General features: G+C 30.4%; 8 protein-coding genes across 9 annotated transcripts in view; 3 read left to right on the forward strand and 5 right to left on the reverse strand.

Annotated features, from left to right (window-relative positions):
• The window catches only part of LOC119676773, a 65,609-nt gene extending 57,488 nt beyond the window's left edge, over window positions 1–8,121 (reverse strand). The window contains exons 1-2 of the mRNA XM_038088030.1: window positions 8,060–8,121; window positions 7,796–7,999 (exon numbers count right to left, since the gene is read on the reverse strand). Coding sequence (XP_037943958.1) covers window positions 7,796–7,999; window positions 8,060–8,119 — 264 coding nt within the window. The 5' untranslated portion in view covers window positions 8,120–8,121. The remainder of the gene's footprint in view (window positions 1–7,795; window positions 8,000–8,059) is intronic.
• A 24,421-nt stretch (window positions 8,122–32,542) lies between these two features.
• LOC119683008 (ras-related protein rab7-like) lies at window positions 32,543–38,346 on the forward strand. Of its 2 annotated transcripts, none has more exons than XM_038096600.1 (5): window positions 32,543–32,804; window positions 35,164–35,403; window positions 35,471–35,689; window positions 37,933–38,070; window positions 38,141–38,346. In XM_038096600.1, the coding sequence occupies exons 2-5, from the start codon at window positions 35,224–35,226 to the stop codon at window positions 38,228–38,230; spliced, it is 627 nt and encodes a 208-aa protein (XP_037952528.1). In that variant the 5' UTR covers window positions 32,543–32,804; window positions 35,164–35,223; the 3' UTR covers window positions 38,231–38,346. The 2 variants fall into 2 exon arrangements, with proteins under 2 accessions (XP_037952528.1, XP_037952529.1); XM_038096601.1 differs by lacking the exon at window positions 32,543–32,804 and adding an exon at window positions 34,136–34,318.
• Window positions 38,347–40,034: 1,688 nt separating this feature from the next.
• LOC119680763 lies at window positions 40,035–46,003 on the reverse strand. The gene is made up of 10 exons (XM_038093729.1): window positions 45,824–46,003; window positions 45,508–45,651; window positions 44,883–45,452; window positions 44,483–44,821; window positions 44,216–44,422; window positions 43,896–44,028; window positions 43,618–43,839; window positions 43,351–43,555; window positions 42,870–42,945; window positions 40,035–42,808 (listed from the first exon to the last, which is right to left on the reverse strand). Exons 1-10 carry the CDS (start codon window positions 45,926–45,928, stop codon window positions 41,912–41,914), a joined length of 2,898 nt encoding a protein of 965 aa, XP_037949657.1. The 5' UTR covers window positions 45,929–46,003; the 3' UTR covers window positions 40,035–41,911.
• A 1,838-nt stretch (window positions 46,004–47,841) lies between these two features.
• LOC119678325 (glutamyl-tRNA(Gln) amidotransferase subunit A, mitochondrial) lies at window positions 47,842–50,828 on the forward strand. Its single transcript, XM_038090093.1, has 4 exons — window positions 47,842–47,956; window positions 48,015–48,262; window positions 48,325–48,567; window positions 49,815–50,828. The coding sequence occupies exons 1-4, from the start codon at window positions 47,924–47,926 to the stop codon at window positions 50,815–50,817; spliced, it is 1,527 nt and encodes a 508-aa protein (XP_037946021.1). The 5' UTR covers window positions 47,842–47,923; the 3' UTR covers window positions 50,818–50,828.
• On the reverse strand, window positions 48,742–49,351 carry LOC119678326 (NADH dehydrogenase [ubiquinone] 1 beta subcomplex subunit 11, mitochondrial-like). Its single transcript, XM_038090094.1, has one exon. The coding sequence runs from the start codon at window positions 49,268–49,270 to the stop codon at window positions 48,827–48,829; it is 444 nt and encodes a 147-aa protein (XP_037946022.1). The 5' UTR covers window positions 49,271–49,351; the 3' UTR covers window positions 48,742–48,826.
• Window positions 50,829–50,879: 51 nt separating the features above from the next.
• LOC119678327 (guided entry of tail-anchored proteins factor 1-like) lies at window positions 50,880–51,514 on the reverse strand. The gene is made up of 2 exons (XM_038090095.1): window positions 51,412–51,514; window positions 50,880–51,357 (listed from the first exon to the last, which is right to left on the reverse strand). Exons 1-2 carry the CDS (start codon window positions 51,478–51,480, stop codon window positions 50,887–50,889), a joined length of 540 nt encoding a protein of 179 aa, XP_037946023.1. The 5' UTR covers window positions 51,481–51,514; the 3' UTR covers window positions 50,880–50,886.
• Window positions 51,515–53,030: 1,516 nt separating this feature from the next.
• LOC119678328 lies at window positions 53,031–56,146 on the forward strand. The gene is made up of 5 exons (XM_038090097.1): window positions 53,031–54,229; window positions 54,283–55,197; window positions 55,266–55,427; window positions 55,722–55,880; window positions 55,958–56,146. The coding sequence occupies exons 1-5, from the start codon at window positions 53,234–53,236 to the stop codon at window positions 56,084–56,086; spliced, it is 2,361 nt and encodes a 786-aa protein (XP_037946025.1). The 5' UTR covers window positions 53,031–53,233; the 3' UTR covers window positions 56,087–56,146.
• A 4,806-nt stretch (window positions 56,147–60,952) lies between these two features.
• The window catches only part of LOC119676774 (tyrosine-protein phosphatase 99A-like), a gene marked incomplete at its 5' end in the record, with an annotated part of 569,905 nt that continues 558,768 nt past the window's right edge, over window positions 60,953–72,089 (reverse strand). The window contains 6 exons of the mRNA XM_038088031.1: window positions 60,953–62,493; window positions 62,559–62,827; window positions 62,896–63,451; window positions 63,637–63,803; window positions 63,864–64,204; window positions 64,276–64,565. Of these exons, the coding sequence (XP_037943959.1) occupies window positions 61,359–62,493; window positions 62,559–62,827; window positions 62,896–63,451; window positions 63,637–63,803; window positions 63,864–64,204; window positions 64,276–64,565 (2,758 nt within the window). The remainder of the gene's footprint in view (window positions 62,494–62,558; window positions 62,828–62,895; window positions 63,452–63,636; window positions 63,804–63,863; window positions 64,205–64,275; window positions 64,566–72,089) is intronic.

Here is a 72,089-nt window from a genome sequence, read left to right on the forward strand (position 1 = left end):
TATTACTTATGTATAGAGACATTAGTGATTATAAGTGCAATATATCTTTAACTCACGTACCAATAACGTTTAAATATTTTTACCAATTATATTTCTTTGCATATACATGTATTTATCATTGGTATTGACGTTAATAACATCATAACATCAGTCATGAACATCATGGCAGGAGACATGACAGGTATAGTCTACAAATCTATTTGTCATTTTAAAGACAGCGTGGCCGCTAGATCAGACCCGTATGGTCCCCAGTTTGATTCCCAAAATGCTATTATCAACATTTGAGCAAGGACGCGACTATCAATAGAGAAACTTTAAACTACACATAGTAGTATGAAGTAAATAATATTACATAAACTTGCCAAAGCAGATACGCCGCTCTCCGATATTCACTTCTGTGATATTGGTATTTCTCTTGCAAAAGTTAAAATGCCAATTACTTATGAATACTTAGGGTTGGCAAGAAGAGCTTGTGTAGATAAAGAATTTTATCAGATTACAGGACTCAACGGTCCAAATTGGGCAAAATTTGTATCAGCTGCTTCAACTAAAGTGGAACTACCTCTGCATTACGATTTAAACTACCCTCTAACGACTTTTCTATAGTTTATGACTCTGCGGATGAGAAGTATCTTCATTCACTTGCTCATATCAAAGTCATGGTATAACTCATTCAGGTCATCGCCCTATCAAGTGATTGCACATCCATCCTTAAAGCAGCTAAAACCAAATACAATTTTCCTAGCGTAAGTCCAAAGAGTCGATCAGTGTTGTTTTTAATCGTCTATGGCTTCATTCCATATAATAGAACCGTTAAAACTAAAGACTTTTCTTAAGTCACTGCTTACCTTCTTTATATCTCAACGTTTGCTCATACTTCAATATCTGCTTTTCAAAATCTGCTTTATAAGTTTATAAAAAAAAAATTACGAACATCATAATATATATATACTAATGTATGAGCTTATAAAATACTATATGTGTAATTTATATTCTACAATAAAACTCCCATTATTTCATTACACATAAAATTAGTAATACCTTTCCCTCTTTTTTTCCTTAAAAATTTTTTACTTTGAAAAACAAAAGGTATTTAACTATTTTTATTATTAAATTTATTATCTATTTTATGTTTTCACTTAAACTCATATCTCTGTTGACAGCATCTCTACAACATCAATGGTCCTGACCGACGTGATATCATAAATCGTCATGGGTGCACATCTCTCCGTATCTACTTTTATGATGTACGAGTACTAGTTGTACATGAGATAATAAAATAAAATGTAAATCATATGACATTCTTCTTTGCTTCTCTATGACACAAGAGAACATCATAAAAAATATATCTAATAAAATATCTTAAAAAGTGAAAAAGGAATCAGTTACCTTTATGTTTTAAGTCTCAACATAATGTGTTATAAAGGTGGACTTCTACGGGGAATTAAAACCAAAAAATTGAAATGATTTTAACTTTGGAAATATTAAAAATAACCATGTATTTTTAATAAATAGTAATAATAGTAAATATAAACAATTTATTCATGAAGATATGTTGTAAAAATAATATTACTTAACTTGCCAAAGAGGGCACTTGGTTCTTCGATAATCATCTCTCTGGTATTGGTATTCTTTTTGCAAAGGCTAAGATGACAATTAAACATTAAGGTTGGCAAGGAAAGACAGTAGACGAAGATTTTTATCAGATCGCAAGACTCATCTGGTCTAAATTAGAAAAAATTGATACTAGTCAGCTGCTTCAAATAAGCAGAACCAAATCAGTATTTCAGTATCGGTTTTTACTGCGTGTTAAATGGACTTTAGTGCTGTCGGCTTTGCGGATAAGAAGGAAACTCTCTAAGAATGGTCTCTTTTTTAACTGAACTGATAGATTTATAAATCCTTAAAAATAAAGACTCCAAGATTATAAATAAGTTCATCTTAGTTTATGAGCTTAGATGTGCAAAGTTAAGTCGCAAATTCTAATCGACATGCTAGTGCTGTTATCTTTTGAAATTAGGGACCTGCCTAAGTTCTTAGATTTATTAGGCTGGTTTTCTCTATTAAAATGAGAAGTCAAACCTTTTCAAGACGACACCTTTTGTGCACTAGACGTTTGGGATTTCTAAGGTAGTACTTCAGCGTCTGGACGGTGCCTCATTTGTGGTATTACAATGAATCATTATTGGTACAAACGTGAGCTTTGATACATGAGGATTCCACTTCAACCTAATCTAATCTAAAGAATACTACTAAAATTTTTGTCAGTGTTGTATATTTTAAATTTGTTTAAATATTATATTTTAATACTTAGAGTTATACTCTTTAACTAATTAGATAGTTTATTTATAATGAAGTATAAGATTAAGAAATATTAGCATACACGCATATATATATTTACATCTAAATGTTAATTACTCTTCATTATTATGTTGAAGCTATTTGAGCCAGTGCACTTGAGCACTTTTACTCTTTCTTAACTCGAGGTATTTTTAAAACCCCTCTTTACGCCTTTACTATTTAGGTGCATTGATTTTATATTTTTTGCTAGTAAAATTCAATAAAAAAATGTTAATATTTTAGTATTTATTTCTACTCGAATTGAATTTCTGAAAAGTGTTATTATAACCCTTTTTTATTGTACAATAAATTAAAACAATTTTTTATGTCTTAATTTTCTTTAATGCCATGACCTGCAATTTATACATCACGAAGATCATATTTCTTAAACGCTATTCAAAATTTGCCACAATATTTTCAATCTTGTCGAAAGAACGATAATATCTCAATTATCGATTTAAGACAAATGAACTTCGAAGCAACAAACAACTAACGAGATTTATAGACTCATATTTATAGTATCACCCACATATCTATGATTGATGGGCCCTAGACGTTGTTTTCTTGGTAAACAATAATGGCTGAGAAAACATTTTTATTATTTATGGGATTAATAACAATTGTTATAATTGCTTAAGTTACCTATCCAGCTGGCCGAGTGGAGAATGAACTTAAAGCGATTTTAAAATAGTCTCTACTATTCCAGCCATGAATGAAATTAAACTCAACTTGAAGGAAAAAACTTTTCAAAGTTTTCAGCAAGTTTTTTTTTATTACAACACAATTTTTAATGAGGCACTCTTATATTGAATTTCAATGGGCGTGCTTTTCAAGTATTGGTGTCAACGTATTTTAAAGTTGTTAAGGCCTAATTAAACTATAAAATGGGCCATAAAATGAGAACCGAACTTGCCTAACTAACTGAGAAGAGACTTGTAATATCCGTGCGATGACGTTCCGTGCAAACGTACGCAGTTATCCATGAATCCATGAATCCATCGGACTCATGCACATCCCTAAGATCGACTTGAGTTGCTCATGGCAGATACTGCGAAATTATCGAGGAAAAAACACATATTTAAGCGCTGAAAAATTTGCCAACAACATAAATAACATTTTATTGGCAATTTAATGGAAAAATTAATGTGAATACAGTTTGCAACATTGGTAATTTATGCAAATAAAACGATCGTAAATTTGGCATTAAAACGATTATTAAATGATCGTTTATTAGTCTGAAAAGAAGATGGGACAGCACAGACTCATAAAATGTATCTGTAAGTATGCATCAGCATATGTAAAAGTGTGGTGTACACTTGTAAAAATTTACAAATAAGAAAAAATCGTAAAAAATTAATAAAATCCTGAAAAAAATCTCTTCAGTGATTTAAGTTGAGTAAAATTTATGAAGGTTTTATTCGTTTTGTCTTTGTATATAAATTAAATGATTAACTGCGGATATTCTTATAACTGACCAAATCGCAAATTTATAACTGTTATTTAACATTCTCCATATAGTTGTATAATTGTATAATATGTTTTAAAAATTCGAAAGTATTACAGGGGCAGTTATAAACATCCATTTCATTTTTTTTTGTTTTTTTTTTTCATAATAAAAAAAAAATCTTCAAAAATCCTTAAAGTTTCAAATTTGCTTGCATAATAATTTCTTTAAAATATTTTATTGTGTGCAAATTTACAGATAAAATCAAAAATTCATATTGTTTAAGAGCATAAACAAGGCATCGCCATTACCGCTATTACAGTGATATCATTAGGGCTCTCGTCGTCATCATAAAATCAACATTGACGATTTTCTTAGAAAGATTTTAACTCCGCTGTTGCATTTGAAATGTTTGCTCGCCGCAGGTTCGATTCGTTAAGGCCGAAATAAGAAACGACAATGTTTCTGTCAGAAATAACATTTTTAAAAAATCCAAACAACATCCTTAAAAGCGATATGAAACAAAAGAAAAAACCTTAAAGTTTAATCAAAACAGCAGGATTATAAATTAATTCCGCATTAACGTACAACAAATACAAACAACAACACCAGTATCTCGTTCTGTATCCGTATCTATATCTGTGTATATATCTGCGTTGTTTAGTTGTGGAAGGGCATCAAATATTTTTTATCAGCACATAACGATCACTGCAATTTAGTTTGTTCTGAAATTTGTAAGTTTCTTGTTTTTAGTGAGATACGATGATTTTTTTGTAGTAAATCGATACGATTAAACTCCAACACTAATGCCAACCAAGTTCAACTTCAGCTCCAACTCTTCAGTCAGTTCAGTGACTATCTATCAGTTGAGTTTTGTCGTGAATTTTTGTTGCATCTCAGCTGTCAACTTTGTTGTCACCGATCGCTGATCATACTGATCATACTGATCCTTCCTGTCATATACGCGAAGTGGCGGCGAAACTCCGTTTTAAGTTTTGTGGCACTGAAGCTGAGTTTTGTTTGATTTATGCTTGAACTCGTGTATAAAATATTTTAATACGAACACATTAGCAAAGTACCTGGCACCTATTTATAATGGTTTTTTCGTATATGAATAAATTAAATTTTAAAGAAGCCAGACTAGGAAGGAGCGTTGTTTTTGTTACTTAGTTTCCTAATTATTTTATTCGTAGAATTGTGTTCAAAGTTTTACAATGGACATACAGAGATCATCAAGCAATTTAGAAAATATCTTTAAAGGAACTGTAAAGTGAATTCTTCAATAATTTATAATTCAAACAATATCTTTTAAATTTGTTAAAAGCAAAACTAAATACTTCGATATTTGAACACTGCCTTTTAATTTTCAAAAATGACATTAATTAAAAGATTAATTAAAAGATTAAACGATAAATTAAAAGAATTAAAAGATTAATTTTTTGTACCTTACCTTATCAAAACTTTTTGATTAGGATATATATTGATATTGTTGAAATGATTTTAACATTAAAAACATCTGTTATTAGCCATAAATAATCTTGATGTTGTATATATAGAAGCATACTTAATGAAAAGAGTCTGAAGCTCGTAACTAAGTATGAGAAGGAAGTAACCGCCAAACAAATCAAATAAGTAAACTTGTTTAATTACCTGCAGGGAATAGTTAATCATTGCCTGAAAACAGCACTACAACTCTCAACTGAATAAGTACCTTTTGTTAACTACTTAGTCTTACTAGAAATAAACTTCAAATAGAAGTAAACATATCAGTCAAGCTTTCTTAGGTACCACAATGGGCCATCATTTGAGCTCAAGTGTGCTTTTTGAAAACAAGCTTTCATGGGTATAATTAAAGTCTGTCCAAGAAGTTGACAATTTGATAACCGTTGAATGTGTTAAGTCGCCAAGAAAGCTTTCTACAGAAGTCATAATTCTGTAGACACTTCCAATCGAAATTTCTTTAGTGATGAGATCCATTTTTCGCTTGTGTTTACATCAACAAACAAAATTCTGTGAAAATATCTGAGATAATAAAAATCCATAAGAAACTGTCGAAATGTCACTTTATCCATAAAAATTTAATGTATGGTGTAACATTTGAGTAAGAGATGTTCTTGCTTTTGTGAAAATGACCAGATCTTTGAGATTAAAGAGCTGGATGCAAAGATTTATAATTTTACCAAATTTGCAAGAAAAATTTTATTGTGACGTGTTAGACCACCAAGATCAAACGGTTTGCCTTTTTTGACAGTATCAAGCAAAGGATCGTGTTATTACTTTCAGTTTTTAAATTATATATGCTTTTAAAGTAAGAATCGGTCAAGTTATAGCCGAGCTATTGCTATATAATTGCCGAAAAGTCATCGAAAAATATCTTAAAAAAATTCACTACTATAAGATATGCTTTGGATTACATTTGAATAATGTTATATTTACACCTAAGGACGAGATCAAGGCATAAATTAAAATTAAAAGTTGATCAAAATTTCAATCATAAATAAAACACACTTTAGGATAATTTTTATAACCACAAAATGGAAAACCCCGAAGAAATGGGAATAGCCGTTTAAATGTACCAGATGGCAACTGAAAAAAGTATCGGGCCGGCATGAAAAAAGAAGCCCGACACAAGTTATCGATGTGAAACTCATGTGACAAATGGTAGACCAAATAATATGAGAAAGAATGAAAAATAAGAAAATAAGGAAGCAGTTAAGCCAAATATCAAGTTTTCATTGAAACAATCTAAGGATGGAATATATATAAGATACACCTTAGCCTAACTGGAGCTGGACAAAAAGCAAAAACATAAATCGACCCTCCATAATTTAAAAAATATAGATATTTGAAAAATAAATAACAAAAACAGCAAATTGGCTGAAAGATATTAGGTTGAATGCCTAACGTGATTTTAAGGAAGAGCAGATAGGCATGATAGGACGAATCAATTTATCACTATCTGGCAACCCCGACTCTCACCTTCTAGATTATAAGAATATGTTAGAGGACCTGCTTGTGTGAGTATATACACTAATCAAAATAGTTACCAGAAGAGTGCTTCATCATTACCATTTAGTATTACCTTTAGTATAATCCATTTAGTATTTATATCTCTCTACATTTACATTTTCAAATTTGTTTATTATATTTCACTTTAAAACTAATACAAATATTGATGAACAAGTAAGTAAATGAAATTTAATTGTTTTGTGACACAAAATATTGCAACTTAGACAAACATGAAGCTAAGTTTTTCTTGTCGATATCTTAGTTCCCTAATTATCGCGAAATTACTAAAAGTTTCCACATTCCTAAATTCTTAATATACTTAAACTGTAGACATTGAGAGTCTAAGCTTCACCTTATAAAATATATAAATCATTCAAAATAAAAATATAGCAATTTTTAAATGATTAATTAGTTGCTAATAACTGGAACGGTAGTAGATGCGAAGTAAGGTACACATATTTTGTAATACACGAAAAAGGATGAACTCTTAAATACATAAGACACATGAAATTCGTTATCCAGGAAATTCGTTAAAATAAAATGAAATCAAGTGACCCTTTAAAGTCGAATCACTTGGCCTGTATTTCATATTACTAAGGCGTATCTTTTTTGTCTGCTCTCATGCTCATATTTCTACCTTCATTTCAGTTAAAATTTTCAGTAAAACAAATTTAAAAGCTATAATATTTTAAACCCTAAATTAATCTTCCAACAGGTTCATCAATTATGGCAAAAATATTTTGCCAATCTTTTGATATTTTAGTCCTCACATAAAGACTGAAAAAAACTTGCTAACCAAAAGCAGATAATAAATTCATACAGTTTCTGAAATATTTTTAAAAGCATATAATTTGATCTCAAATTAGACTACGTGTTGCTATTTTCGAAGGCATGATATATATTCATCACAAAGTAGGCGTTGACCAATAAAATTAATATACCCTTACGTATGTTCCGGATATATTGAATTAAACATTTTTTTATTTATCAAGTCTGGGTAACATTTTGTTTTTCCGGACAAGTAGGAGCTAAAGTTTGTTGAATATTTTTCATAAGAGATAACAATTTCGTAACTAATTCGATCAGCTCTTCAAGTTGAGGACATAATTTCGGTACCACATCCATAAATGTTGGTCCTTTAGCCATCAAATCATCAAATAGTTTGGCAAAACCAAGTATTGATCCTTTGGTTTCATTAAACTGAAACTAGAAATATTATATGCTTTGAATAGTACATTTTAATATTTAAAATAATACTTTACTTACTGTCAAACAGAGAAGAAAAACTGTCAACAGCATATAATGTTTGGTTTTAAAAGAAAACATTTTGCAAATGACTTGAATAGTCTTGAAGTTTAAATATTTATAAATATTAAATGTATACAAGTTAATATTTTACATTTTTAAATTTCCTCAAACACGTTTAGTAGATAAGAAAACAATAAAAACTAATAAATTCAAATAAAAGATATGTAAACACTAATAGCCAACTGTTTATATTTTGTTAAGCTTAACAAAGTCAAACAATAAAGAATACTTTTTCATTCTTTTATTATATTTTGATCAATTTACCCTACATAGGTTAGTACTTAGTTTAAACTATTTTTAAATTTGTTAACTCATTTGCAATCGATAATTTACTATTACATATTATACATTGAAACAGATTTTACCCACACAAGCAAGCTTTCATAGCACACAATACGACATTGTTCTAGTTGTACATAGTTTTTGCATTTGCATTGTTGCTTGCTATTCCGTTGTACGCCTCAACTCAATCGACTTTCAACTGAATTCAAATTTAAATAATATATAATACAGGGAAATAAAAAACAATAAGTATGATATATTTCCAAAAAAAGTACGTGTAGCTGAAAAATTTTTAAAAAGCACTTCTTTCTAAGCATAAAGATTTTAATGATCTCAAGTAACGAGTTAGATAATTAAGCGTTATGGCATCATTGTAAAGTTCCAACAACAGAAATCATGTATTAAAAATGCATCCCCTTTCCCAAAAACTACTGTAAGCAACTTATTACTTTAAATAAATAATATAATGTTTTGTAATGAATTTATTTAATTTAATTATTTTATGTATTTATAGCATATTTTCTACTAGTTTGTATTATAAGAAGAAAGTATAGCTAAGAATAAACCATTGAAAGGAGAATATTCTAGTCAATTATATCGTACTGATTAGTAGAACTTAAATGACTCACTTCAATTAACCTAAAAAGAACTATAAGTTTTTGTACGTAATCTATAAACCGTGTCTATTCCATATAGCTATATCTTATATACATTATTATTACATTTTATATTTTATAATACATTTTACTTATAGTATTAATAATAGTACTTCAATATATTCAAATGTGAACTCTGTAAAATTATGGGTTCCCTGATCCTTAGAGTATTTAAATGTATCTTCTCCAAAAGAAACAGTTCCCAGCCTCATTATAGTGTTCACTAAAAAATACCTTCAATAAAATATAAAAAAATCAAGCAATAAATTAAGATATAACTTATTTACTTAATTAGTGCAACTCATTAACTTTTTTATTTACACATATATTAAAAATATTATATAAACACGAAAGATATTCTTCGAAATTGGCTTCATCAGCTCAACATTTACTAATTTTATGCCTCGGAACTGTTTAAGTGCGAACTCCACTTACGCCACATACCAAATCGATGTCCACAGGTACAATAGAAGGGAATCCAAATATGATGTGACTAAAAAGGAATAAAAGAGAAACTTAAACAACATGATTTACAAAAGAGATGATAATAAATTTCAACAATTTATAACAGGCAATTCATAAATTTATTAATGAATTAAGTTATAAGTTAATTTCAAAAGGAATAAGAAGTAGTGGAGTACGCTCTGTTGCATGAGAGGGTATGAGGCAGCAACCACAGACAAACTGGCAGATACAAACAAAGATTCTAAAGGAGAGTACACCTAGCAGCGCTACGAGTAGAACGCAATCCCGAAATCAGCACAAATAATGATCAGTGCTGATCGGAGCAATATATCAAGCAGTGCGAGCGAATGCTGCGTTGCACGAAAATATGGCATATAATGTTGCAAGCTTAAATTCTAAGAATTGCAAAGCGAATAAAAATAACCAAACAAAGAACGATTTTTTCTTGTTATTATTATTTTTTTTTTTTTATAATCAAATTTTGTCTGAACTACTAACAAAATGTAAAAGTTTAAGATAACAACCAACAATCAGACTTAAACTGTAATAATCTGCCAAAGCTTAAAACGTTCCTTTACTTTTACGTTTGTGGCAGTATAATAACTTTCACGGCCTGAAAGAACAACAACAACAACTGCAACAATATACTAAATAAGAAAAGAATAAGCAGCAACTGTACGGCATGATTAGCACGCCAAACTAAGATCATCATCGTCACTATCGCCATCGCCATCGCCATCACCATCAACATCAACACGATCAGCTTAGCTCATCTTTGAGTTTTGGATTGCTGTTGTTGGTTGCTGACTGTTGGCTGGTATTGATGTTGTTGCTGTTGTTGTTGTTGTTGCTGCTGTTGTATTTGTTATAGTTTTGTAGATTTTACTTATTGCTTATTGCTGCTTGCTTGTTAGTCTGCGATTGCTGGTTACTGCTATTGCTTGTTGCATATAAATCGGAATTTAAAATTAATTAAGTTGTCGTTTTGCGCTTTTATCCAATTTATAACTAATATGACACCGATTATACGAAATATGTTCACTAATTAACGAACAAACACCATTTCGAACGCGTCTCTCTTTTCCACCACCTGCCTCCAACCGCACCACAGAGTCACCTTTTCCTCAGTCAAATGTACTAAAATCTTATCTGCCCGCTGTCTGCTTCCACAAGCATCTTTATCTGCTATGCTGTGTGCTTGGCTTGAATGGATCCAGGTCTGGGTGTTAAGAAGGTTGGTAATCTGCTCTTGGAAATGCGTTGTAAATTGTCTGACAAAGCTTATTTTATTAATATAAACCATAAAATGTTGAGTGGACTTTGGTATTTTGCATTTAAATATGCGATTCACACACTGCAAGTGGCACACACTCGCTCACATATGCGCATATTTATGGTTGTCTATAGAGACATTTGAGGATAATAAGGTGTGCAAAACACGCTGTTAGCAGTAAATACCACAAAAAGTTAATAAAATTTATATGAAATACTTAAAGCAAATGAAAAACAAAAAAAAACCCAACTAAAAACATCGAGATAACATGTTTAAACGATTCAAGTTAAGATAAGTGTAACGAATCAATTCCGCTTTGGTTTGGAAATTAAGGTGAGACGTGGTATGACATTGATTTTGCATGCATGAGATGAATTCAGGCAGAGAACAGAAGAGCAACAGTGGAAATTGGAAAGGTATAAATCGGAATTATATGGTAATTAAGCTTTCTTTTAAACACTTACTGAGATTTCAATCATAGTCCGTTTATAGAAAGTGCTACTGTTGTCACTTTGGCTGCGATTTGATGGAAGACCTTCTCTCAAACATGCTGTCACATAATTTATTTTTCGTCTTAATAAATTATCACATTAAAAAATGATTAGTTTAAGTATTAACTCGATATTAATTAAAACTAAAAAATTGTAAATACTAATTAGCACTGTTGTTTGATAATTGATATTTAAAAATTTTTAACATGATTTTGTCTTTTTCTTTAAATAATCTACTGTTGTATTTAAAGCAACACAATATAACACTGAACTAAGTTTTTACATATTTATATACATATTTATAAATGCAGCTACTATAATAGCAGCTACTATTTTTACATAGACTGAGCTGAGTTCACAGAACATCACTACAATTTCAACAAATAGATCTGTTCGAGGTAACAAAGTGTCGCCTCTGTCTAGTGAAAAACGAAACGTCCATTCACATTCTCTAAAACCGTCCATATCTGCTTTGGAACAGCACCAAAATTGCAGGGTAAAAGAGGCTACACAATATTAAATAATTCCTGTTTGGTTAGGATCAGATATTGGCCCAAAAGATTTTCTTTGGTAACCGTACTCTGGTCAAATAAGAGCCCACATTACTTTTTAACAGTCTTCTATAATTTTCAAATGAAACTACATTAAAAATTGAATTTACAACAGATATCTTACAAACCGAAATGTACTTAATAATAATTTTATATAAATCTTTAGTGAAATATAATTTTCATTTAATAAATGGTTTCATTTTATATTTAAAATAGTTTCAATAAGATATTAATGCAGTAATACCTATAATATACGTGGCTATATAATGAATGTATACTTTTTGTTTTATTTTTAATTATGTTTAATTATGTTCATTATGTTTAAGTATGAAGTAGCTCTATACTTGAGAAGAAAATCGAAACCGAAACATAAATATATATATTCGGATAACAAGACAGTACTCACATCACTGAACTTAGTTGTATTGACAACAAAGATTGCTCAGGATTACCTGGTAATTCTTAATTATATCAGCACCACTTTCAAAAAAACCAAAAGATGCGATCAACAAACCAGAAGAGGTACTAATACCTCAATGTGTGAAGACGAAATCTGAATCGGAATACCTGTTGCTACTTGTAAAACAATGTTATTTGAATGATCAATTCAAACAAAGAGAGTTGTCTGACGCCTAATGTATCAGAAATTAATGTATCAGAAATTTGATAGGAAAACATTAAGGAGGTTAACATACTAACAACAGAACACGTATCTAAGGTCATGTCTTACATAACCAGTTACTGGGTATTTGGAAGTAACCTTCTTTTGCACCTGACATACTCTAACCAGAAGAAAAACAATATTCTTAGCAATTGTCTTTCATTACCAAGTTACTGAAGCACCACATATGAGACTCTTTACTATATTCGATACAAGATCAGCTGATTCTTTCAATTGCTATCATATGAATTATTAGTTTTTAGACCTCACCAAGAAACAATTCAAAAAGTGCTTTCAGACATCTATCATTTTACTGTGTTACCAAATATGCAGTTATTTAACTACTGAACTATGCCTGAAGCCTTTATTACTTTAAAGTTATACTAAAATTTATTTCTAAGGTATTTTAATAATGATTTTTACTTATATATTTAAATAAATTAATGTAAGATATGTTTAAAAGTAAACAGAACTTTTCAAACCAGGTACTTGTACTTAGGCTATCTCTTGGCAATTCCTTACCTCAGTATAGTGAACCACTTCCCGTATTCATATGATTTAAAAAAAAATACTTTGGCCAATGAAAGGAACACTCTTTTAGATATAGCAGCCATTCAGAAGATTTGTTTAAACCTCCGGAATGGTATTCAAGTCAACGTTTTAAAAGATCCATTCGTTCGATCCATTATAACCGTACAAATCATTGTATTAAGTCAGAATGAGTCTAATGTGAATAAAATAATACCACTCCCCGTATTCATATGCTTTAAAAAAAAATACTTTGGCCAATGAAAGGAACACTCTTTTAGATATAGCAGCCATTCAGAGGATTGGTTTAAACCTCCGGAATGGTATTCAAGTCAACGTTTTAAAAGATCTATTCGTTCGATCCATTATAACCGTACAAATCATTGTATTAAGTCAGAATGAGTCTAATGTGAGTAAAATAATTTGTTTTTATTAAAAAGAAGTTATTGTTTTCTATAGAAAATCCTGTGTACCGTGCAATCTAGTACAATAATATAGTAGAAGTAAGTGGTTCAGTACCAAAAATATAAATTTCAAGGTCCGCCTTTCCTCTAATTGCTTCACATTTTATTTTGCTCATATTACTGGCAATAATATTAAAATAAAATATTGCAATTAATTGATGTGTAAAAAAATAATAAAAGAATGAAAATGTCAACATTAAATAAACAACAACTTTAATCTTAATCTTGCGATAAGATGTGAGGAAAATGAAAAAAACTACATAATTGTTCACACGAAATCCAAAACAAATAACAACACCTGAAGTGACAGCAGATACATTTAAAATGTGCAAAAATAAGAACATAAACGAGTATCTGCCAGAGGAGGAGGCGAGTAAAATGAGGCAATGCACAAAATACAAAATACAAAATACAACTAAAGAAAATCGTTTACAAATAAATCAGAAGGCGATAAATAAGGATTTTTGTCTCGTAATAACTCAGCAGGAATCATTTAACATGCAATCATAACGAATCGATGTTGAATGCTGCTGCAGCCAAACCAAAAGCGAATAGCCTTGCTTATGGAAAGATTCGAGTATATACTTAGCCAACTTAGAATCACCAACATCATCATTATCAGGTCAGGCATAGCAGGCATAGCAGGCACAGGAGGTACAGGAGGCATAGGAGGCACGTATGAGTGGATTTGCCAGATACTGTGCAACAGATGCAGTCACAGAGCAGCTTTCTGGGCTTGAATATTCTGATATTCTGTACTTTGGGCTTGCATGTCTGTCTGAATGTTTATATAATTTTTATACAATTTTATAAGAGAACAACATGTGGCCAAAGTGCTGCAGTGTAGCACAGCAATATAATCGCGTTTTTATTTAGTTTTAAATACAATTTCTTTTCGCGCCTGTAAACTCAAATGAAGTTGCAACATTTTCACGCCATTTATTTTGCATTAAACGTGCCACGAGGAATTCTTGCAATGCCTATCTGCACACTAAAGCAAATACTAGAATAATATTGATATTTAATTAAAATGGAATAATGTGCAAATTGTGCATTTTATGTATTGCAAATTATTTCACATAATTAAAATTTGTGCTATTTATGATCAGTTAATAGCGAGAGATTGAGATATAAGACCAAATATTTTGACATGCTAATATCCAGAAAAAATAGACAGAAAAAATCTTCTGCTAAATATAGTTTCATATAATAAAGAGCTATTACTTTAATAGAAAAATAATATTTACTAATGGCATGATACGAAATAGGCTAATAGCCTATAACGTCCGCTTTGTTATTATCTATGTAACGAACATGTTTTCGTTTAGTTAAAACTAAACTTCATCAGTTCGAAATTATTTGAAGCCATCAAAATTTATATGACAATAAAATGGGCCAATAAACTTAAGTGGATCCATGGAATCTTCGTATAAACATGACCTACTCTGCAAACTCTGTAACATAATCTATTATGTAGTGCTGAAAATATGTAGCATCTTTTAATACTGACTCTGACAATCTTTTGTGATAACGCTTAATGTGGTTTTAATGTACTTTTATATAGGTTTTAGAAGATGCTTCATCATCTATAAGAAATAAATATAATATCAAATAATATGCAAAATAAAATATAAATCATATTAGTCAATTACTGTTACTAATTATTAACAACAGTATGGTTCTGTGATATAGCTTAATATGGTTTTAATATATTTCTGTACGGATTTTAGAAGATAATATTTGATCTATAAGACATACAAAGTGAGGTATACATAAAGCAAATTAATCGCCGCTGCTAATAACTACTGAAGTATGATAATTATTAATATATATAATTATTAAGAAATGTAATTAAAAAAATTTTTTAATTTTTATAAAAGTTAAGTCTACTGATTAATCACATAAGATTACCTCTCTGTTTTGATAGAGATCAAATGAAAATTTTATAATTATTGACTCAAAGTTACTAGCCACGAAGATAGTGAATATGGCAAGAAATATTACATGGTTATAACATATTGGTTTAGCTTAAAAACTCTATAATAATATACAAAAATAGTTAAAGTGATTTTAGAAAGTTAGGTCATTATTTGAACCTCTTGACAAGAGGATGTTTAATCACTATCGTTAAACTTATTTGAAAGCTTTAAATTATTAAACCCTTCTTAAAATTTTTATCGAATATACATAAAAAATAGTTACACAGTGAAAATTGTTCCTTCATCCACCAATTCTACTTAGACACCCCTCTTACAAGGCAGTACAAGGATTTACAAAATTCATTAGAGAAACATTTAATATATTCCAAGAAAAATTCATCAACTTATTTACATATATCATATATTTAATCTACATAGACATGAACTGACTTTGCTAACACATATCCCCATTTCTTAGTAATGCAAAAATTATGGATACTCTGAAGCTTGCACCTAATAATTTCAAGCATGCCAATGTTCTGCACGCTTCATCTTAATACAAACATTTTTTCAACAAAATACGTATAATAAATTATGTTTTAAGCAAACTTTGCCCCTCCCTCCAAAAAAATCAAGTGCACAACACACTACCACGCCTGACATAAATTATGCAAGTAATTAAATTCCTTTATTTTAATTACTGCACTGCACTGAACCGCACTGCACTGCACTGCATTGCACTTTTGCAACGCAGTGCATGTAACGCAACAAGCCCACATCCTTGCTTTACATGGACTGTGGTGTAGATTCCGCAGGATAGACGCTTGTAAATCGCGTGTAAGTATTTTCCTTTAAATTATGCCTTACATAAAGGAGAGAAGAAAAAACTATAATAAAAACGTAAATAATCCGGCGTTTACGTGATTTCTTTGACTAATTGCAAAAATTGTGTCACAATGCACATGCACTTCCACTTGCACTTGCACAGAACGAAAAAATCTGGGCTTAAATGGAGCATGGGTACGCAAGCAGTTCAGCTTTTTATGATATCGAGCATGTTAACAACATAATTTAAATGTGGCTAAGAGACGACTGTAAATGAATGAACAGCCTAACCGACTTATGTAGGCTGTAAACCAAATCCCTGTCATAGTACAGAGGTCACTAAGCTCAAGTTATGTACGAAAACTTTTACTTTAGAGATTCTCAAGCATCTATAAATTGACTTTGCTTATAAATACTATGAAGAGCATATATTAGAATTTATAATTTCCATTAATAAGAGAGAAATTATTATAATATACAGAACAGATCAATTGTAAGCAGTCTCTTCCATTTCTTTTTAAATTAAATTCGAAGTAATCTTGTCAATTATCTAAAATACCAAAGTCAATTATCCAAAGTACTATGCAAACGAAAATTATAGTCTCATCTGACTTATTCTATTCCTTCAACCCCATTATCGTCTTAGGCAAATATGATATCGCAGAGTCTGATGAGAGCTACTAAAGGTACGCATCGCATGCAAAGCAGTGCAGTTTAGTGAAGGTTTAGTGAGGAGAAGCGTTCACATGTGCACTGGCAGTCATAATGAAGAGGTGGTAATTTATGTGTTTTCATTGTTGAAGTAATTCTTCATTTAAAGTGTTGAGCCAATTCGTTTTTTATCTGCATTTTAACATTTTTTTTTAATTATTAATATTCATGCATTGAAAGTTGCTGCACAAAAACTTTAGATCGTTGCTTGTTAGTTGCTTGTCTGTGAAAAGCCTGCATAGATGCATGATTCCGTGTATAGGCAAGTGAATGAGTTTTCAACTTTCTTGAATGAAGTCGTCATTGTCTATCTTTAGTGGCTTGTCTTGACTCAGTGCTAATGTTTAAGCCCTAAGTTTACATTACTTTTTAAGTGGAGACTTAATTAATTGCCCAGTTAGCTTCTGCAGATAATTTTGAGTGATAGCTGTAAAGCGAACTTGTAGCTTCTTACTTGCATGCCCTGAACTAAGATACTTTTTCACTGCAGTAAATTTCTATATGTTTGTATTGTGGTCTATTATATCCACTGCTGAAATACATAAAAGTTTAGATTTTTTTATATGTTTACATTTTTGTTTAGTTTTATGTCTTGCTTTTACTTAACTTAAGTTATTTATGCTAATTTTTACCCTTCACGCAAATAATGTGGAATCTAATATTGAATTTGCTAAAGTGTTTGTAAGAAGTTAAAGAAGACATTGCATATCATATAAATTATATATATTTTCAACCGCTACGAATCGATTTATTGATATCTATCATCTGATGCTTCATGCTCAAAGTTATTGTCAACCAAACATCAATGAAGTTGTGGCAAAAAATTTCGAGTATTTTACTGTTTCAATAACATGAAAGGAAGAATACACCATAGGCATCTGAAAAGATTTGCCCCATTTGAAGATAATTTATTGCTATTAGCCGCCAGAAAATTGATCATTTGAATGCAATTTCCAAAAAAGTCTTCAAAATCATTAACAAACTATTATTATTATCTATTACAAAACCTTTTTAAATCGGCATCATGATTTAATTTCTTATTTGTGCATAATAATCCAGAATTGGATTGTCACAGCACTTCTTTCCAGATCCATCTGCTGTCTTGATCAATCTCGTATATCAAGGGTGGTTAGTGGTACCTCAGCTTGATCACTTCATCGGAGACATGGTCTATATCTAACTTTCTTCTTTCAATTACCGCTTCAAACATCTCTTCACAAGAGCATTCAATCCAGCTAAGCCACTGGACATTAATTCACTGAATTCAGCCAATCGCAGATAAGGTCGTCGTCGCCAATGCGTAGAAGATCAAAGAACTCCTCGCAAAGAACTCTTCTGTATAATACTCTTAATACCGTCTATGCTTCTACGCCATACAAAAGCACAGGTAAAATGAGAGACCCTTAGAGCGTAAGTTTTATTGGACAAAATTGAGCTCCACTTTCTAATTTCGTTCGTCCACTGAAATCGTTGTTGTTAGTTACGTCGGTGTCATAGATGAAATCCTTGACAGTATTGAATGAGTAGTTGCCAACCACCACTTTCTCGTATGAGTGACACGAATTTCTACCCGTAGCCGTCTTATACTTTGTTTTACCCTCATTCACCGTTTAACCCATTTTTGTAAATTTCTTTTCAATAACAACAAAGGCAGCAGTAATATCAAACTTGTTATGCCAAATATAATCAGGGTACGTAAGGAGCTTGATACATTTGTAAAATATAGTGCCGTTACAATTTCTATGATCAAATTGAAGAGATTACTTAAAAAGGAATCATTTTTCCTGAAGACTTGTATGGTATAAAAATGTTCGAAGAAACTTACCGCAGCATTGACGGAGCTACGAATGCTATTCAACGTTATTCTGCAAAAACAAAATATTTTACAGGTATACCAAGTTTAGCTTAAAGTCGCTTATGGGGCTATCAAAATCGGCATCATAATTATAATGCAATATTAACTACATATAATCAGAAAAAATATAATGAATCGGATTTTCAGCTAGAAATCTCTGTTAAATTGGAGACTTGTATCAACTTTGAAGTGTTTAGTAAGAAATTAAAAAAAAGGAGGGCATATGATAATCTTGTACTAAAACAGTTTTCATCAAAAAAAAATATAAAAGTTCCAAACAGTGACAAAGCCGGGATTGACTGATTGATTGATCCAAAGAATTACACAGAATAAAATTTCAAGTCTCATTCACTTCCAGTCACAAATCAGGAATTGGTCAATCTTATTTTATTGTGATGATAGCTTAAAAACTATTAAACTCGCATTATCTGATTATTCTAAAAGTTGTTATTATTATTGATGACTATTAATTAATGTAATAATTTATTGAATATATTGACTATTTTGCTGACTTAAGTACATTCGCACATCTTATCAATTTTCTTATCAAACCTTCGATTAGCAAACCGTCAACTATACTAAAATAAAGATTAATGTCAGTAAAGTAAACTCAGTTAACACATCATACAATAAATAACCGCTGAGTTACGTTTAATCCTAACGTTGAAGCTCTTACCAGAAAAAAAAAACTACTTCATCTTATTCCAGACTGCTACTAGCATTTCTGTCTCTGCCTTGCTAGCAGTGTTCCAAGTTACAACGGTTAGAGACCAAATGCACACTGTGTCAAATGATCTGTGTAAATTTATCGTAAATACCATCAGATGAACGACATTCGACATGCGTTTTGGCAACCCAACCGTGATTTTCCGTGATTCTCCAAAGAGTGGAGTTAAATTATTCTTTGTGACATGCATGTAGCGGTAACTTACTGTCGAAACTCTGAAAGCGTGTTTCGATTTGCAATTACGAACATTAGGACTACAGGCTTTAGGTCTTCAGCTGTCCCTTGCTGTTTTGAGCAAATACATAACTACCAATTTGTGATCCATCAAGTCGTGTCCTTTACGAATTAAGCTTATTTATTCAAATTTTATGAAAATTGTATGCGCATTGCTGATTTTGGGCATGCGCCACTGTCAAACTCACAGAAATGAACGAAATCCTTTTATAGTAGTTTAAAGTATCTTACCAGCAATCAAATAACTTAGATAAAAGATAAACTTATTGATAAATTTACAGCTGATGCATTATTTTCTTAGTAAGAAAATATATAATATTCTTATAATAAAACTAATTATGAGCTCTCCTACTCGCAGTTTAATTAATATATAAGCCAATAAAGTTCTTGCATGTACCAATAAGGCAGGTCTCAGTTAAGGTTCCCATAAAGATTGCCAATACAGCAACTTGTTTTAATGTTTTATTATCATTTCGCATATTGATTGGAAGACAATGGATCCTTAAAGTGTGTCTACAAGCGCCGTAACTCAAACAAATTGCATTTAACAAACGCCTTCACCGTCCCCAGTACTCCTCAACATTATTTATATGGACATGCCTGTTTAGCAGTATGGATGCCTGCATAAGATTACCACATAAAGATTGCACAAAATGTGCAACCAAATTTCAAAATGTCCCTGCAATCCATTTATGCATAAATTGAAATTATGCCAAAACCCTTAACCAAAGGAGCATCGCATCCAAACGATTTTGCCATGTACATTTTTCAAGAATTTAGCGAACAAGCGATTTGTATGCATTTAAAATTACAACAGCTAAGCGGATAAATAATTCCAATACAAATCCCAACGAGACATCATGACGTCGTGTGCCTGTTGCTGCCAGTGCCAGTGCCAGTGCCAGTACCAATGCCAGTACAAATGCCAGTGATTGCATTCGCCTTTGTCCACTAACATAGCGCTTTTAGCAACGAGAATTAGCCAAGTCGATTCCATACAATGTCTTTCACGCCATCGTCGACATCAACGACGTCGTCGCTGGGTCTAGCTTATAGGAGAATTTGTTATTTGCACTGAAGTGATACGAAGTAGTTTGGAGTGGTCGCAGTGCACGTGATGTATACACCTTCATGGTTGTGGGTTAATGATTGGAATTCTTTTTTATTTGCATACCAACGACTTTTGCTCATGACTTCGAAATTTTTCAATTTGTTGCAATTATTAGCGGAATTCTTTTGGAATTGAAATTTGTGGGTTTTCGTATGCGGATTCTTGATTTTGTTTACATGTAACTATGTGACTTACATGTCACATAAAAATTTTTTGAAAATATTCAATTCAATAGATAATTTTTGGTATCTAAATATATTCAATAATTAAATAATTCTGTATTAAATTCTTAATATTAACTATTGTTTCCAATAGATAGGTTTTTCTAGAAATAAACCATAAAACTGTCTCCAAACGTTATAAACTGTTAACTGCAATAAGGCGAGGAAATAGGGTTTAGTAGATTTTATAATCAAGATTTTCTAAACAATTCATAACTCAGCATCCTAAAATACATATATCGTACTTGATTATTAAAAGATAATATAACTATAGCAAACACTATATTTTAAATAAGAAAAAACAAATATGTTCACACTATTCGACAAATAAGAAGTTTGATCCTCATTGAGACAGAATTCAACTTGACAATATAAATAAAATGAAAAGAATATCTTCAAACTACTTTATTATTTTCAATTTGAAACTATCTGGAATCAATATGTTAGCAATATAAAGACTTTAATAATAGTAAATATAACTTACTTACATATTTAGTTGGCGAATAGCCTCTGCCAGCCAGCCCAATTAGTTGCTTGCTATCGCCAGTTGGTAATACCAACTATGTCATATCGCGGTATAGCTCATATAGCTCATCGTTCCATCTAATTCGATACTCGGCGCCAACGCGTAAGGGACCATAGATCTTCCGAAGAATTGTAGTACTATAATAGAATACTATGTCTCCAATTTTTTTTATCTTTTATAATTTATATGGAAAAAATCTTCTAAGCTAACCTGAACTAAGTGAGGCTATTGTTAAGCAAACGATATTCCGTAGTACACAATTTTTTCATCTGGTACTCTTTCAGATAAACGTACTGGATATCTTGAATTGCAGAACACAAACAGAACAGAAAGACGAATGTTTTACTAAATCTGCATTTTATTAAATCTGCGTCCCCTTATTTTAACTTTGAAATGTGATAGTTAACATCTTCAGTCAAGAAACCAGTGATTCACACCTATTGTGACTGACGTACTTGTCAACATTTTTATTATTAACCTGTAAGCTATTTTGAATCGCATTGGATATTTTTTATTGATCCTTGCCATTTCAAATAACATACTTCGATATTTGGAAGAATAACTCTGAGTATAACTAACTCACTTGAATGGAAGAGTAGTGCAGTTGATCACTGTTAGGCACTTTTAGGGATTCATCTGATCTACGTATGAACAAGGCTAAGCGGTAGTATCACAACGGGCCATTATTTGAGCTCAGGTGGAATTTGTGGTACAAGACCACCACTCGAACCTGACTACAAATGCAGTCTGACCGTTACATACTCTATCTTACCAATTAATTTGAATACAAAATGTTTACTTGAGTTGAGTACATTCTATCCTTATATCTAATCATATAAAAGATCATATCACATCTTTTAAATCTTATTTAATTACTTGCCTGAAGTGTTCAATTAGTTAAGTCTACTAATAGTTGTAACAATTACCATCACCCAGAGTAAAAAGATTTCTTAGAATTCCTGCTTGGGTGGGTGGCCATTAAATTGGCACAACGTGACCGCAATTCTAAGTTGCAAAACACATGATTTGAAAAATTAAAAACGGGGCCCTGCAATATTGCATACATGGACTGAATGCATAACATAAACAAGCAATAATTTAAACTGCAACAATTTGTAACGTGAAAAACTGAATTTATTAGAAAATGTAGAATTTTCCACCGTCAGCAATAAAATGGCGTCTTAAGCAAACTGTGAAACCATAACTAACGATGCCATATCGATTAACCATAATCATCAACAATGAGCCGCACTTAAATCTACACTCGTGAGCATACTCGTATAGTATGAAAAACTCGTATATCTCATGTGATGAGCTCCGTTGGATCCTCAATTTGATGATTTTTTACTCGTCATTTTCTTGGCTTAAATATACAGCGACGCGAATTGGAAACGTGATCGATTGACTACCGACAAGCAAAATTGACCCAAAAACAAAATAACAAACAACAAACGTTTGGATATTAAATGTTGGATAAAAAGGAAATAATTTTCAGTAAATATGTTGGCGCAATTTATACAAAATACCCGTATACCCACAAGTATCCACGAATATAAATTGGTCATGCCAAATTACGTTGTTTGCACGTTGTACGGTAATGAAAACTCAACACCAAAACAATATAAAATACAACTACAACAACAACAACTATTATGACTACTCAAAACAGTGGTGTAGATATAAGGGCTACCATACAGCATCATTCAAAACACACAGCTATTCAGGTCTTATCTCCTCACTTGTATTGAAATTGTATCCACGAAGTGATCTCTTGAGTTTAAGAAATAGCCAGAACTCACATAGTGTTAAAGCAACAAACACGATAGTTAAGGAACAATATACGTTGAATTTTTGATGGAAAGGTCTCGAAAAATAGTTTGCAATGTGAGATGGTGCATTACTGTTATGTAAAAACCAAGTCCTATTCTTAGTTATCATACGTTTTATATTATCTTGATAGTCAGAATGATTAGCTTAATATGCATCAAGATCCATAAGAATCGTTCTGGATCCTTAAAATCCATTTTCACTTACTAGAACTTAAAGTAATTCACCAAGTCCCATCTCTTTAATAAGTATTAATATTTGTCCTATCATTGGAAGTTTTAGTTCATCAACAGATGTTGAGTATTCATCTAAAACCTTCTGACGATATGCAGTAACATAAGACATCTCCCCGGAAAGTGCTTCATCATCTTCTCTAGAACTAGAGACCAGAACTCGGAAATGATTCCTGGTTTATTTAGGAAGTGATTCAAACTGCAATGTAGTGTTGGACTTATCAAATTATTTTTAATTATTAAGTTCAGAAGTTCCTAAATATTTTACCTTTTAATATCCATATTAAAAATAACGCTTGCAAGGGCACTGTCAGGCTCAAAGCAATAGGCTTTGATTACATCAAAAGCCTATTACATTTGGATTACATCAAACTTTTTAACCACATGCTTAAGTTTTGAGACTACTTTAGAGTAATATTTCCCTCAAGAAAGAAGTGGAAAATATCAACTTTCAAGAATATTATGATATTACAAATTTCACGGAAGGTCCAAAAATGGATGTAGGAAAATATTCGCCATTAACAGATATAATTTACTCTGTTAGGTTAGCTATTGAAACTACAGTTTTTCAGGCTACGGTCTTAGCTATTATGCAGGCAAGTGGGTTAATTACAACCTGTACCAAGAAGTAATGTAAGGTTGTCATCGTTATTGATTGCAATCAAAACAATTCAATATTTTACCATTAAGTTAAAACTATTAAGAGAATACAGGGAAGAAATTGGTGGGCTAAATTAACTCACGGACTTTACTCTTATATGAGTTCTTAGACATAGGAACAATTAAACATGCCTTGACATTCCTATGAACGTCTGGGAACCGATACATGTTTCTCTAGAAATCGTTAAAGGAGGTACATTTCTTCACTTTCTGCAACAAGTTAACAATTAATGAATGTCACTCACAATATGTAAAAAATTCAAGACCAGGTCAGGGGAACTTATTTACAAGGACCGAGTTCATACTCCAGGCTTATCCTTGTTCGTTTAGGTCACTACTGAATTAGATCACACGCGGAGAAACTACGTCTTCCGTTCAACATTTGGATGATTTTTTAGAGATGTTCTTTCTTGACAGTTTTTTAGACTGTTCATCAGTAAGAAAAATAGATTTCTAAAATATTGTGTGAGACGGAAGGGTACAGTTTTAGTATAATATTTTTTTGTTTTACTTCTTCTCTTCTGATTCAAAAAAAAATTATGTTAACTTATGTAACGAACATTTAAATTATTTACAACTACAATAAGGGGCAAAAAGATTCACGTCCATCCCTCTACACTAAGACCATTGAGTGCTCTTATGAACATAATTCTCTAAACAAAACATTCATTTAATGACATAGCAATATTTTCACTAAACGTGAAATCCATTGACTATGACTCTGTGAATTCGTGTAAACTTGTACAACATCATCGACGCTAATGATTATATGTTATCGTGTTGTAATTTTACACAAAACTCTAATGATGTATGAGGTATATAGAATTTTTGGTAAGTCTGCCATAGTCTGCCAATCTTCTCTACAAGCGAACGAGAGACAGCGAATCATACAAAGAAATAGCCAACAGCTCCAGGTTATATGGCAGATAGATCAAAACAACGGACACTAACTATGCTCATCATCAAGCGTTAACAAGCTCATTTTTCTTAAGTTGACTGCCTAGGAACATGTAAACTTGTGATAATCAGTATTGAGTAGGCAATCATGTTTGTTTGTAGCCAATAATCAAAACATAAATCGATGATGGCGCATCTTGCTCGATTTTACGAAATTCAATCAATACGTGGATGGATGAGTACGGATGCATAAAATTATGACGCTAAAATGATCGTTGCTGCGTTGTAAGATTAGTAACTATTGTAGTTACATTGTTACATACTTTCATACAAATTACTAGTTTCAAAGCGTGAGCAAATGTATTTATGCCCTTTCATTGTCGCTATAAACAAATTGTTTGAATAATAGCCTCAACAAGGGTTAAAAGTTGAAGACTAAAATTAAGAAGAAAATCATGGATACGAAAATGTTAACTCTTCAATATTTTTGTATCACTGGAAAGTTGGTGTAGTGAACTCTCATCGTGAAGATAAATATGAAATATTACATATATGTATGTATTTTCTCCAACACTTCATTTTGATCTATTTTGGATATAAAAAAAAAATCGAAACTGAAAATCCAGTGTGATTATTTTGACTTGCAATTAATATAATTTTAATACTGAGTTTTAAGATTTTGTGAGATTATTTTCAAAATATATCCGCATTTTTACAGAACAGATCCTTTCACTCAAAGTTCATGTGTAAACACCAACATCCTTAAATCGTGAAAATTATATCAAATTATATCAAAATTGCTTCCAATAGTTTTGGTTAATATCAGAAATTATTGTCGGCGCACACACATCGCCTCACATCAAGAAATCCATTACCTTCAAGAACCAGGCGCATTCTCAACTGTGTCGAGTAAAATGATAATAAATAACGCCTCAACACAAGTAAATTATGGTTATTTAAATAAACAATGCACGATTTCTGTAAGGCAAACATGTTATCCTACACTGATGCCGAAATAATGACTGTAACCACAGCAGTGGGGACGCCTTACTCTAAAAGTTTGACAGGTTTTACTCCACTTACGGTGCACTCGTCAGTTTGTTCGTCTGACTCTTTGTTTGTCTACACCAACTGTCAGTCAAACTTGTCAGCTCACTTCAAAATTTACATCGCACTGAGTTGCTTCTGAAGCTTTACTGCAGCTCAGTATGGAACAAAACTTCTCTTGAAAAAAAATTAACTTCAATCATACAATTTTTTGACAATATGGTATAGAGGTAAAATCTAGGATTTACCTTTCAACATTATTTCAGATCTAAACACCAAGATCAGTCGTTCTCATAGATAAGGGCTTCTATTTAAAACACAAATTACATATCTAAAGAGAACTGTATTTAGTGTTAACTTAGGACAAATATTACTAGTGATACTAATCACACCATAAAAACGTTGAATTACACTCCATTTTATAACTGAAGATTTCCGATCATCTCCTTACGTGAACGAAATAAATCATATGCACACAAATAAAAACATTTCTTCGATAACCGTATCAGAAGTTTTCCCGATACCGGTTAACTTTAGATGGCAGAGAATGGCATCTCTTTTGGCGGCAGGTGCAAGAAAGAGACCCATGTTACACCTTGATTGTTCTTTGAATCACAGCATACGGTTGGAAAATGGGACTCCATACTGAATAATGATAATTAAATATTGTTACTCCATCTAAAGTTGGAAAATATTCGTCTACGTCAAACGACACTAATCGAATGCTGCCACTCAACATGCGTATTTTTGAGATTTAATAACATCCATCAAGGGTTCCTTAATCGGGCATTTAGCTTCCTTACTATAAGCGGCACAATCATATAGCAAAAATTACCTGATAACTTGCTTATATATATATATTAGTTCTCGTAGATCCTATGAGAAACAAAGGGCCAAAAATAGGTATACTATAATATTTTTCTAGTTTCATTTTTTGCTTTTGAAGATACCGACATGCAACGCACTAAAGTAACTGTCAAATCATTTAAATCTGTACTGGCTAGCACATTGAACACTTGCAAAGGTGATCCAATCAATTCTCAAGATGATGATTAGAAACACAGTCCAAGATATTAATAAAAGCACTTGTTACAAAAATACATTAAATTTCTAATTAAAAAATGACTAAGATTATAAGGAACCGTGAAATCCGATCGATTTCGAAACTAACAATCCCTTGTATACATTCTTCACAATTTCAGTGTGTGATATATTCTATCGAGACCGCCATATCTAGTTTCAGTTCTTTGCTTTTCATAGAGGGTAGTGGCGTATAATGTACATTATTTGTGTTACTTTATATTGCAATTTATTTCACCATCGACTAGATGATCTTACTCCCTTTCTTTTTTGCTCTCCACAATCACAGGAACCCAATATTTGTGCTTGAGTGAGCTTTAGTATATAGGGCTGCCATTGCAACATTGCCCTTTACAACCAATTGTTTCAAGGTTCATGATCGTCCCGTTATGTGATCGAAATAAGATCTGATATGCATTGGAGACTATTTTCATAAGTCTAAATTTATACCTTCACTTTATTAAGCATGGAGATATTGTTTCTGTGAATAGACCATTGAGTTCTTATTACTTATAGGGCATATATATATAAAGGCAATGAATAGTTACCTACACTTCGTTCCATATTATTGATGTTATTGACATAAGTCAACCAATCAATTCTCAGAATAGCCTGACGAACCATAACCAAATAACTAAATATTTATATAGGAAAGTGAAAAAGATTATAAGTTGTCACACATAATAAACTGTGTTAGTATACCAGTTAGAGGTGCAGTAAGTAAAGCCACTCCAACTTTACATAACTGTATACCATATCTGAGCCTGTTCTAGCTATTTGTTCCAGATCATCGATTAACAAATTTTAATAAAACCTCTGTCTTGATCCATCCTTTTTAAACCAGGGTATTGTACATAAAATATTTACATAAATTTTTTACAATACTATTAAAAATTAAAGCTAAGCAACTCGAACATACATACAATATATGTCAATAGATGGCATTAATCGCCTAAACAATAGAAACGAACAGAAATGGATTTTTTGATCTGGCTTTGGCTTTTAATTATCAATTATCAAAGGTTTCCATATATTATGCATAAAATTAAAAATAAAAATTTATGAACTCTTCACCCAACTATATTCCATTTTTGCTACAAACATGCCGTGGTTATTGCTTCAAAAATTTAGCTCATAATACTTCCTCTTGTCTACATGAGAATATATATTTTTTTTCCTAAGGAGAATCAATAAAAAAGTAAATCAAGAACAAATTACCTAATTTAAAAAAGCGATAAATCTTTGATTGCATTATCTATTAAGCAATCCAAACAGTGAAGCACAGTCTCACGGCTGGTGTGTGTGGAAATTCAGTGTTGTTGATAAGCTGCTGTGCAACAAACGGCGAATGCAACTAATGTGGAGCCACATTTGAAGGCCAGAGAGCAGGCAGCCAACAGACACTGCCAAAGCGCACACAAGTAAGTGAAACCTATTTAGGCTGACGTTTGATCCTCACTCATCAAACGTCAAAGTGAGAAGCTCACAAATTCATTCTGAAGCACGTTGATGATGAAGATCAGATAAGCGCAGATCGTATAACACCGCGCAATGAAGAGTTTGCCGAGCACACATACACTTATGAGCCACCAGCAGCATCCTGTGTATATAAAGTAAATCTCTGCATTATACAAGTACGAGTACGAGTGCGAGTACTAAAATCATTCTTTCTTTTTTTATTCAGACGAGACGAAACGTTGATGTGTTGAGCTTCACCATTCCCGCATTGATCTGCAGCAAGAACGATTTAGCGGGTTATACGTCTAAGTTTGGTTGGTTCTGCAGTGAAAATCATACAACGCGGCGTTTTGTTTATTTTGAAGCTATAATTTAAGCCATAATTGCATGCCAACGGCCAGAATTTGTAACTAAACTGCAAATTAGCAGCCAATTCCACAGCCGATTAATAACCATAATTATTGACTCATGCACGCTGGCTGGGCCAGGATACTGCGCCATACCCGTACACTTTCGGACACGTTGATGATAATAATAATGACGATAATGTTGCCAGTGATAATGAAAATGCAGTATGTGATTATGCAGGCCGGAATTTGCAGTTGGCAGCTGTTTATTGCAGCTCCAGTTCCACTGCTGTAGCTGCAGAATAGCCAGCCAGTCACCCAGTCAGCCAGTCATCCAGTCAGCTCCATGTGATGACTGCGAATTGCGTGGCATGTTTGGTGTAGTATTGAAATTACCTGTAAGAAAACAATCGTGAGACACCGCAAGCTTCATGCATACATCATCCGCTGCGTACCGAGTATATGGTACAAGCATATGATGGAAAGAGTTCCTATTATTGTTGCTGTTGTTATGGAGTTGCTGTTGTTGTTGCAGTTGCAGTTGTTATTGCATCAATTTAAATGGTGCGCGCCTCACGTAATTACCTTAAAGAGATGACATAAAGATTGACTTGACTTCAAATTAGGAATACACATGCGTATACATATATCAGCCTTAATGTATTCATGTTTGTCAGTATGCACAGATTTCCATGGAACCAGTGTTGCAGGCTTTGGTTCTCTTTTCTGATCTCAAAATAAATTTAGGTACGCACGTATTACTGAAAATTCGCCCTAATAGCCACTTAATTAATGAGCGTGATCGTTAATGCGGCTTCCTGCGTGTTCCCAATAATTTACATCATCATTATCTTTTACGGGCTATCATTTTTGGGTAATCATTGTTTTCATGGTATTTTTAGCCAAATTTTATAGTTTAGTCTAATGTGTTGAAATGAGAGTTCATCAAAGCTGAAATAAAGAGAAAGAGAAAAGGTTAACCGCAATTTTAAAACCCTTCATTCACATTATTATAATTCAATCAATTACTTATTTTTTTATTAAAAAGAGTTTGCAATTTTATAAAAATTACAGGCATTTTCAATATAATAATTTTTGTAATTTCATAAACTTTTTTTATTCAAAAAATCAATTTAAATTTTATGCGAAAAAAAACGAGTCCTGAACTCGAAGAGGTTAAGAAATTTGTTGACAGGAATATGGCTCGAAAATTCTGTAAAAAACTCAATCATCTGTCAATTGACTACAAGCCGGAGTTAATTTCTGAAAAGATATAAATGCCAATAAAGTGATAGATATCCAAGGTATGGTTAACATATAAAGGTTTTAATTCTCTATAAATTCGTTGACGATGAAATAATCCTGACTATGGTAAAGTTAAAAAAGGTATAACGCGGCTGCTGGTTTTCCGGCTGAAATGTTCAAAGTTGGTGGCGAAACAAACTATTTACGTCCATATAAAAAGGTGTTAAATAACACTAACAGTTCTGTTAGAAATATTAAAAAGCTTACAGGTTTCTAAGAATCATGAGGTCTTAGGAATATTCCAAATACAAATTATTTGGAAGTATCTGTAGACAATTCACTGTATGACTTTAGCTGGGTAAAACACATCTTCTTAACTCTTAGTCGGTGGTTGATATACTAGCATCCGATCGTTATTTCCAGTCGAAGACATCTCTAAAAGGAAACGATGTAAGTCAGCTATCTATAAAATAAACTTATAAGTATCCATTATTTCTATAGCTTACTCTTTGAATACAAAGAACCCAAACGATCTAGTAAGTTGATGGAATGATATAAGACATCTATCTATAAAGTAAACTTATAATTATCCATTATTTCTATAGTTTACTCTTTGAATATAAGGAACCCAAACGATCTAGTGAGTTTATGGAAACGATATAAGTCATATATTTATGAAATAAACTTATAATTATCCATTATTTCTTTAGTTTACTCTTTAAATATAAAGAACCTAAACGATCTAGTGTGTTGATGGAAACATCATAATACGTTATATGTATAAGGTTTCTTCACTTTTTGTTATACTTATGTTTTTACTCATATCAGATTCATTTTTAACCCTTATAAGATTAAACACGATATTCGTGGCGTCTTCCGATTTTATTATTATTATAGATTGGCCGCACTTCTTTTGGATTAAATTTTCTAAGATCTATCTCTCCATTTGAGAGATTAGTTAGGAAGCTTGGACAATAACCAAGTGTTAAGAATGCATTGAGGTCATTCGAGAGAAAAATTCTACAAAAGTTCTATGGACCCTTATGCATTGGTAAGGAGTATCGATTTAGATGAAACGATGAGCTGCATGAGTTGTACCATTCGCCTCAAATGGTGTTTGATTCAATCTCGCTAGCGAAAAAACGATTAGAGGACATCCGTTAATTTGGTGGAAGCAGCAGATAACCAACAATATAAAGGCACTTGGTACTACCAACTGGCGACAGTAAGTCACTGATCGCGTTAATTTGAGCAAGCTACTGGACGCGGGCAACGACGATTTACGTCTGTGAAGACGTGATGAATTGCAAACTATTTAAGTAAATTACTTAAAATATATTAAAATAAAAATTAATTCCGATTGGATTCTTAATAATAACAGAATAATTTAATATGGGCAAATTAATGCACTTGAGATTACTTGCGATATCATAACACATTACTTTTTGACAGCATTTTTTAACTCTCTATTTAAAAATTTTGTACGAAATTCTTCTAATTCTTCCATTTTTGTAGACAATTAAAACGGAATACCCTCCCATCAAAGCATTTCCCATAATTCCTTCAACCATTTTTTTTGGAATAATTTATTGAAATAATTTGTAACGATAAATCTGACTAAAATATTACCGCTTATCGTGTTTATCGATAAGTTAAATTTTTGATTGTTTTTCAATTTAAATTAATTCTTCATTTTACTTAAATAAATCGCTTTTTAATATCCGATATGAACGTCTCTAGGAATTATTATTATGGTTCATTTATTTAGATAAAATTTTTTATTATTGTTATATATATTTAAATTTGCCGATACTGTCAGTTTTTTATTAAATTATTATTTTACAGATACAGTACAGTATAAACTGTACAGTTTTAGTTATATTGAAAAATAAATAAGGTTATATAAAACATATGAAATGACTATTAAAATAAATAATATACGAATATAACAAAAATAAATTTAAAAAAATAAATTTAATTAATAAATTATTTATATATATTTTTATATATCATACTAAATATATTTTTATGATTATTAGTTTTGTCTAATGCTTCTGGAAATTTTTATTTGTACTACTTTTATGAATCGTGGTGAACTTTATTCACTTGTACTCAAATCATCAATTAATAAATACACCACCATCATTAGTTATTTTACGTACAAAGGAAAAAGTAATGGCAGAGATATAATAAATTTATATCTCTGATTATAGTGCATTATATATATTTTTAAAAAATTTAAAATACGATATAGTAGACTTAAACGAACTGTGTAAATAAATAGAAAATAAAGTGAATTGTGTTTTCAATATTTAAAACACATGTTAACCAATAATACTCAACAATACAACATAATATTGTGGTTTTGTCAGTTAAAAGAAAGAAAAAGCTAATTTAATTTTAAAAACTGTAAGTGTTTTAACTTTAAATTAATGTTTAAATTATGTTTTCTAATTACGAAAAGAACGTATATAGCTTTATTTGCTGCGCATTTTAGTTTTTTTTTCTTTGTTTATCTGCATTGTTTTCTTGCGTTTTAGGAATTTCTTATTTACAATCTTTTTAAATGTTGTGTTGCCACCTTATTGCGTTGAGCCAATGAAGCTACGCATGATTTTTTAAATAAATTTGGGTTAATGGCTATTAACAGAATAATGATCATTATTAATATATTTTCATAATAATAATGATCAGATTTATTTTTAATTTCAGTTATTTTTTTATAATGAAAGGTAAATTGTTATAATTTAAATTGTTTGATCTATACGCTGAGCCATTTACCTGTACTACCTTACCTTTCTAGCATTTATAAATTTATATTTATTTATTTACTTATTTTTTATACTCTGTTTATTAAGAAGGTTGTGTTCTATTGATGGAGGGAGTAGTCGTTTTGTAGAAATATGTACTTACCAATATTGATTTTATTTGCTTTACAGAAATCATAAGTTAAAGTTAAATAATGTTTTATTTTCTTTAGTTTGATTTATAAATAGCATATAATACAGTAAACACTGAATTTGTGTAGAACATAATATTTTCTATTCAAATTTATTAGATATTCAACAATTACTACATTTTATATATGTTAAAATCGACATATATAAAAATATATATATTTCATACAATATAGTATAGAGTAGATTGTGTTAAAATATAAATATAATCTATAATCCTTAAGTTAATTTGATGTTCAAAAATGTTTTTTTTTTTTGTTAATTTTTCAAAATTTAATTGGTTTCAATAATTTATAACAAACATATTTTGAGTAGATATTTATCATTTAATCCAATTTTTATTTTGCACTATATGTACAAAAACAACTCATAAAGCTCATTACTAAACTTTTACCTTTATGCTAACTGTTCTTACTGTCATTTGTATTAAATTAAGCTTGATATATATGTATATAGTATATAATAAAATTAATTTTTTTAATTTTAAATATGTGAACGCTCAGATAATAACAGTTTTCTATTAAATGTATCAGCGTTTACCTCAGAATCTTATATAGTAATTTTCAATATTGCATAATATATTTATTAATTTATTTCAGTTTATTTGTTTATGATATATATTCATGCAAAATTTGTATACGATGTGCCATATTTGTTTATTTGCACGTGATATAGTGTGTCGTTTGCAATGTTTTGTTTATTAATCTGGCAATATATTCCCCATTTTTTAATTCACCACACCTGCAAAACATCAACTTACGTCAATCGCGTTCCTTTTTATGTATTGCTTCGCCTTAAAAATCGTAGTCTCGTTTTTTTGTTTGTGAAAATAATCCTCGAATTCCAGTTTTTACTTTGTTCAATAAGAATTAAATATATTTGAAAAATCATACATATTTTATATTATTGAAATTATTAAAGTGATGCAAAGGAGTCTATTATAGATAAATATAAAAAAAATTAATTGTAAGTCAAAGCAGACTGCAAAGTTGTAGAAAACGATGTAGAAAATTGTTACTCAACTAATTGAAAAAGTCATTGAAGCACCAATACTAGTTTATGGCAAATAATTTTTAAGGGGCGGTGTGCGGAGAAAACCAGTGATGTTACCTTTTTTCAAATACGTTTTCAGCTGATTTGACAAAATAATGGAAAAAGTGACGCAGCTGGAATTTTAAAAATAATTTATTTAATTAGCGTTTGAAAATCGGATACTTATTGAATTATCTGTTTTTAGCACTAAAACAAGAGGAAATTTCTGAATTTTATTTTTGAGAGTTGGTTGACGCTGGTTTAAGCGAATGAACGCCTTCATGTCGTGATAAGAACACAATCCGCGCTTGACCCCAGACCTAAATTCCTCTTTTATTAATTAAAAGATTATTGATAGGGAAATTATTTGTATTCTCTAATTTGGCTGGAAATAAATTTGTAAATATGCTGGTACTAATACACTAAGCGTAAGGCTTCTTGGTTTTCAGTAAATATTAGTTTACAAAGACCTTCATTGTTATTAAATATTTAATAAAAAAAAAAAATTTATATATTTATTAGCTTACAAACTGTCGACTTTTCAGACTTTTGATAATAATTTTTGATGATTCAGTGACATTTTGTTTATATTTACTCTTTGTTGTTTTTATTTTGTTGAACTGATCACTTCATGACTCACTGGTTGATTGGTCATGTAGTTTTATCAAACTTAAAAATTAATTGACAATTACACTTCTTCCGTTTTACTCTGTTTATATAACAAAACAACGGGATTAAAGGTTTACATTAATATTTACGAAAAACAAACTTCATTTCAGTTTTGCATTAGAATTGGAATTATAAATCTTTCCATTTATAAATAAACAAAAATCTTAACTATGTCGACACGCAAGAAGTCTTTGCTTAAAGTCATCATACTGGGAGATAGTAGCGTTGGCAAGACATCGCTAATGAATCAATATGTAAATAAACGCTTCTCAAATCAATACAAAGCCACAATTGGTGCTGATTTCTGTACAAAAGAAGTTGTTGTCGATGACCGAGTGGTGACAATGCAAGTAAGTCTATACATCCCCTAATAAAATATTGCTTAAAGTAACGTTTAACATGTTTGGAACTTTTTAGATATGGGACACTGCTGGTCAGGAACGCTTCCAGTCATTAGGTGTTGCCTTCTACAGAGGTGCAGATTGTTGTGTACTTGTTTATGATGTTACGGCACCAAACTCATTCAAAAATCTCGACTCATGGCGTGACGAATTCTTGATACAAGCAAGTCCAAGAGACCCTGAACATTTTCCATTTGTTGTTCTTGGAAATAAATTGGATTTAGATAATCGTCAAGTAAGTAAAGCCAAACGAATATATTATCAATTTTTTTAATAGTCAGTATCTTATCTTAACAGAAATTTTGGATATTTTTGTTTTTGCAGCTTTTGTTATATGCAAAACAACAGAGAATGCAAACAAAAGCGTTTTAAATGAAATATATAATTAAATAATTTATTATATTTTAAAAGTTTCTTAGAAAACTAAAACAATTTTTTATTGTGCAATTTTACTGCACAATTAAATTTGAACTTTGCATTATCAAATTAATTTCCTGAAGTCAGAAACAAGCTTAGTCTCTATTTGTAAAGTTCAAAAAATATTAAAAACTGTTTTCATGATTTTACTGTCTGTATTTTAATAAATTATTTCAGTTTATTAAAGCTATCTGGTTTCTGGTATCTGGAATATTCACAATGTTAGTGTTGTAAATTCCATATCTGTACCAATGGGTTACAAGCAAGATATGACAACGTATATATGTATTTTTTTTTAAAAACTTTCCTTCAATAGTTTAATTATAATTAAACATAATTTAACCTGAACCGGCTCAGTTATATCGGACCATTGAATCATTGAACCACATCAGAAATATAGGCGGTATAAAACATATAAAGTTAGTCCGATATATCTGTCAATGTGTTGCAAACTGACTGTATCTTTTGTTAATAATATATGACACAAATTATTTGTTTAAACAGACAAAATACGTGCAGATCTAAACTTGATTTTAAAAACAAAAATTTTAATTTCATAACTCAGCATTTGCTCTTCATGTTAGTATTAATAACATAACTATTTTTAAATAAAGTTAACATCATTGTGCTAATCATTAATGGCACATATTCCCAATTATACAGTTCGAAGAGCTGATACTGATTTGTACAAAATATGTATCATTAATTCCAATTAATATGTCTAATTAATCGTTATTTTTGAAGGAGTTAATAGTTCATGTTTTTTTTTCTATACTTAAATAATAATTGTTGTGGTCAATTTCATTTAAATAATTTTTATTATAACCTTTTGTAGTAGAAATTTCTATATTTAGCGTACACCATCATTATCAATGCTTATCTGATCTCCATGACGTCACCCAATTGTTGTCCTGCCGTAATGCACGTATTAAATATACTGATTACTAAACTATGTCTCATTGAAAGGGCCAACTCGACCTAGACTAGTTCCTACTAAACCGCATACACCCCCTTGTACATCTTTTATCCAAACAACCCTTCCTCTCATTCTTAACTAATTGATTATAACAACATATTTATTTATGACGCAATCTGTTGAATGATTAGTTAAAAATTGATTATTTATAACAACTCATATGTATTAGTTAAATAATAGCTTTGATTAATCCCAAAAAAATAGTGAAATATGCATGAACTCCAAATGTGATTTGACTATTGATTTTCAATTGAATTACACAAATTTTTTATAGTTTTTATAATTTATTACATTTTTTTTTATAATTCTTTCTATTTCTTCTTTGTTTTTTTTTATTATTGTTTTGTTTATTTATTGCTTTTTTTATTATTGTATTTTTTTATTTGTTTTTTATATTAGTTTGCCTGTAACCTTACAGATGTCTTTCTAGTTATCAAGTTTTCTACCTTCTTGAGTAAATTTAAGTTTAAGGTAGTAAATTTAAATTTACGTTTAATCATAAGAATTATACTTATGTTAGCTTGCCACTCCAAACCTTGTGCACCAAAACTCACTTATATACAAATAATGGCTTATTGTAGTACCACGAATGAGACGCTGACCATACGCCAGGCCTAAAGGACCACCAGAGATAGAATTTACAAAAGTCTGAGGCACGAACAACAACTTTTGTACTATTGGATTTCGTATAATTAGACTTCAGTCGGAGCTGTTGTTGTGACCTGCTCGGATCTGCTTATAGGGATTTCCCTTTGGGAGGTGAGGAACGGGACTAGGTCGTTGTGATTGACGAGTGGCTCCGGATTGTAAACCCGACCATTTTTTGAAACTCTTAAGAGTCATCAGCTACGATGGCTTTTCTTTCCTTTTCTTTGAATTGAAGTTTATTAATTTATATGTAACTCTATTTTTTTATTTCCTAATCCACTCTCCTTTACCATGATCAGAGTAGTCTGCTTCGATTGAAACCGATACTCCTTACTTTGCTCTTTTTTTTTTCTAAATATTAAGACTAAATATACAGTAATGACTACAAAACCTTCCACCTGTTAATATATTTTTACAATTTTTGTTTTTATTTTTAGGTTTCAACAAGGAGAGCGCAACAATGGTGTCAGTCAAAGAATGATATACCTTATTTTGAAACATCAGCGAAGGAAGGTATAAATGTGGAATTAGCCTTTCAAACTATTGCTAAGAATGCACTCGCTCAGGAAGCTGAGGTGAGTAATACTTACTCATTGTTTTCAATTGAATATTTCATATATATAAATAAATTACTTATATTTAAAGGTTGAACTTTATAATGAATTTCCTGATCAAATTCGCCTTAATGCTGATAGGAATAATCGCCCTGGAAACGTTGATAGCTGCCAATGCTAATGAAATAGGTGACAGTGGAAAACTTTTAAAGAACAAATAACGAATATGCAATCACGTTTAGATCAGAGTAGGTATCTTAAAGCCAGAAGCCAGGAAAGAATATTGAGAACAACAAATATAATGGCGCCGAAAATAACATAAACACAATTAAATAAATACGTATACATAAATAATTATTATACATATTACGAAATACAATATATAAATATAATAGAACTTATCTTAAGTAAAAACATCAAAAAAGAAAAAATAACAAAAAAATTTAAAATAACAAAGCTGAGCTACAAAATATTAAATTTGAAAAATGAGAAAAACAAAAGCAAACAGCAAAAAATTAGCAAACTTTTTCAATATTTTTGAAAATTTTTATTGAAATTTAGCATAAAATTAAACTAATTAATTTTACTTTAATTATAACGCGATATTTGATAAAAACATATACATGTACATGATGTAATGTTTATTGCTGAACAGTTTTCCTATTTTCATGCTCTTGTGCCGCCCGTGCCGAATCTTTGGTTATTGTTAATTAAAATTTATTTACATTAAATGAGAAAGAAAATAAATAATTGTACATGCACTTTTATTCAAATTGAAAACCTTGTGATTGTGATGTTTTTACAATTTGCTCTTAATTCTTATATTTTTATTTCTATCATTTATTCTATATTTCTTAATTGATTAAATAGTAAATAATTAATAAAAAAAAAATTGGAAAAGTAATGCTAAACGTAGACAAATAATAATAAAAATTGTATTGAATTTTTAATTTTAATATTCTTTATTTTTTAAAAAAAATTTTGTTGCTGCAGTATATAAATATTTTTATTAATTTGTAAAATATAAAATAAAAAAAATTTATAGAAATTTATAATTAAGCTATTGATAATAATTACATTTTTGAAATAAAATAATAATACAAAAATTAATATTTTTAATATTGTCTTGTGAAAAGAAGTTTGTAGTTCGGATTAATCTTTATTAGTTTTATATTATAATCATATTATAAATGCAGCTCATATCATCACATCCATAAAACCACAAATGGAATTAATACCCCAAAAAACAATCAATTAATCACTGTATACAACGATCCATATATTTGTATGATAAAGATATACCTTTTCATTCTTCGGGGTTATAGTGATGTGGTTTTCAAACGATCTCGACTACTTATCATCACTCTGAAAGAAATACAAATCACACCTAACCAGATCAGTTATTACAAATTAATCTTGATATGTGCCTTAATGCTGCTTTATACCTTATTAAATCGTTCCTTATCACATCAAATCTCACTATTCATGCTCATTATCTCTCATTAAGGGCAGTCAAACATGGTAAGAAGAGTAAGATTATTCTTTCTGTCCAATGGTACCGAGATAGTACGACAAACCACAACACGAGTCAAATCCATAAAAATCCATAGCATTGCTCTTGATGCATATATTGAGTTACAGTACAACACAAAATTACGTTAGATTATAAAATTCGTGGTTCTGATTAGACACCACTGTCAAACAAAACTTTCATTCAAGGCATTATATGTTGAATTTGGACTTATTTAAATTTTAGAATTACTGCACTTACACATTCCGCTTACTACAAAAGTATATAAGTATAGTATACAAAAGTATAGGACCTGTATTTTTTTGATAATGACTAATATCTGACACAAGCCATCAGATCTGATCGCTACTGCCACATAATTCCTTTTTTTTTTTGATGTAGAATTAAAAATTAGAATTTGGAATTCAAGTCAAGGTTTCAATTTAGCTTTATTGCAAAAAAAAGTCTACCAGGCGTGTGATTGGTGATGCAAATTGACCCCTAAGAGGATACGATTTGTCACCATTTAGCTATTTTTTGTAAATTTACTGAAAGAATCATACTTATGAAGACAATCCTATATTTTTATCAAAACAAATACATCCGTGAAATAATGGCTAAGGTGTTGCCAACTGTTTGCTGACAAATCTTCGGAAATTACAATAAAAATATCCAGTACTGTAAAAAAACGCATACAGAAGTTTTTAATGATGTATTTCACACTTGATTGCATGAGCCAAATACTATATAGAAATAAAAATTCAATCATACTCGTAATCGCAGGTATATTTTATTTACGTTCACTTTTGAAACTACAAACCAGAATCTATAATAATTAAAACTTGCAAAATTTTCCCTTAAGGTTCCAAAAAATTATTATAAAGGCTTGTTCATGCTAAGCACTTTCAACAATTCACGAGTTTACAGTCCCATAAAACTCAGTATAAATGCTTCATTGCAAAGGGCTGCTCCATGTAAAGCCTGCCTTTAGAGTACCTAATATGAAGCAGCCTTTATAAAAAGTATTTAGTATTTTCTCTAGTTTGAAATGATACAAGTGGTTTAATTGCATTGAATTTTATTCAAACATAAAACACTATTATCTAAAGCTGTTTCTCTTACAGTTTAACTATTACTAAATTACTAAATATTTAACATGTGACATTGTTTCATTTAAAGACTAAACAATCGTTTTGTTACGCTATAATTGCCTAAGATCACAAATGATTAACAAATCTAATGACACTCCTATAATTGAGTGTCCGTAGATCAACAATAAAATAAGCTTCTTTACACTTCCAATGTATTTACTTATACGATCCAGTTATTTTTTTCTTAGCTTCACGCGTAATCCGTCGTTTATATACAAATTACATAAATCTGTGACTTGCACCTTCAGTGACTTTCAATTTATTTACGTATACCTGACAAAGAGAATAAATATGTGTTTTTAGATTTTATTCTTGGTTTTTAGAACACACAGTTTGGTAACGAGCTTGTATCCATGGTAGCATTAATAATATGTACGCAAATTGTATATAGGATTAGGGATCGTCTACAATTCATAATGTAAACTAATTTGCTCGAAAATCTCCAGTATTGTCACATCCAGTAAATGAGACTAAATTCGCTAGAGTGAGCATGTATAGAAAGATATAGTATATATGAGAAATATATATGCGAATAATATTTATGGAATAGGGATAAAAAAGTGCAACATTTTGAGAAAATTTAAAATCAAATTGCATGCCTACAGGTACCACACTGCACCAACTAATCTTCGGGAAGTTCTTCGTAATAACTTCCTTCGTTTTATTTTCTATTCTTTAAAAAAATAAAGAAAAGCATACCACTCGCGCTAGTGGACTAATCGCACTTGAAAATGACCTTTAGATCTAGTGTCAGCATTGGTATTTAATTACCATAATATCCAGAATGACAATTTAAATTTGTCAATTATAATATTCGACAATTAAAAAGTGAGGATTTCTATGTGAAAGATTGTAAGCGCTCTGGTAGATGAAAAAAATACGAACTACAGGCATTATAGAAGTTATAGGATGATAACCTAACTCAAACTCAACTGTAATTGACAAAAGCATTAAATGTGTCACTTCTGAAATGCTGATTCACCGCTTATGCCTTCACCAGTATATTGCTCGAAAAATCTAGTCTTCTTCGTCTAGCAGACCCATTGCCACTTATAAGCTATACTTATAGTAATTATATGCCGTATAAATGCATCGTATTTACAAAAAATAGTAACGAATACTAAGCGGTAACATTCGCTTTGTCAAACTTTAAAGTCATCCAAATGTCACAAGACTCTATAGTTCATTGATTACCTAATAATTAGAATCGATCTAGTATTGTATCCCTGATCATATTATTCCATTCTTTTTTGAAAGTTGAATTATTTGCGTCACAAAAGAGTTTTACTTTTATTTCTGGTGGTAATTTGGCGCACAAATAATAATTTATAGTTTCCTCCATGAGTGTAACATGATAGTTCTTTATAGACCATTCGAAAAGACTTAAGCAACTTGTCGGATCCATGGTGCTAAACAACATATTAAGCAATTCAGCTTCCAATGTTGGTATAATATATATGCGAGACATTTCAAAAGCTTCTAACAAGAACTTATCTTTGTTCGCGCTTGGGATTGTTAACTTTTGCTGTTGAGATATGCGAACGATAAGATTTAAAAAGTATTTTAATCCACCAACAGTGGCTGTTGTTAGACTAATTTTTCCCTCATTGCCTTCACGAAAATCACTATGTAACATTGAGTTAAATACGTCACTGGCATCGCAGAGTAACTTTTTATTAAATGGTACTTCCACAATAGAATTATCCTCAAGTTTTGAAATCTGAAACATCATATCTTTGTCGTAAAGTGATTCAGTTCTCTCATTATAAATTTCATAGTCACTCAACGTAGTACCGTTTTGTCTTGAAATATCAAGTGTGTTAATGCACATAAAAGTCAAAGCATTTACAGCTTCACTGGCAAGTTCTGTGGAATTTTCGGTTAGAATATTGTCAAACAGTATTTTAAGTACATTGCCCTCATTAAGGAATGTTTGTAATAAACGGTTACTCTTTATGACGTAGGCGGTAGCAATTGCAGCTTTCGCTTGTGAACTAGGATCGCCGAATTTCAGCAAGCGTGCAAGTTCTGATTTTCCATAATTAGATTCCCCAACGCAAGTGAGTGTTTCAAAAAAACTTAAAGCATCTTTGTGTAACTATAAGTAGAGAAATTTATAAGTATAGACTAATGATTTTGAGAAGTATATTTTTACTTACCTCTTCAGTCTCGAACAACTTATGTATTTCTTGTATAATTCCGATTTGTATTACACACACAAAAAATCTTGTTTCTCTAAATAATAAAAATGTTGTAATATCGCTGATAATATGGGCTGCTAGATTAAAAAGTTCCAGAATTTTCTGTATTTCTCATAAATTATCAAAATCATAAGTTAATTTAACATGTTGTAATATATTATATACATAACTGTTCTTTCATAAAATTAATACTTAAGTAACAACACTCAAAAAATGAAGAACATTAAAAACTTTTAAACATATGGCTTAAATCTTAAATTTTCTTAAGATTTAAGCCATATGTGCAACCAAACTAAGTGCTGAAACTACTCATCTGCGAAAAATCGTTACACGCACTAGTCGTGCATAAGAATATAAATTACAATAATTTCGATACCTTAATTGACAAAATACTTAGAATATTCTAGAACTTCTTTAGACCATATTTATATATACTCACAAAATAATATTAGTCAGAGCTGTTGAAAAATTATTATTACCACCATAAAATCGTACTGCTTTGAGTAACGTAAACATTGTTTCGGATTCAACAAGATCCACTGATTTGTGCACTCCAGCCGTTGCTTTCATAAGCAACTTTCCAATCATATCAATACAGTTGGGTGGTAAATCATGTTGATGGGTTGACTTAGACTGTATTATGTCTAAAAGGAGAAAATAAGTTCTAAACAATATATAAACTAAATTTAATTAAATGTCTGTTAACCTCGACTCTCTTCGTCATTGAACTCTTCTTTGTCCAAAATATTATCATCAATAGTCTCAGTGCTTTCGGAAATGTCCAGCAATTTCAGTATGTCTAAATAATCGGATGATGGAATGTTATTGTCAACGGTACTATTTTCATTAATGTTTTCAGGAGCTTCTTCTTCGTCACCTTCTTCATCACTACAAACAGGTGAATATGAGGTGTCATCGTCTAAAAGAGCTTTAAATAATATTAAGATTAGTAATCAACGTATATAGAAATGTATTATGACTTGCTTTGGCTGTGATTATAAAGCCAGGAATTTAAAGGTGAAGTACTCCGTGAACTGCATGGACTTTCTATTGAAGAACGTGGAGAGTCCCATGGTAAGCCGAAATTAAAGAACTCTTCCTCTTGCGTCTTTATAAGCTAAAGGTTAATATTATTAAAAATTAATATAATATAATTAAATATTTACATCTTTTTTAAAAATACAATTAAATATATATATTTATTTATATTCAATATTCGACCATTAATTATTTTTGTTAAATAATAATTGATTTAACAGTTAAAATTTGGTTTTGTTACTAATATACGATATAGAAATACTTACTTTATGTTTAGTATCCTCATCATCTGTTATTTTAAGTTTTCGTTTTTTAACTTTTTGTTGCTTTTCATCTTTTTTATTTTTCTCAACCTCATCAAGATTGTTCAAAAATTCGGCGAGCTCTCTCACTAAGAGCTTGACTAAACCTTTTTTGAACATATAATCCAAGCTGACACTATCATATTCAAAGCAACTCAATATGTTTAACACCTAAGCATTCAAAATATATTAAAATAATTTTTAATCATTTGAATTACAAATACGACTTACCAATGATTTTTCTGTCTGGATTTTGGTATCTTTCAAAATTGCTAACAATGTAGGCAAACAACCAGATCGTCTGAATTTTAACCTATTCAGCGCATCACCTGATAAAAATCCTATTATGTTAAGACAATATCGCCTTTCATTGTCTGTGATAGGATCATCCACATTAGGTGTGGTGAGAAAAGCACATAAGGAGGGTATAATGTTAGCTGAATTTAAAAGAAAGTAGGAGTTTTTATTTTTTGTGAAATTCGAAAGGATTCGCAGTGCTTGACTGCGGTAGTTTTTCTCTTTAAATAACTGTTGAATAGGCGCCAAGGTAGACTTTTGCTGGTGCAATGTCTGGAAAAAACATAAATTTTACTATCACTTAGATTAGATAGAAAGTTGAACTAAAATTTACCTGCCAAATTTTTAATTTACATTGATAAAAATTAAATGACATGGCCAACAGACCTTTTAATAATTCATCGAAAACATCCCTTTTCTCGGGCATTTCATACATGGTTAATGTACGGTTGGCATTTGTTAAAGATTCACTATCATACGTTTCTAGACCTGTGTCTAAACTACGTACAACTTCTTGAAAATAGTTTTCGCGATGTTGATTGTTTTTCAAACCGTTTACTGGCATTGGAGCTTCTTCCACGTATTCACCCTTATATAAAATCTTCTCTAATATTTTTAAGTAAGACACTAAACCATTTGATTCCATCAAACATGTGAAAAATTGAGATTTTGTGAGTAGTATACGAATTGCACGAAATGCATAAAGACGTGTATTCTCATCGCTTGTTTCGTCTAGAATTTGGCACAAAGATTTGGCAACAACTGCGCATTCTGCATAATTCAGTAGATCAACATTATATTTGGCTAGATTACCTAGCAAGCGACAAGCTCTACACTGTACCAATGGATTTGGAATCGTCTTCAAAATTACACTTAGTGTATTCATTATCTTAGCGCCAAGAGCCTATGACAAGAAATATTATTAACAAAATATATAAAACTTTAATAAAGCCAATTACCTCCTTACAACAATCGGGCTCAGTGCAGCAATTACCTAATATGCTAAGTGTAGTTTCTAGTATCTGTTCATGTGGTTTATGTAGAAATCGTGTTATGGGAGTTATACCGCCAGCCGCAGCAAATTGTTTAATGCCATTTTTATTCTTTATTCAAATAAAGAGAACGTTTTTTTAGAAAAATGAATTTATAGATTAAAAAATAAATGTAACTATAATAATTGCTCATTTAAATAATTTGTTTATGTCTTGCATAAACATAAGTTTAAAGAGTGACGATTTGCTTTTGCGACCGGTCTAGGGTTAAATTTCCTCTCACCTTTACCAAGTCAGTACGCAATTTTACGAGTACTTTAAGTATTACATTTTTATCATTTGATGTATTTAACACTTTAATTAATTTTTTCAATGTGTCTGCGTCCATTATTTAAAGAGAAATTACAATATTTTATATAAAAATTTACATATCTTGTACGATTATATGAATCTTATATGTCAAACAGCTGTTGTCTCCGAAAAGGAAAACAACAGCAAACGGACGCTGAAACAAGCGAAAACGAGTCAAAGTATATGTGTTTTTCGTCATACAGGGTACATAATGCATGAAATGCATTTCGTACATAAAGTGTAAGCTTGTAAGGTTGTCAGATGCTTGTTTGAAATACACTGTGCGTATTGTCAAAGTTTACACTGTATTTTATAAAGGCTATGTTACTCAGGGACACAGAGACATAGAGTATCAAATGTGACTTATATGTGTCCAAAATCGTTTTTCTTTCATTTCATATCCAAAATCATTTAAATGTTAATTAAATTGTTGTGCTGTAAAAATTCAGCTGACTCGCTCTAACTTATCCAAAAACAATGTATCCGATTATTCGTACTGAATTAAAAATAGGGTAAAACGTGAATATTGGTTTATTCATGTAAACACCAATAAATCAATATTTTTATCAGTTACAAATATTGAGCAATTGCATAACGTTTCTTTAGATACGAAGTATTTGTTGATAGGATTTCAATCCTGTTATTTGCGTTTTTATACTGTTTTATGTTGTGTGTACTTTTTTTGAGCTTCGTAGTTTACGACAGAAAAGTAATGTTTTTAGAATAATTTTTTTTTATATAAAACACTATTATGTTCGTATTGGTGTAAAACACTATTACAGAAATTGTGATGACTAGAATACCATGGATGCGTTTGTATCAGAAAGCTGCAATGAATACTCAACACTCGAGTCATTAACTCTGACTCGAATTCAGACTCTTTTCTTCGTATATTCGACTCAACACAAAAATGTTGCAAATGATTTATGAATCATTCATATATATTTCTATTAAAACAGCATATATATATTTTCTATTAATGCACACATAATAGGTCTGTTCCACGAGCTACTCGTAGTAACTTTGAGTAACTTAAAGTACGCTCTGTGTAAAGAGTTTAATTTGGCACTTTATTTATGTTAAGCTCTCAGTTTGCACTTTATTTGTGTTTTACTTGATTTTACTACGAGTAGCTCATGGAACATACCTAATATTTAAAAACGCAACTAAATACATACATTTACAATCTTAATAATAACAACACTCAGCAAAAGCATAAAACTAAACACACATACATTTTTTGCTTAGCGAACAACAGCGCTCTCACAAAATTTTTACGAATACTACAAATTTTTACGATTGATGGAGTCATTCATTTTCGATGACTATATTCATACTCATTTGAGTATACGCTATCATTCATGAATTATTTGCTATTCATGCTACTCTTCTTAGAAATTTGTACGCATTCTTGTGAATTAATTCGTTAGGGAATAAACTTATGAATCATTTCTGTGCCATGCATTTATGAATGCATCTGTATGAGAAAGTGTGTGAGAAAAACATTTATACGCATTTATATTTGGTTTTTTATGAGTTTACACTGAGTGTTAAAATTATGACTCATTGCAGTTTTTTGGTTTTTACATAGATTAAGTACATAGAGCTAATTCGCTTTGGGTTAATTTGTGTTACATGCATACAAAATATATTCGCTTGTATATAGAATGAATTGGTTCGTGTATAGAATATATTCGCTTGTATCAGGAATGGATTGGTTTGTGTGTAGAATAATATTAAGAAATCTTGATACAAAAAACCTATAATAAACATATAAAAATTAAAAATGACTGGAACACTTATTTATTGTACTATTTACAACTATTCTTCAGTGTATTATAATTATTCTATGCCATCCAGAAAATATTAAAAATTTATAGTTAGTATAATAAAATATATGGCAGCTCTAAACATAAAATCAAATCTTTTTAAAAATAATGAAAACATAACCATAGGTTAAATTAATTTCTGCTGTTTTGAATTAACAAAAATATATGATCTTTGAATTTCTACCGCACGTATTACAAAAACAATGAGGAGGCACCTGCAGCTTGGAATTAAACAGGTATTCTAATAATTAGAAATAATTTTTATATAATATACTTGGCTAAATACACTTTCAGTTGTCGGCAAGTTATGCTGATGGCAGTACTTCTCCGAAAACTGTGGCTGATATAGCTTTGGATGATGCAGTTAAACTAAAAGTACTGAATTCCTTTATACGACTAACACCGGAATTAGCTTTACACCAAGCGAAAGAATCGGCTTACCGATATAAAGAAAAGAAATCTCTCAGTTCGGTCGATGGCATTACAATTGCAGTGAAAGACAATTTTTGTATCAAAAATGTGAAAACAACATGTGCTTCCAAGTGCGTACTCATTTGAATAAATACGCTAAAAATCAAAGTAAATGTCTCAAGACTTTCCACAGAATGCTTGAAGATTTTGTAGCTCCATATAATGCTACAGTATATGAACGTCTCTCAAAAGCCGGAGCAGTTCTTATTGGTAAAACAAATATGGATCAATTTGCTATGGGCTCAGGCACGGTAGATTCAGTTTATGGCCCTACAAAGAATGTATGGAGCGAAGATCTGACTGAAAACAATTGGCGCATATCTGGTGGAAGTTCAGGTGGATCTGCTTCTGCAGTTGCTGCAGGCATATGTTACGCGTAAGTAGCGATTCCATTTAAATTCCATTTGTTTTTAATTCTATTTGGGTATTTTAACATAAAGGCCCTAACCTCATTTATCCACATAAGTCCATTACTGTTAATATGTAATATTGTTTCGAATTTTGTATTTATTTTCATAAACATACACAGAATGCAATGCAAGTCATGTTTACAATTTTATTTAGCGAATATTTCGCTTATATTTTATTACATAACAATGTTACTTTAAAAATGTTCGTATTGCAATTGAACTAAATTAAATTATGATTTCGGTATCTCCTAGTTCTTCGTCTGTTGGTAGGTTTATAACGCTGGGATCAATGTAATTTGGATTCACCAAATCCAAACCTGCCTCTTCGCGACGTCTAAGTTCCAAATAGCCCTCACGTTGCGCCCAGTCTCTCATTTGTGTATCAGGCAAATATGACCAAACGAATGTTCCCCACACAAGACAAAGTGTCACAGAGAAGAAGAAACTTGCTTTCGTCACATTTCGATCTTCGGTTTGGTCTTTAGCATCAAATCCGTAGCTTACCCAGTTTCTTGGATCGGGTTTTGCAAAATCCTCTTTTGTTGTTGGCACAATGGTTGTTACTGTGTCTTCCTTTTTTTGTGAGGTTTTGATCGTTCGAAACGCGTTATTTATGGCAATGCTACGCTGCAAAATTGAGCGATTAGTTAAACGAAATAGCGCAGACATTTTAATAAATATTTGCGTTTAATTATGCAGTTTCTTAAAAAAATTTTCTCAGCGAGCTATTTGACAGCTGGTACAAATGTCAGAATTGCGTAAACAAATCAAAGTGTTGCCAACTTGGCAAAAATATTGAAATTTAGAATTTTTGTAGGTATTGGCACATATAAAATGTTTTCGATAAAAACACTATTCTATGTACAATAATAAAATAAAAATACTTAAATTAGACTTAAATTTAACATCTGATTTGTTTAGAAAATGCACGTAAAAATTTAAGACCGTAGTATTCTTTAAATTTAAGCTAAAATTAATATTATCTATTATTACCACTTTTTTAAGATTGTACATGTTACCATAATTAATAAAGGCGTTCATTAGTAGATCTAATTGCTTTATTTCCCTTGCAACCAATAAGATTTTGACGAGAATTATGACTAAAGTAGATGAACGGTGGTTAAGATCTGATGATGAAAATGTCACAATTATTTTAATTAACTATCCTAATCCTACTAAATATCACCATAAAATAAAACATCTTATTTTGTAGTGCAATTGGTTCCGATACTGGTGGTTCTACACGTAATCCAGCTTCATATTGTGGCATAGTTGGTCTAAAACCGACTTATGGACTTATTTCTCGTAATGGCCTGATTCCGTTAGTTAACTCAATGGATGTACCGGGTATACTTACCCGAAATATAACGGACTGCGTTGAAGTGCTAAATGTTATTGCTGGTCCTGATGAAAAGGACTCGACAACAATTAAGAAATCTTTTCACAAAATCCATGTACCACCATTAGAAAAAATAGACATTCGAAATTTACGCATAGGTATACCTAAAGAATATCACTGCCCTGGACTTTCAGTTGAAGTATTAGATACATGGAAAAAAATTGCAGATATACTAGAGGTTGCTGGAGCGAAGGTAAGTCAAGTATCTTTACCTCATACAGCAGCTAGCATATTTGTATACTCAATACTTAACCAATGTGAAGTAGCTAGTAATATGGCTAGATATGACGGTATTGAATATGGACATCGCGCTGAAGATGAACACAGCACAGAACAACTATACGCAAAAACACGCGCACAAGGTTTCAACAGTGTAGTTAAAACACGAATACTAACTGGAAACTACTTTTTATTAAAAAGGAATTATGAAAAATATTTTGAGAAGGCATTGCGGGTAAGACGACTTATTGCTGAAGATTTTAAAAACGTATTTCAGCCCGTTGATATTGCTAATCAAGTAGATATTTTGTTGACACCAACTACACTCACCGAAGCTCCATTATATAAAGATTTTATACAACAAACCAATCGCGATCAATGTGCAGTGCAGGATTTCTGTACACAACCAGCAAACATGGCCGGTATACCAGCAATATCTTTACCCATTAGATTGTCGAGCAATGGTTTACCAATTAGTTTGCAACTAATGAGTCGTTCTCTTGGCGAAGAACTCCTATTCAAGGTGGCACGGTGGATTGAAGCACAAGTTCAATTTGATTGCTTGGAAAATAAAAAAATATACGAAGCAAGAAATTAGGTAAAAAAACGAAAAATATATTTAAAATAAACAAAAAATAATTTAAACTATAATTATGTCCTTATACATTTATTTACGCGTAGAAATTATGTTTGATTTTACTAGGCTTGCTATATGTCCACAAGATATTTTGCATATAAATACCCACATAGGTACTGAAATGGAGAAAGGCACACTCGTTGGAAAACTTAATATACTCTCCAATGGGGAAAGGTTAAATTTCGAATTATATTTCACTACAGCTTCATATCTGTACCAACTTGAAATTATAATTAATGCCACCATAAGTACCCCTTTCAGAGCATATCCTCCAATAAGTTCGACTCTGGTGCCACTCATTTGAGCACTGCGAATATTTTGTGATATATCATTTTTTACGTCGGTTAGTTTTCGTTCAGCACGCATTATTTTGATAGTTCTAGCATATTCACCGCTGTATTCTTTGTTGCGTGCATCTTCCAGCTCTTTACGTGCATATTGCATCTTCTCGCGTAACTCTGATGAATCGTTGCATTTTGATAATATCTTTGGTATTTGCAACTATAAGACAATAACCTTTTATTTTTGTATTGTGTTTGTTGAAGTATTAATTACCAATTTTACAATTTCCGAAGAAAACGACACCAAAAAACACAAAAATGGTATAATTAAAAACAAAGCCATAACTCTGAACCAATTTATTGTCTGTTGTGTGTGATAACAACATAGCAAATCATCTGATATGAAATTTCAGTGTTGCCATATGGAAGAAATCGCAATGTCTTTAAATCTTTGTTGACCAATGTTTGGTGCTTTCATTTGGCAAAAAACAGCAAGTTGCTTAAGCATGATATAGACGATGCTACATGTATGCGCACCAAATATGCTGATCAAGGATGCGCTATACATTTTGAAACAAGGTATGCATACTTCATTTTGATTTATTTTCTACAGCGTTCATAACAACAACGGAGTAAGTATGCCATTTGGTAGTACGCATATTTCGTCTGCATATATGTAGCATCGTCTATATCATGCTCTACTCTAGGCGCTAAGCGAGATGTTTGGATCACTGTTGCAATCTGTCCAATTTTATATTTTCGCAAAGAGCAAATCTAACATATGTGGCCATAATGCAAGCAAACTATATTTTGCATAAAAATAAATAATTATTTTTATATGATTAAAATTAATATAAATTAATTAATATATTAAATTGAATATTAAAATGAATAATGATTTAAAAGAAATGTTAAAAAAGGCAGCATATTTTGAAATTTCGTTGTACAACAAAATTAATAACAGTTTAGAGTGTTTATGCAACTATTAAGTTAAAAAACTTAAAGCGTTTTTCAATTATACACTCTTCATGTCCTTCTACAAATTTTTGTATGTATTTACACAGTTTTGTATATTTTTAAAAAATATTACAGTTCTACAATTTTCAAATTTGTGAAACATTTTAAATTTATTTGAAATTTTGTTTAATTTTCAATGAAAGTTCACAATAGTTCGCTTATTATGTAGTAACACTTTTTTGTTACTGGCCGATGTGCCGATGAAAATAGTGTTGTTGTTTTGCGTACATTTCGGCCACTATAGGCCAGCAACTTGCTGTTTTTTGCCATATTTGCGAGCCTCCGTAAAGGCCTTACGTTACATATTATTTTTCTACAGTAAAAGAATAATTCGCAAAAACACATTAACGGTAAAGATTTAATTGCCATTTAAAATGGTGTTGTACTAAAAATCAGCAGTCATTGAAGAAATTAACTATTATAGCTTTTATTCGCACTTAATAAAGTAACCACCAGAATGTTATATGTTTCAAGTTTCTTTGTTTTATTTAAAAACGTACATAGCCAGTATTGAAAACCTTAACGGTCAGTAAATTGTGGTCAAATTTAATTACTTAAAGATCACTAATGATAATTTTAATATCTTAGAGTAAACAAATTATCATGGCTACACTTAATTATAATACGTCCTTTCGTCCTTGCTTAACTTTGGGGTGAGCCTGGAGTAAGTGTTTTAGTCCAGATTTACTTTAAGTTCAAATTTCATTTTCGATTGATAATTCTCGAGTGAAATGTATAATACTTGAGATAAATTTATAATACTTTGAAATAAAATTTGATAAATTAAAAGTTTATCAAAATTTAATCCAGATTTACCAATTGAAAACTTCATTATTTATGTAACTGATAAAAATAAATCGAAAAATATAAGGTCTGGCTATCGTTTCATCCACACAGCGAATTAAAAAATCAATGCTTTAGAAATGCAACCCTGTCTGTGGCAGCTGATTTGAGTCTCTTTAAAATATTTAACGAAATATTTTATGAAGAAATATTTGTTTACGAAAGAAATGAACACAATAAAGAAGTAAGGAATCAATGTATAGCAAAAAACTGTTAGTGATTTTAAAAACAAAAACATGAGTTCAACAACATCTAAGTCACTATGCAAAAGTTCGAACTTAAAAATCCGTTCCTCAATGCGTGGTGTTAAGCGCTGCTCAAGTTGCGGAGAAATGAATGGTCAACGAGCGCAAATATGTAACAATAAGAATTGCAAATTACGGCAAAAGACATTAGCAATGAGATTGCCGTTTGATCCCGTGGAATTGATTGACAATACAGTAACAGAAGTTGCTTCGACTTATTACTCCATACGCTGTAAAGAACGTGATGCACAGCCTCGCAATTTCGTCCATATAACTGAAGTAACGTTGTCGAAGGAATCGCAACATGCCACGATCATGGCTCGAAAGACCATTTGTTTTGCAGATACGTGTAAGTACGACACCAGTGATACAATGGGTTTTGTTAGTTGCAATCACGTCAAAGCATGCAGTGTAGATCCTACTAAGTCGATACCTAAAGCAGAAGTTTTTACGGTTGCAAGAGAAGTTGTTTGGAATCTAAATATAACTACAGAGCAAAAACAACGCCTGTGGGATTTGTATAAAGCTGGTGAACAAAAAATTCCATCTGTCCAGCGCATTAGTGCTACCGCTTTTGTCGTAAAGTGTCTAAAATCGAGAATCTTTCCTATGGGCTATTTACATGTGACAGCCACTGGCAAGCAATTGTCAGCTAAAAAACATGTTAGTACTCATGTTTGTGCTTGTAAAAAACTTAAAATTATTGTTGAGTCTGATAATTCAGTGGTTATGCAAGAAGAAATTTGTGATCATATTTTACTTGTCCTCGCTGCCATCCTGAGTAAACCGAATGGCAAAACTGTTTATGAAAACTTTACAAGTGCTCTCAAACCATTTTGGATGCCTACTACCTTAGAACTTCCCTTGCTTGATACAATGCAGGAGGATGCATTTTTTGGGCCAAGCATTAATATTGGTGGAAGTTTCGGGGATAAAAATGATCAATCTTCAGCTGATGATATTTTCATTTTTGGTGAAGAGTTTGAGGTAAAATGATTAAAAAGTTTGATTAATATAATTTGAATGTATTATCTTTGTAGATGCCACTACCGGATCTGGGCGATGTTATACTTGACATAACGCCTGAAGATATGTTATCTCTTCAGCAAATAACTGATAATACAATAAGTGGAATTACGGCAACAAGCACTTCTGGCCAAAGTAAAATTATTGAGCCGGTTAATTGCGCAGGCGATCCAAATTTAGTATCCAGTTGTGATTCCAACGAAAAGGATCAAGACATGCAATTGAATAGTATAAATAGTATAAGTAGCGCTACCACAGTTGCAGCATGCTTAGCAGAGGAATCTGCTACGCTTCCTGACACTGCTACTCATATGGAACTTAGTGATTGCAATATTGAACTAATGGATCAATTTCAGTTGACTGATCAAATAGATCTATGCAGTGATGATATATCCTTGCCAGCATTAGTAGCTGATCAGTCAAATTTATTTTCTGTATTGCAAGGTGCAACAGTACCACTAACAACAGCTATTACAAATAGCTCAGCTGATACTTGCCTCTCTACTAATATAAGCTACGATTTGTCTGGTAGTAACACCGTTTCTAAGTCTTTGTTGAAACCAAAAACTTTAACAACTGCTAGCACAACTTCATTGATTACAGCAGATCCATCTGCAATAGAAACAACTTTACCACCAATAGAATTACCTACAATAGCGGTAGTTAAAAAGTACCCAGTTAAGGCATCATCACTAGTAACAGAGGTTAAGACTCGTTTATATCCACCAATACCAGCTAAACGAGCTTTGATTGTCAACACACCAAAGAGTCAAACTCCATTAGTTGGGGTGGATACAGATATAAATGAAGAAGCAGCGGAACCTTCGCTTGCCTATTCAGCGTGGCTTGAGTACGTTATAGAAATAATTAACGATAGCGTAGAAATTGTCGATGAACCTAATATCAAGCATAGCTTTCATGTTCATGAGGTGAGTTTTGTTATCTACATATTTCATAGTTTATTTTTATAAAAGGTTCCTTTTTGTAAATTCCACAGGAAATATTTTCGCATTTTAGTAAACAATTTAGTGTGGGTATTAAGCGCCGAATGCCGAATTTCACGACACTAGTAAAAAATGGAAAGTATAAAGGTCTTATAAAATACACATGGTACTTTACTACTGCTTCCACAGTGCGCAGAATATTTAACACCAAAAATGTTTGTATAATCTGTATATATTATGTAAATTGTTTAATAAGTTGAGTATCGTTTTCAATATCGTGCATATTATCAGCTTTAAATTATGTTATTGTGTGACGCATCATCCAACAAATAATAATTTATATCAGCTTATTGAAATTGAATACATTTATTAAACTGATTTGATTTAAAGACTTTTTAAAACTAAGTATCTTGATTTTGGCGTGATATTGAAAGATCTCAACTTATTAGACTTTTTATTTTAAAAATTAAATTTGAGTTTAAAGTACATTTAAAACATTTGCATTTTAGGTTTCTATTACTTTGGAGAGAATATTTGAACGCACAAATGATGGCTTATATATTCCTTATATACGTGCAACTAACAACAACTCTGATGAAAAACATAAACGCATATATCCTAAAGTTTCTCTGTATATGGCACACATCTGGTTCGAATGCAAAGATAATGTCAGTTTGTTTATTTTGAAATATTTTACATAATTTAGCATAATCAAAAAATTTATTTATATTTTATTTTTATCTAGAAACATAAAAGTTTTAAAATCGAGTGGTTGCCAAATGCATTTCCTAAAAGTCATTTTGGAATTTTGAACATAGAATTTTCACTTGATATAAAATATCCAAATTTGGTGATAAAAGATACGGCATCATAGAGACTTACATTTCTTTGTTAGATACAAAGTTAGTTAACTAATTATAAGTTCATTCTAAAATCAAAATAAATAACTTACATAAGTATTAAAAAGTCTAAAACTAATTATATACCATATATGCCTATTTATAATCAAAATGAAAAAGAATGTTGCTTTACTTTTTTAATATTTTATTATTTTTATTTAATAATTTTACATTTACTCCATTTGTTAGTTCTGCACATATAAAATATGCTCTTCATTATAACATACCATCAAAGAGATCTTATAAATTATCTATTTTACTTAGCTGCTCTTATATATCTCAAGTTTTATTTTTATAATTATACTTACATATTTTTATAAATTAACTATGTGTAATAGTTTTATTAATTTATTATTTAAACTGAAATTATATATTAGAAATTATAATATTTTAATGCTTTACTACTTATGTTGATTACATTTTTTAGCTACAATTAATTATATTATATAATTAAATTTTAAAAGAAGCTAAAAACGTATCATATATATATGTTCCAAAATATTAGTTGCGCAATAATAAAATCATTATTTTAATTTTTTTGATAACAAAATTATTTTTTCTCATTAACATTCAACAAATAAAAAGAGCTTTTTTAATTTATTTTTTTTTTGTAAATAATTTATTTTTTATTAGGCAATTAAAAATAATATACAATAAACATATACATTAACGTATATCTTTAAGTTAAATCTAGCCCAGTTCTGTTTATTTGTGGAGGAAAAAATATATGTTTTTGCTTAATTACTTTTGTATTTTTCTATTTAATTTAACTTAGTTTTAATTAAAATATTTATATGTAATATATTAAATATACTATATTACTTCGTTATGCAAATTATTTGTTTATGTTAAAATATATTATTATTTTAATGCTATTTGTTTATTATTATAATTAAATGAAATAATTTTTGTGATATTTAAATTATAAGAAAATGTTATCAAATAATCAAACAAACGATTAAATACTAAAAAAATAAATATTCATTTATAATTTAAATATATATTTAAATAAATATATTAAAATTATTATAAATAGATAATGTTTCTGAAACACGGAGGTATAAAAAACCGTTGTATATCTTAAACCAAAACGTTGTATATCGTTTTGGTTTAAAACATGTATGTTCAGGATTATTTTATATTGTTAAAACTGTTGTATTGGAATTATTTAGTGGCCATTAGTTAGTATTATTAAGATAAACCCATTATGTAATCTTATTATTCAAATGGACCGTTCAGACGTTACAATATTTTTCTTTACTTCAGATGAAGACAATAGCTTTCTTTCAGATTAAAGCTGAACAGTTAGAAAGAATGTTTCCCATTCTTGCTATTGCTGTAACGCGTGGATCTATTTAGAAAGAGAGACATGACGGGAATTTCAAATACGAATACCTACGATAGGGTAGAATGGGATAGGGATAGGGTGGTACTGCATGTGGCCGATATTCTCAGTTGCTTTCGCATGAAATAACTTTCTGTCTCTTCAGTTAGAGCCATTTAAATGGTAGCTAGGCTATGATGACCAATCTGATGACCTGCTAGCTATTATATTAGCCATTAGTTGTAAAAATGTATCCTCAACATATGGGTTTGTGAAAGCGAATTTGAAGTTCACATTGAAACAAATTAATTAAATTTAGTGTAAAATGCGCTAAAACATATTATGCCACTGTATCTATTGAAAACAGCTTTTTTCAGATTATATATCTGAGAAAACTGCTTACAATGGAAAACTGAAAAGTTTTCAGTCTGTGAAAAAAATGAGACAGATAAATTATCTGTATATTAGATACTGGCATACAGAGATAAGCAGTTATTGAGGAGGAAGGCATTTAGTTTAACTATTATATAACTACTAATTAATACTTTAAAAATTCAAGTAAAGTTTTGATGATAAAATAAGCAATAATGCGATTTTTTCTTCTTCATAAAGATAAATAATAGCAACTTATAATTTGCCATTGTTAGAGAATTTATAACCATCACTGACAATATCAATTACAAAACTCTTTCAAGTATTTTGTTATATATTCTTTTATTTTTGCTTAATACATTTCATTCTTTAGAAAAGTAAAGAATTGTAGCACTGAAGAATGTCTTTAAAATAATCCGAAATCAAACAATTGGGACTTAATTAATAAATAATATATTTGAATACTGAAGAGCTATTTCTGTTTATATAATAAATACTTAATTGTAATCATAGTTTATTATAAGTAAAACTAAAAGTAACACAAAAGAAGTAAAATATCTTATAATATCTTGAAGAGTTACAAAAAACCAGTCTTTAAATTTTTTTATATGTTTAGTTTTATCCACTATTATTACATTTTCTAACTTCATAAAACTCTGCAGGGTGCCTCTACTGTGCTGAATGTGCAACCGATTTGTGCAACATATCATTTAGAAAAAATATAAATAAATCTAATTAATTTAAAAATAAAAATAAAAACTTAATTTTCTCATTTTAAGGGCTACGAAGGTGTATTGAAGGCACCCTGCAACTAATACTAAGTGCTGGTATATATGTACTTGGCATGTGCTTAATAAAATGCAAAATTCACATAAATTTATTAACTCTTTTCTTGAAATATTTAGTGGTTAATATTTCAAAAAGATACCATATATTTTTTTCATAAATTTAATTTTTGTTACTGTACAAATATCTTTTTCCCACAATTGTCCACATCTAAACATCTCAACTTTAGTTGTTAAACACACACTCAATTATTTGATTAATTTTTTTTTATTTATTTTAAATATTTGATCTCAACATTTACAATGGATTCTTACACATAATTGTTTCGTTAGTTTAAATTCCATATAAGTTAATAATACTTTTGCTTGCGCTTACAATTACGTACTTATAAGTTAATTATTCAATAGTTGCGTTCACGTTAATCCGCCTACGAAAGGAAATAATGAGTTCATCAAATAATGAGCCCTAAAAGCAGGCAATCATTTTGTCAACCAATAAATGCGCCTTATGTCGCTTACACGGAAGTTAAAGTGAACGCCCTTAATAACTTATATGAGTCATTTTTTTCTTTTTAATACTAAAATATTTTATCATTTTATTATGTTATCATTTCATCATTTAATATTTTTATTATTTAATAATGTCAATAATAATAATATTTTTATATATTATATTACAAAATTATATATTAATTTGCAGCAAACTAATTAGAATATTTGCTGTTATAAGTGCATATGTGTATTTACAGGGTGCGTTGTGCGTAGGTGCTTTACAGAGTGATGAGCAATAGGAATCTAAGAGCTTTAGAGCTTTAATTTAACTACATATTTGCATATTTTAATTAAGTTAAAGTATTTTACAATTTTACATAGTTTTCTTTATATTTTGAATTTTTGTGACTAATATTTCTAAAACTTAGGAGATTTTTTGTGTGCAAATGGAAACTGGGTGTGTTGCTCTAATATACACGTACCCTACTGCAGTAATAGAAACTGATAGGAAAGTAAAAGGACGGACACAATTATATAAATAAAAGAAGACAGAAGCTGGAGCTTATTCAATAATTTAAGTTTTTATTTAATATTTTTTTTTTGGATTTTTTCATATTCAATAATAATAATAGGTTTCTTTTTTGTTGTTTATTTTAATGGGTAATTAGTATTTGTTCTAGTTTATCTTACGCTTTTTTATGCAAACTGTTTTTATTAATATTATTTCTATTAATTATTTCTGAGTAAAGGTGCTATCTCTTTAACTACACTGAGGACAAAGGAATACTGCTGCGTTAATTAGAAAAGACTTAGAGGAAAAAAAAAGAGTTTGAGAAAGATTATGAATAGCTGAGGTCATCTAGACAACATATCAATTAAATTTTTAAAAGTCAATTAATGATTCAACATTGAAACAAAACCAACCATGAGAGTATATAGAAGGATAGAGAATCATAAAGCTGGTAAGTGGAAAAATGGCAAGCAGAAAGACAATACTAGTTTACAAAATAAAAAAAAAATTAAGCGCATATAATGATACTATATTTTATTTATTTTTTTTGGCTTGATGAACTCAAAAATTAATTAAAACTTTTTTCATATATGGGTTTTATATGGGTGATATGAGGTCTTGATTATTTTTTCATTCTTTTCGGAAACTTGTCGTAACATATCTTGAGTTACAAACGTGTGATTGGGTTGGAAAAGATCAAATTAAAGAAATTGAAACTCCAATAATTCGTTGATAATAAATTATTAATTAATTAATAAGTAAATAATTAGTTAAAGTGAAAGTGAGTAAAACAAGCTTTAAATACTCAAATAGAGTCTATTACTCAAATATAAGTAATTACTCAAATATAAGTAATAGACTCTATAAGTCTATTAGATAAAAAGAGATGGAGAGCGGAAGAATGTTGCCAGAAGATTTTGTCTCATACAAATTGAAATAATAAGACAAGAAGAACTGGTACGAATGAAAAAATCAAAGCGTATTAAAAAAATTTTATAATGAAATCATATCAGAAAAATATTAGTAAAATTATTGATCTCTGCATTGCTTTGAAAAGAAAAAACAAGAACTCTTATGCCTATGACTATTCTCTTATGACTATTCTTCTAGAACACATCGAAGAGAATAGATACCAAAGGATAAGTATGGAATGAGCAGCATTCTTTTTTGTCCTTAATAAAGTAAGTGTATATCATTAAATATTGTTTACTTTGTTAAAACATAAACATTCACGTGCGTTTTAAATTTGATTTTGCAGTAAAAAACTGTTTTATTTTTTATATTCTTTATGTTTTTTTTATATGTAATATATCGTTTCATCGTTTTGTATACAATTTTTAATGTAATTTAATTAATATTTGGCTTAATAACTAATTAGGCTAATGACAATTTTATAATATGTAAAAAATTAACTTAATTATATTTCATAATATAAAAGACTATACACAGCATTTAAATAAATACAATAATTTAAAAGTAACTTAAATTTATATGGAATATCTCAATAATTGAGATTTAAAGTGCTGAACAATTTTGTAGAGTGCTTAAAAATGATTTTTATTTTTTCTACTTTATTTTAAATAGGATCACTTTCAACTGGAACATGCATGCATCTATGCATCTATGCATGCATGCATGTGTAATCAATTCTCATATAGATAATCCATATAAAAATATTTCTCATATAAACAAATAATAAATAATACATCTTAAAGTAAATACATATGTATATAAAACTACAACTAAATAATTTATTTGTTAGTCTAACCTACAATATCTAGACTTTGAGCATCTGTAACAGCTGCTGCAAGTGGTGTGTGTTGGTTATTATGATTGTTAGTTGTATTACCAATACCATTATCATGTCCATGAATATGTCCATGCCCATGTACATGTCCATGTCCATGTCCATGACCATTACCATTGTTAGTATGTGTTAGATGATTAGTTGGCGTTAACAAAGGGGTTAATCCATCACCGGCACCCAATGGCATTGTAGGTGTTGTGGGCGTTGTTGGGATTTTGTGCAGCGCATCAATTGGATTTTGATCGACAATATGTAAACCGTACAATGTTGCATGTGTTGGTGATAGTGGTGCAGTAGTTCCATCGTCGTTGTTCCCATTGTCAATATCATTGTCATCATCGATATCATCATCGTCCATATAGCGTTGTACATATTGTTGTTGTAGTTGATTTTGTTGATTTATTAAATTTAAAATTTGTTGTTGATTGGGAATTATTGTTGCACAGAGTTCATCGTCATCATTGGGATGTGTTGTTGTTGTCGTTATTGTTGATGTGGTATTAGAAGTTGGCGTCGTTGATTCATTCGTTGAGGCAGCGTTAGTAGTTAAGTTAGTAAAATTAACATTAGAATTTAAATTATTTGTGGCTGTTACGGATAAAGTGGGAGTGGTTGTGGTTATTGTTGGTGTTTGTAATTGGGATATTGTTGAATTTGTAGTTGATGTAGTTGTGGTGAGTAATGTTGTTGGTGTTATTGTAGAGTTATTTAAATTAATACTATTATTCTGACTATTATTACTAAATCGTTTAAAATTATTACTCTGACTAATACTACTACTAAGATTACTAATACAGTTATTTTGTGTGACATTACCATTACTACAGATTTTACTGTATAAATCCGGTGTTGCTGTTGTTACATCCTCGAATTCAGTGCGTAATGCAGTGCGTTTGAGTAGTTGCAAATTACGCGGCAAATGCGAGAGTATATTATATATAAGCCGCAAGTCTTCGCTGGATGTCCAAACTCCAGGTCGTTTGTTATGATACAATTTGGCGTACTGATATATGTTAGCCGTGTTGCAATATTCCATTTCGATGGACAGCGATGAAATGGCACAGAAGGTACATGCTTGTGCACCACCATATCTAGAAAAAATAGATATAAAATTAAATTATTATAATAAGACAACTATAAGTGTAAAGCAACTAACCGATCAACAACGACAATTGGTCCATTACGGTAATCGTTACACCGCTCATGTACATCAACAATGAAATCATAAATGCTATTTGGATTTGACATTTCCGGCCAGCTGGGGCAATGTAGCATTTTAACGTTAAGCTCATAATCGTCTTGTATCGATTGTATGACAAAGTCTCGACTCACGTAATCTCTTTTGTTTGCTTTATTTAAAAATTTAACACGGTAATAATCGCTTTCAATTGGAGTTGCCTCATCTGGCCAGAATTGTGCAAAGTTCTGAAAAATGATATAAAAATAAATTTTATTACTAATAGCATTTATTTTTATTAGTTTGAGTTACTTACGATATCATCCAAAGAAGATAGTAGCACAATAGTTTGTGCATTATGATCCCAGACCATTTGCCAGAAATCCTTCACTGTATGCGACATAGGATGTTGTGTAACAATGAAATCGCGTAGTCGTCGGAATCCATGCAACCAGGATGCATTAATATAATCACTACCATCCTCACCCGGTTTAGGTGTCAAATGTACACGACTAAATTCAATTGGAAATATAGCGCCACGATTTTTGATCGAATTTACTTGTTTCATTGCTGAAGCAATATGTATATCCTTTGTTTGGAATTGTATTATATTTTTGTATTGTTGTTCCAAGTAAGGAGTACAGTTCTTTAGTTCTTCAATTTGTTCGGCACTCAGATTGGTTTCACCCGAGGCAATAGCTTCGACTAGAGCATCATGCAAGAAAATATATTGTTCCTCAGTCTGTACTAAGAAATTACGTTGTATGCGTATGTGGCGCAGAAAACCGAAAACGTTGACCACTCCCTTCTGTTGTATCTGCTTCAGCATAGCATCGAGCACTATATAGGTACCAGTGCGACCGACACCAGCGCTATTTGAAGAAAAAAATTGAAGTAATTAAGTAATTGAAAATAATCACCAAAACAAAAATGAAGAGTCTATGAAGAGTCTATTCTTACAGCCTTGCAAGAATTATACTCTTATTTCTTCGAAGTGAAAAGGTGTTAAAAAGGATATTATGTGTTTAAAATTATGTTTATTGTGCAGTCCGCATACCTGCAATGTACAACGATTGGACCGGCATCTGGTGGGTTTGCCGCTGACGACTTCTTAACGAAATTTAAAACAGGCAAAGGATGATCTGGAGTACCGTGGTCAGGCCAGTTTGTGTAGTGATATTGATAAACAATTTTTTCGGTATTGGACTGCTTCTTCTTCTTTAACTAAAATTGTAATAAATAACTGAATACACATTAATTTAATTAATTGTACAATGCTTATACCTTCAAATGCTTAATTTGTAATGTCCGTACGGTATAAGTAGACATAACTTCCTCCTCTACTAACTTCACCTGTATAACACCATAAGTTTCTACACCATCTCTTGGCCAATACATATCGCATTTGCGTCTTCCACGTTCTACTAGATTTGTGATCATAACAATTATAGCAACGCGTTGCTCCCAAATCATGCGCCAGAAGCAGTCGAATGTATCAGGTAGAGGACCTTGTGTGCCAATAAAAGCACGCGATTTCTGATAACCATCAATGAAGTTGGCATTAATGTAATCTAGATTTTTCTTTTGACCGGGTATGGGATGCAAATGTACGCGACTATGATCGTCTAAAAGATACAATATTATTATTACAAAGAAAATAATAACAATTTTTTTAGATTATAAAAATTGAACATACATGCAGTGATGTTGAGATAACGATTTTTGCGTTTATTTTCAGGATGCTGTGAGTGTTCACATGGGAGATCATCAGTTACACATTCGTTTTGTATGGCCTCATATTCACGACTGAATCCAATGTCACCATCGGCATGTAATGAAGCTACGTGCTTGGCAAATTCATTCACTGGAACTGCAGATCGCATTTCACCACCAACTTCAACAGGTACCTCCCAATCAACTTGTGGTACATTGGGATGATGTGGTGGGTCGTCTAAATAGTAGTAGGCGGCATGGAAACATTTTCTGCTGAAAGAAAGAAAAATTAAAAATAAAAATTAAAATCGTTAAGAATATATATAGATTTAAATTTTATATTTTATTGCTTTTATTCTCTGGAAATAATTCTGGGACTAGAATATATAGAGTATATAATAATTGTAAGCAAAGTTTAAGATATTAAGTCTAAAGAGCAAAATTATTTACAGCTTGATTATCTTGATTGTCAAAGGAATTATTTTAGAAATCTTGTTTTTTAATCGTAAAATTAATGGCATTGAAATCTATATCGGTAAGTTAGTAGAAACTTTTTTGATTCCACACTACCACTTATTTTGAGAAGACTTATTGTTATCTGGACAACCGGATATATTGGCAAACGCAATACTCGTCTGGTCATTTGAATGTAGGTATTTTGTAGTGAGCTGTGCGGTTATATGCTTAAATCTTTAAAATAAGCTGGTGAAAGTGGCATAGTAGGAGTTTTGCCTCAGATACTAGAGAAGATGGTCTATAGAAGTTAATTTGAGATATACCGAATTAATCTCAGGTGGTTCTTGAGTTCAGTGTCACACAAAGTTATTATAAAAATTCCATACTGTTTCGGTGGATTAAATCTGAATTACAAGATTGGGAGTATAAATACCATGATCCGATTTGATCAGTTCCTGTGTACTAGTCTCTATGCAAAACTGACAGAAAGGCTGATAAAAAAGATTTTATCGAGGAAGCACCAAATCCAGCTATCTCATCAGATATAGTCATTTCCCGCTACAGCCATATGACTACACGTCTAAGCTTTAATTATGTCGATTTAATTTATTTGAGATGTAGGACAGCCTAAATAACTAGCCTGTGAGGATATAGATATCTTCTTTGTTGAGGTCAATATCCGTAGAAAAGGCTTTTGAGTTGTCAATTATTTCTGGGTGATGTACTAAGGTGTAGTTGTTAAGTTAGTTAGAATTTCTGTATACCCGATGTGACATAAGAAACATTTCAAATTAGATTCGAATATCTGACAGATATTTTTATTTCAGGTATAAAAAAAAATAATATTAGCTACAAGTGAATGAACTTCTCCCAGTATTACACATTTTGGTTTTATTTATGTACTAAATATAAAGAAAAAATATTGTAAAAGCCAATTAAATAATTTTCGATATGAATTATTAAATTTTATATTTCAATAATAACTCCAGATGTTTTCAAAGCACATGCAATTTTTCAAAAATAAATTTCAAGCCAAACACATTTCGTTGTGAGATAAATATACTTAAAAAAAAATACTTTATAATTTCAAAAATTCATTTCACGTTTGTTTCCACGCAAAAGTATTTAGTATAAACAATTGGTTACATAAAGTTCATTATCTACTTCATTTAGAAGATAAAGTATCTATTGGTGATCGATTGTGTGCATATGATGTCAAAGCGATTAGAAAACAGTATTTCGTTAATGAAATTTTGAAACACAAACCTAAAATACTTAATTAAAATATGCAGGTTTATTTATAATTAATTATTTTATGGAATAATTCAACTAATTTGTTATGAGGAATGTTTATGGTTTATGTAAAGAACGTGGAACTTAAGGAAAATTCTTAACTGGAGCTGGAAAATGCATTGAAGAAAAAGTGTTGTTTCATCATATATAAAAATATATTTATATATACAAATATATACAAAACATAATAGATAAATATAAATTTGTATATAAATAGATTACATATATATATTTTAAAGATATACATAGTTCTATAGTTTTTGTATCCAATCAAAATTATTGAAAGTTTGTGCTGCTTTGACTACTTGTGGCAAGACACGATTAGTTATTACTTCTAATTTGACAGGCACAACTTCTAAGCCTGGTACTTGTAGTCCAAACAAATTATACTATAATCAAGAAATTCGAATATTTAATAAGACAACTGATAATGAGTACTTGGTAATACTCGAAATAACGTTGTATGGTCAGCTTAATTTCAAAAAAAAAATTGAATAAAATTTTTGTCCTTGTCTTTTCTTCGCTATTCGAATTCGTCTAAACTTTTAAATAGTTTCTTTTCGTCATAAAGACGCGTTCACTCTTGGAAAAAAGAAAAAATTAAAATTTATAATTATAGGTATAGTTTTAATGAGGAATCCTTAAAGATAATAATAAATATAACTCAGTTCGTGGCTTCAAATATATAAAATATGAATGCGTAATTGCTTTTGGATTTAATAAAGTTGAATGCAAATCGGTGTAGGTCAAATCCCCTTCAAACTTTTTACAATACAACACCACAAACGTAGTCACATTGTGTCTTTTTGTAAAACTTAATTTCTTTTTATTTTGTTAAGAACTTCACGATCCTTTTTAATTCGTTTCTACTTTTCAATTATCTATAGTCTAAGCTGGACTATGATTTTTCTTTTCAAAGTATTTTTACTTAAATCTTTATTCCATTACGAACACAAATCCGATCCTTAGTGATGTGTAACGGCGTTCGACTATTGGTGATTATCTAGATTCCATGTTCCCATCCTCTTCTTCACAAATTATCTTCTGGTATACTTATTACCCTCTCACATTGCATTTTAAATTTCAGTTTTTATCTTAATTCCCCATCATTAACATTTCACTAGTACAACAGTTCATGAGTGCTTTCTGCTTGCTGGAATTTTCGCCACTGATGGGTTCTCAAGAACTCCATGATGGCTCTGTTTCAAATTTTATTAAAATTCTCATAATTATATTTAAAAGTATATTTTCTTTTATGGACCTTTACTTTTTTATTATATGCTATTTTGTGTCTACAGATCAAGTACTCCATTTGTGTTGTAATTTCTTTTTAATGAAATTATAAGTAAAAATTCACTTCAGAATGCAAAGCAAATATTTAGCAAAGGAAAGTGTTTTCATTTTGTACTCTGAGGCTTAACCAAGCAAATAATTTCATTTTATTTTTATTTTTTATTTAATTAACTTTAAATTGTTTTTTTTTGCGAGACTCTACGAAAGCAAAGTTATAATCTTCACAAAAGTGAAGAGTAGCAGCAGAGAGCTTTAAGAAAAAAAAACATAAAACTTAAGAATATAAATATATGTACATATAATAAAATTTTAGAATATAAACATTTCTTTTTGAGATACTTTATTCATTCAGCATAGAAACTAACACTTTTGCTTGTACTTGGAAATGTCTTGAGGCAAACAACACGTAAATGGTCAGAAGTTGTAGTTTCATCAACTCAAACTGCAAGCGTATCCATCTATGCTAGCGATGTGGGGTTGGTATGTGGGAGCCAGAACGTTAAATAGAATTAAATTCTCTAAGAAGCTTTTATGGCATAAAAGTAAGAGTGTAAGTGAAAATAATTTTATTTATAAACATTTGCACTGCGTTCAGTAGAAAATTGTTTATTCTTGTTTCTAAGTTTTATATAACATCAAATTGCATCCAACTAGAAGCATTCAGAGCATGGGAGACGAATCGAATGGTTGACTTAAAATAGGAAAATTTATTTGAAAGCATAAAAGAAGTGTGAAGTATCTGAGATATTGTTGAAGAAGATTTGTATCTCGTTAAATGTGAACGCATAGTTCTCCTCATGTTAAATGTGGAGGCTGCAACAGCTGTTGATGTTGTCTTACTTTGGAACAAGTGTGAACTGAAAAGTTTTGAAAGTTCTTTTCACAGAAACATATAACCACGGGTGTACAAAAAATGCATAGTGAAAGAGTGAAGTCAGGCGGTAACAATGCTTTCAGGAAATTGAGGTTAATTTTATAATTGGCTTAGTGATTATGGGTCGAGAATAAAAAATCACTACATATTAAAGTAAAAGTGTTTCCAAACATATTTCATCATAAATTTCAATAAAAAAAAAACTATTTTGAGAGGCTACAGTTTTAGAAAAAAATATTATATAGCATAAAAGTAATTATAATAAAACAGAGTGTCTTGCAGATATACTTTATTAGCTGTATAAAAAACTTTTCATTTAACATTACTTAGTTGTTTTATATATCATAAACTACACTATGTCAGTATTGAGAAATAAATAATATGCCAGTATATAATATATAATTTGTATATTAAAAAATTTGAAATCTGCATAAAATTATTTTATTAATTTTTTTATATGAAAGCACTCGATACGACTACCTAGCAATTTCAATTGATCGGGTTGTCTAAAGAAAGATGCTAAATGTAGCCAAGACTAATTTAGCAATTAGTACATATGTTATAAGATGATAAAGAACATCTCCAACTGCTTATTTTTAAGAAAAAAAAAATAATGTATATACAATAATGTATTATAGCTTCAACGTGCTAAGCACTATTGGTTACCAGTACTATTATTTAACAGGGTTAAACATTAGCTGTCTGGGACACTGTGTCCATTGATGAATTATTGCATGTTAATAGCAATAATAACAATAATAAACTAGGGATACAAACTTTAAACAAACCATTGTAACATTTTTCGTACTGCAGGCAAGTCTATAACCGTAACTCTTCGGTTCCATTCTGTCTGTCTAATGAGGTCCAGAATGTCTTTCGAAATGGAATTCCTACTGATAAGAAACGATTTTAATACAACTCATTCCAGTGTCCATTGCATAGAACTGTTCAAGCAACGCTCAGTTGAGTACAAATAACGTCTCGTTGTAATACCATGGATAAAAGACGTTGCTTTTGCACCAGGCCAGGAAGATCACCTAGACAGGTATAAAGAGCAAAGCGGTGTTTCCATAGACAAAATCGAAAAGAACACACACGATACCCCTATTTAATAAAAAAAAACACTAACATACAATATGACATAAAGTCTCATACTGTTTCCAAACAGAGATGTTAAGAATTTAAGTATTCTTAAATAAATGAATTCAAATGATTGACATTAAATGTATTTAATAACATAATAATGATGAATACTTCCATTTTATAGATTTATATAGATGAAATGAGACTTTTTCCAGATCAACAGTTATCAACAGTTATGCTCAGTGAACCGAAATTATAAAAGGAGTTGTAGGCTGTCATGATACATTATATTTCGAGGTAAAGCTTTTGAGTTTTTTGTTGAATGCTAGTCATTGCGAATGGTGATTAGTTCACCGACTCATTCCATGATGCTAGGGCAATCTGGCTGATTTCTACACTAGTTAATGCCACAAAAAATCTCTGCTTCTTGCAACTAAATGGCCGAACTAATTATTTTTCTTTAAGTCTACCTCTGGGTACGTATTTGAATACTACACCAGTAGTGTTCACAGAAAGGTCTGGTGATTGAATGATTAAAATGATTATTTTTCATCTATGCCTTTACTAACTACTATTCTTTTACCATTCCCATTCTTTCCCTTTCCGTTCCCATTGTTGAGGTTTTGTTATTATTCTATAGCTTGTTTTTCAGGACAAGGTGGACCACAACAACAACAACAACAACAGCAATTGAATTGATTCTTGATAGTTCATAGAGAGTTTCAGCATTTTAAGTGCGTTGAAATACTTATTAAAGTATGAAATACTTATTAAAAAGCCCGAGGAAGGCTCGAAGAAGATAATTTCCAGATCGCTGTTGAATTATATGTTAAGATAGAGTTGAAAACGCACATCGAACTTTGGCGTGGTTAAAATAAGAGTATACATCATTGATAGACAGTTTTTGTGGTATTTTTTTTCATAGTTTTACAATTCTTGGTGAACTAATAATTCTTTAACCAATCCGTTCTACTTCTTCCGGCTGATGAAATGACTTTCTAATCACGCATTTTTTAAGGTCGTCTACTAAATCATTTTCCTCTTTAGTATTACGGGTTCAATTGATATAAAACTTTCTTTAGTTTTCATACCGGATTTATGAGTCAGGTAGATAATATTTTTTACTGTGGAATAAATTTAATTGAATATTAAATATTACTACTTTCCATTTTTTTTTTGCACAACTGGCTGTACTATAAACTATTATATGTGAGATGATAAGTGAGTGCAAACAGGGAAGTGTAGCAAATTTAAAATTTTCCATAGTTTTTAATTTTAAATATATAATTTAAAATAATTAATAAAATTAATATAAATGCAGTGTTAGTAATAGTGTCGATTACTCATCGCGTTTTGTTAAATGCCATGTTCACATAGTAATTAATATACCTTTTATGACATTATATTAATTAATTAATTATAATTATTTTATTAAGATGTTGAGCTTCACTCCCCTACTGTTGGCACTCTCGTTTCTTATAAAATTTATCAAAGCTGTTTTTTTATTGACTTTTTAGAGTCTCATAAAAAGCATTGACATTGATAACAGTTTTTTACATGAGGAAGGTTTTTTTTTATAATTTTAGTTTGTTTACTTTTATTTATGGGAAAATACGCAATTTTTTTCGCATTTTAATTTATTAAAAATATAACGAACACGCAAAAAAATTGTTTAACAAATTGTCTCAATGTTTTCCTTTCTCACATGTGTTGACAAAAAATAATTGCTCAGAAAAAACTTATCACGTGACGCAGTAGAAAACCAGTTAAATTAATTTATTTATTTAATATTTAATTAGCTTAAAACATTTTATTTATTTTATTTTTTTTTTTTTTGAATTTAAGTATCAACTTGAGTATTTGATTTCCTAACAGACTAGGGTTCTATTTAATTAGGTTGGACATGTGCCTTGAAAGAGAGAATACCGGCATAAAACTAGGTGGACAGAAAGTAAGTGATTGTTTATTAGCGATTATACACTTGTGTAAATAATTATTAAAATGAAAATTAAAATATTACTATATAAAAAGTCTAAATTAATAATAGGGAATGTGGCACTGATAGACCGTCGGGTCTATTGTGACCCTTTCTTGAAGTATTATTAGTTATATTCGTAGAAAACAGTTTTTTTGGGGTTAATAAAAAATTTTTAAATTAATTATTTATTCTTATAAAATAATAAATATTCAAAATAAATGTATATTTATTTTACTTATATATAATCTAAACAAAAATTGCGTTTTATTTAGTTTCCAAATTTATCAAATCGAATTTGTTTACAAAGTTGCTTGAGTCACTTATTGATTTTATTCATATATGTAGAATGTTTATCTAAATACACAAATAATTTAATAAACAATTAGCAATAAATATGTAAATTTACCAGATTAATTAGCAAATTTAAAACTGAAAACTTACGTAAACCAATTTCCACGCTTTGATTTCGTGCGTTTAAACTGGGCCGTCTTTTTCTCTGACATTTTGATAAAAATTTTTCTCACAAAATCTTTAGGACTCAACAAACAGAGTTTTTATCAGCATTACTACGTTAACACGTTTTATTTTCATTTTATTAAACAAGTACAAGTATCTTCAATTTATTAAATTATTTATTATTTGTTTAAAACATTGCGTCATTTTTCACTTAAACTGCACCCAAGTCCATAAAAATCATAAGCAAGGCAAATCCAATGCCTTGCAACTAAAAGTGAAATGCATTAGAAAATACTTTGCGTTTTTTTTAATTTTTCACTTCACTTAAAACATCAAAGATGTCAAAATCACTTATTTATATATT

Source organism: Teleopsis dalmanni, chromosome 2, assembly GCF_002237135.1.
Source record: "Teleopsis dalmanni isolate 2A chromosome 2, ASM223713v2, whole genome shotgun sequence".
Classification (NCBI taxonomy): Eukaryota; Metazoa; Arthropoda; class Insecta; order Diptera; family Diopsidae; genus Teleopsis; species Teleopsis dalmanni.

What these genes read in the sequence shown, in the direction of transcription:
- LOC119683008 (XM_038096600.1), top strand. Translation starts at nt 35,224, where the DNA reads ATGTCGACACGCAAGAAGTCTTTGCTTAAAGTCATCATACTGGGAGAT. An exon ending in ACCGAGTGGTGACAATGCAA is followed by an intron (nt 35,404 to 35,470) that starts GTAAGTCTATAC and finishes GGAACTTTTTAG; the next exon opens with ATATGGGACACTGCTGGTCA. An exon ending in CACTCGCTCAGGAAGCTGAG is followed by an intron (nt 38,071 to 38,140) that starts GTGAGTAATACT and finishes TTATATTTAAAG; the next exon opens with GTTGAACTTTATAATGAATT.
- LOC119680763 (XM_038093729.1), bottom strand. Translation starts at nt 45,928, where the DNA reads ATGGACGCAGACACATTGAAAAAATTAATTAAAGTGTTAAATACATCA. An exon ending in CAATGACGAAGAGAGTCGAG is followed by an intron (nt 43,556 to 43,617) that starts GTTAACAGACAT and finishes TTCTCCTTTTAG; the next exon opens with ACATAATACAGTCTAAGTCA. An exon ending in AGTTGTTCGAGACTGAAGAG is followed by an intron (nt 42,809 to 42,869) that starts GTAAGTAAAAAT and finishes CTCTACTTATAG; the next exon opens with TTACACAAAGATGCTTTAAG.
- LOC119678325 (XM_038090093.1), top strand. Translation starts at nt 47,924, where the DNA reads ATGAGGAGGCACCTGCAGCTTGGAATTAAACAG. An exon ending in AAAACAACATGTGCTTCCAA is followed by an intron (nt 48,263 to 48,324) that starts GTGCGTACTCAT and finishes GACTTTCCACAG; the next exon opens with AATGCTTGAAGATTTTGTAG. An exon ending in GCTGCAGGCATATGTTACGC is followed by an intron (nt 48,568 to 49,814) that starts GTAAGTAGCGAT and finishes CTTATTTTGTAG; the next exon opens with TGCAATTGGTTCCGATACTG.
- LOC119678326 (XM_038090094.1), bottom strand. Translation starts at nt 49,270, where the DNA reads ATGTCTGCGCTATTTCGTTTAACTAATCGCTCAATTTTGCAGCGTAGC.
- LOC119678327 (XM_038090095.1), bottom strand. Translation starts at nt 51,480, where the DNA reads ATGGCTTTGTTTTTAATTATACCATTTTTGTGTTTTTTGGTGTCGTTT. An exon ending in CTTCGGAAATTGTAAAATTG is followed by an intron (nt 51,358 to 51,411) that starts GTAATTAATACT and finishes ATTGTCTTATAG; the next exon opens with TTGCAAATACCAAAGATATT.
- LOC119678328 (XM_038090097.1), top strand. Translation starts at nt 53,234, where the DNA reads ATGAGTTCAACAACATCTAAGTCACTATGCAAAAGTTCGAACTTAAAA. An exon ending in TTTTTGGTGAAGAGTTTGAG is followed by an intron (nt 54,230 to 54,282) that starts GTAAAATGATTA and finishes TTATCTTTGTAG; the next exon opens with ATGCCACTACCGGATCTGGG. An exon ending in GAATATTTAACACCAAAAAT is followed by an intron (nt 55,428 to 55,721) that starts GTTTGTATAATC and finishes TTTGCATTTTAG; the next exon opens with GTTTCTATTACTTTGGAGAG.